Source organism: Vigna umbellata, chromosome 7 (genome assembly GCF_029865625.1).
Source record: "Vigna umbellata cultivar VRB3 chromosome 7, Vumbellata_1.0, whole genome shotgun sequence".
NCBI lineage: Eukaryota > Viridiplantae > Streptophyta > Magnoliopsida > Fabales > Fabaceae > Vigna > Vigna umbellata.
The window spans coordinates 18,550,358-18,622,446 of NC_142171.1; the positions used below are offsets into that span (position 1 = coordinate 18,550,358).

Sequence of the window (72,089 nt, forward strand, 5' to 3'; positions counted from 1 at the left end):
AAAATAACAACCAACCCCCCTCTATTCAATTATTCACCCTTTTATACTACCCATCCCGCCTTTCCTAACTGTTATCGTAGTTAGCCTAACTAACTTCTAATTACTTCTCTTTCTCCTCTCATATACACGTAACTTCCTAACATTACCCACCCCTTCTTCAGCAACCTTGTCCTCAAGGTTGAAATTAAAATCAGGATATTGATCTTGAATAGTCAACACGTCTTCCCACGTAGCCCCTTCGCTGCCACCCTCCTGCCACTGCACCAGGATCTGTTGTATTTTTTCATTCCCTTGCTGTCGTTGCCTCATCCCCAACACTCCCACTGGCCAATATGTAGGCCCCTCTGCTTGTAGCTCAGTTGGTAGGTCCTTCTCAACCTTCTTTGTTCCCACCGCTTTTTTAAGTTGTGACACATGGAAGACTGCATGTATACGTGCCTTTTTTGGCAGCTGTAGTCGGAATGCCACTGGGCCCACCTGCTGTAGCACCTGGAAAGGGCCAAAGTATCGAGCTGCTAGTTTAGGATGTAAACGAACTGGTATAGATGCTTGCTTATGGGGTCTAATTTTAACCCAGTCCCCCACTTTAATGTCCACATCTCTTCTCTTCTTATTCGCTTGGCTCACCATTAAATCCTGAGCACGACTTAGGTGAAATTTCAGTTGCCTCAAAGCCTCGTCCCTTGTCATGAGATCTTGTGCGACTGCCTCTACCATTGACTCCCCCGGTACAAATCTGTTCAAGGACGGAGGAGCTCTTCCATAGATCGTTTCAAACGACGTGCATCTCGCAGCTCCCTGGTAGCTGGTGTTGTACCAGTACTCAACCCACAGTAACACTACATGCTAGGTCTTGGGCTGCTCTGAGCAAAAACATCTGAGATATCCCTCCAAAATCCAATTAATTACCTCTGTCTGTCCATCCGTGGCCGGGTGGTAAGCAGTACTCATATTGAGTTGTGTCCCCTGCATTCTAAAAAGCTCCCTCCAAAACGTACTCAAGAACAAAGGATCTCAATCACTCACAATTGAGACAGGAACCCCATGTAGCCTGACAACCTCTTGGATAAATACCTCCGCCACCGTTTTAGCCGAATAAGGATGTCTAAGTGCCATAAAATGTGCGTATTTGCTCAGCCTATCCACCACAACCAATATAGCATCATAACCTTGTGATTTAGGTAGCTTTACAATAAAATCCATGGTGATCTCCTCCCACACTGCTTGCGGTATCGGTAGAGGTTGCAACAACCCTTGGGGGGAAGCTGCCATATACTTGTGCTGCTGACAAATTACGCATCCTGCCACAAAATTGGTGACATCTTTCTTCATACCCTTCCAATAAAGCGATTGGGCTATCCTCCTATTTGTTCTAAATACCCCAGAATGTCCTCCGGTATTCGTTACGTGAAACTCAGCCAATAATTTGGGAATCCAGGTAGATGTTTCGGATATTATAAGTCTTCCCTTGTAGTGCAGTCGGTCATTTTCTAGAGTATACGCCGCATGGCAGTCGGGATCCCTTTTAATGTCAGCTATTATCTTTTTCAACGTCTCATCTCTTTCCACCTCCTTTAATACCTCCTGAAAATCCTGCCAATAGGACCTGGACATCACCCGTAACTCTGCCTCCTCCATTCCTCCTTCTTCCTTCCTTGATAAAGCATAGCCACCGTATTGGAACTCCCCTTCTTATACATGATTTCAAAATCATAGCCCATCAACTTGGCTATCCAGTTTTGTCGGCTGTATGTAGTAATCCTTTGCTCCAACAGATACTTTAAACTGCGTTGATCAGTATGCACCACAAACTTCCTCTCTAGTAGATAAGGTCTCCAGTGTTGGATGGCCAACACCAACGCCATTAACTCTTTTTCGTATATCGATTTGTTCATGGACGTCTCGGACAGTGCTTTGCTAAAAAACGCAATGGGTCTCTTGCTCTGAGTGAGTACAACTCCTATTCCCCCTCCTGAGGCATCGCATTCAACGTGGAACTCCTGATTAAAATCAGGCAAAGTTAAAACTGGCATTGTAGTGACCGCCTTCTTCAGTTCTGCCATGGCGTGACTGGCTTGCTCTGACCATAAAAATTTGCCTTTCTTCAACAACTCCGTCAAAGGCTTAGCTATTTTTCCATATCCCCTCACAAACCTCCTGTAATACCCCGTTAAACCCAAGAATCCCCTTAATGCTTTCAGAGTCTTCGGTTCTTCCCATTCTACCACGGCCTTAACTTTGTCCCCATCCATTTCAACTCCTGCTTCTGAAATTTGATGCCTCAAGTACGCTATCTTCTTTTTCCCAAACTCACATTTCTTTTTGTTAGCTATCCAGTCACTTCCTTCTAATCCTTCCAACACCAGATTTACATGTCCAAGGTGCTCCTCCCAGCTGGCACTGTAAACTAAAATATCATCGAAGAAGACCAATACAAATTTTCGTAAGTACCTTTGTAACAGTTCATTCATTGCATTCTGGAACGTTGACGGTGCATTCGTGAGACCAAAGGGCATCACGAGGAACTCGTAGTGGCCCTGGTGAGTCCTAAATGCCGTTTTATGTATGTCCTCTTCCCCCATTCTGATCTGGTGATAGCCGCTTTTAAGGTCGATCTTTGAAAAATATGCAGCCCCTCTCAACTCGTCCAGGAGCTCTTCGATGACAGGGATGGGAAATTTGTTCGGAATAGTCGCTCGGTTTAACGCCCGATAGTCCACGCAAAAACGCCAGCTTTTATCTTTCTTCTGTACCAATATCACCGGACTGGAATATGGACTCGAACTGGGCCGTATTATTCCCGCTCGCAGCATGTCAGCCACTTGCCTCTCAATTTCGCCTTTTAACAGATGTGGGTAACGATAGGGGCGAATGTTCACTGGGTTTTCTCCTTCTTTTAATGGTATCCGGTGCACCAAGTCTCGAGTCGGTGGTAACCCCAGCACTTCTTGAAAAACACGGTAGTGCTTCTGCAGAAGCGTCCTCATCTCTGCCCTCTGTGCTTCTGTCAAATCCACCTCTTCTTCCCGGTCCAGCTCATCCTCCACTCGGCCCAACTCCCAAATAATCAGCCATGACTCCGCATCTGTCATTTTCAACAAAGCGTGTGGCTCCACCAGCTGTCGGGTTAGAGCAGGATCTCCTTGTATCACCACCCTTTTATCCCCCGTGCAATACCCCATGGTCATTGCCCTCCAATTTAACACTACTTCACCCAATTTTTCTAACCACTCCACCCGCAATATAGCATCGACTCCGCCTAACTCAAAGAGATGGAACTTCTCTTCAACCTCGGCCTCTCCCAGAACAACGACGACTCTCTCACAGCAACTCCTCGTTACCTTTCTCTGTCCATCCCCTAGACTTACAGTATACGGGGTTGTATCTGTAATGGTTAGTTCCAACTCCTCTGCCAACCTCCGATTAATGAAATTGTGGCTGGTCCCGCTATCAATAAGGACCAACACCTCCCGGTCTCCGATCTTCCCCTTCACCTTCATTGTTCGAGGTTGAGTTAACCCCCCCCGCTGAGCATGCAGATAATTCCATCGGTTTGACTTCTTGATCGGTTTCATCATCGCCGCCGTCCTCCTCATCCTCCGCCAGCAACAAAACTCTCAAGCTCCCTTCGGAACAACGATGGCCCGGCGCAAAAGGACCCCCACATCGGAAACAGTGTCCTTCTTCCCTCCTCTTCAGATATTCGGGGTAAGGTAAGTTGCGCACCGTTCGCGCTCTGTTATCACCACCTTCGAAGGTACTTCCCCTTACATTACCACTTGTCGCCCCCCCTTCTCGCCTGTTCGCGCCACTGATCTCCGTCCCCCCCGACCGATTCACTGATGATCGGTCGGCATCTCCTCGAACGACCGCCGACGAAACCCGCGTACACGTGGTGTTCGGCCTAAAGCCATTCCACACCCCTCCCCGCGCTTTGAACATTGCATCCTCCACGTCCCACGCAATTCTCACCGCCACCATGAATTCTTGGGGGTCTTGGATACGAACCTGTCCCTTAACGTCCTCTCGTAAACCCGCGAGAAAAAACCCCAATACTAACTCTTCCGCCAATCCATGGGTTTGGCCCAGCAAGATTTCGAAATTTCTGACATATTCCTCCACCGTTCCCTCCTGTCGTAGCGTCGCCATCTGTTTGAACACGGTTCCTCTGAAACCTCCTCCAAACCGATTCAACAATGCCAACTTCAAACCAGTCCACGAACGATCGGTTGCTTTATCTTTCCAGACCTTAAACCAATAACTCGCACTACCTTCCATGCTAATGTAGGCAAGTTCCACCTTGTCCTCCTCCGCTACCTTCTGGATGTTGAAGAAACGTTCTGCTCGATTAATCCAACTGTGCGGCTCCATTCCCTCACACGCCGGTAGGTCCACCCGTTTCCGCCAATTCTGTTGGAAGCTACCTTGATCACGTCTCTCTTGATTATCGTTCACTGAATTACTGCTTCCGTCAGACCTTCCATCTTGATTGTTCGCTCCTCCTCCCATGAGCCGCATCATCTGTTGCAAGTCCCGTCGTATCGCAGCGGTTTCCGCCTTAATCCCTTCTACAGTAATTTCAAGGGTCTCCAACCTTCCCTCCGTTTTGCTCTCCATCTCCGTCAACCCCTTTCTCGATCCGGCAGGTCGGACCAAATGTTAGGTTCCTAATTCAAGAACCTAAGGTAAACGCACACTAAACACACCAGAAACTTCTGTATAACTCTCGTTGTTTTATCTACAAACACGAATACAATGCCTGGATACAGCTAGAGAGCTTAACCTCCCCCTACAGGAGTCACGCTTCCTGTACAGCTCACAAAAATAACAACCAACCCCCCTCTATTCAATTATTCACCCTTTTATACTACCCATCCCGCCTTTCCTAACTGTTATCGCAGTTAGACTAACTAACTTCTAATTACTTATCTTTCTCCTCTCATATACACGTAACTTCCTAACAATATATATATATATATATATATATATATATATATATATATATATATATATATATATAAACAATAAATTTCAGTCTTACAAAACCAACTTATAAGATGAATTTTGCCTTTATGTATATATTTTAAATTGGTTTTATTTCTAGTTGATGTTAGACTTCCAACACAAAGAATACCAAACTACAATATTTTATCTTGACAAGTTTGTTTCTTTATGCATACTTGTAATTTCTGCAGCCTAAATTTTAGACATGTACAAAAAATCCAAATATTGAAATCGAATTCATATCATACTGATATAAATCACTTTAAGTCCATTTTAATGGATCCATATCTTTGGATTTTTAGTTCACTCCACTTAACTGGATTGGGATTTAAGAAGAACCAAAATCAACGTTCGTCCTAAGAAATCATTTGGTCAAGATAATTTTTAGCTGCTTTCGCCTGATAATTTTTTACTCTATATGCAAACTTTTTCTTTGGTTTAGAACATAGTTGGAGTGTTGCTGGGTTGACCTTGGATGGGACATCCTTGGCACGGTCTTGACCTGGATATTTATTGATTTATTTTTACCAATTAGAAAACTCTTTCAACGCCTAAGTATGACCTTTTAAAGTTTGTTAACATGACCTGAGTTATAGAAAAACTTACAAACGAGCTAATAAGCTGAATTAGGCCAACCGACTTATAAAGGCCATCGGCTCTTGTTCATCACATAAATAATTTTTTGTATATTTCAAAGACTGATATTAAAGGAAATAAGAAAATGTATGCAAGGAAAAGTCATTATATTAAAATTAGATGGGCATATAGAGCATATATAAGTGCTCATCATATTGTCACATGATCAAAATATGTGAAAAAAATTATATGAAAAAATAATTAAACAGTGAAAAAAGTAACACACAGGAAAAAGGGAAAAACTTCAATTAGAATCACCAAATACATGTATCTTTTTGTTAAGCCATCGTGCTAATAACACCTGTATATGATCACTGTCTTTCCCAAAATTACCAATTTAATTTTGAAAAATATCAAGATATTTAGTAAAAAGAACTAAATTGATTTAAATAAAACTGAAATTGAATTCATGAACTAAATTTCCAGGTTTTGATGCCACTTCTATTCAAATTAAATGGATATGAATTTAAACTAATTTAAATCCAAATTTAAATTATATTAAATAAATCATAATCAATTTTTTCCAATGAAATAGATTTGGATTTCAATCCAATCAATTTTCTTGGATTTGGATTGGATATAGATTAGTTTTTTTTTTTCTAAATCCAATGCCCACCCTTACTATATTTTTATATAAATTATTTTTATGGTAGTGCAAAATGGAAATCAAATTTGTATTGTTCGTGACATATCATGCTTGGTCTGTAAGGTTCAAATAGTGATTTGAAGTTTAAACTCGTCTTTGGTGTTATTGTCAACTTACCTGTTTTTGTCCATTAGGTTATTATCAAAGATATGAAGATAAAATTGCTCAGTGGGATGAAGGTTTTGCTAGAAAATGGTATGAAGACGCAAGCTATTTGTGCATGGGGATGGTTTGTCCGAATGCTTGGATCCCATGCTTTAAAGAGTAGGCATCTCGTTAATGATATGCTAAAAATTCCTGAACGTACATTTACAGATCTTGACCCTCAAGTTCAAATTGCTACGCTGGTATTGTATGAGTAACTGGTTTGCTTTTATCTCATCCATGATTCACAAAGATGAAATATTATTTGGGATGTAAACCTGTTCAATATTTAAAGTGACATGATAGAAAGTAGCTTAAAGAATTATGGTTGACGTTCATGCTGTATTTGGTTTTGAGGAAATAAACAGAAGAAATGAAAATAGAGAAGAATTAAGTTGAGAAAAGGGAATAAATAAGAAATAAAATTGAATATTTAGTTTGATAGACTAGAGATGAAATGAGAAACAATATAGTCGGTTCCACAAAATCAGGTCTCTCCCTCTCCATGCTTCCCCCTTCACTTTACCAATGCACAAAACACTTACTAGGTGTTAACATCATTTACTTATTGTTGCTTATGTAACCTTTTCATGTGCCTTATGTGCAGGTTGCTTGGGAAGGTCTTATTGACGCTCTTGTTCATGGTCTAATGTTGGTTTCCACGAAAAACGCATCAGCAGAGGAGAATTCTCTATCAGGAAGGAAAATTTGTGATGATCAAAGAAATGGCTTTTCCAAAAGCATAAAGCTAATAATGACGCCACTGATTGGCATCATGTCCAGTAAATGTGATGTATCAGTTCATTCATCCTGCTTAAACACATGGTGTTATTTGCTACATAAGCTTGATATCTCTGTCAATGAGCCATCAATGATAAAAATAGTTTTAGAGCCTATACTTAAATCAATATTTCAGAATGAACCTGATAGCAAGAACATCTGCTTATGGAGCCTGGGCCTCGATCTGCTCGCTGATAGTATTTCACAGAAGAGTGGGGAGGTCCTCTACCGGTCAACTGGCTGGGTAAGCCACAGAAACTCTGAAAATGGACATTCTCAATCTGGAAAATGCTCTTGGAAGCAACGCCAAATTATATGGATGCCCTGGAATATCAATAACTTGGACTTTTATCTGAGTACGATTCTTCATGTTGTCCATCAAGCATCTCTGCCAACTGTCACTTATGATCATAGAAGTCACGTTTATGATGCTGCTTTGAAGTTATTTATACATACTCTGAAAGGAGTCAAACTGCATGTTGAAAGTACATCTACTAATTATGGAGGTATTATGCAGTGCTTGACCTTATTAATAACATTCATCAAGAAAGTATGTGAAGATTTGTGCTCGGATGTTGGAGAAAATTATGATGTTTACTGTATTTCCGTTCAGTTCATAGATGCTATCACAAAGGAGTTAGGTCCTTCAATCTTGCGATCTCCTCTGTACAAAATTTCTATAGATCTGAAGTACATTGAAGACATGCAATCAGTTGATCATAATAAACATCTAAAATTTCTTAGTGTCAGTTGTGTTTCTCATATGGATAAGGTTTCTCCATTGGTTTATTTGATAGCACTGTACTTCTACATGATGGTTCAGTTAACCATGAAATCCCATCAAACAGATCACGCATCACAAGGGATGTGTGAATATTTTAAATTTATGTTTTCTTCAAATGATCCCCTGGAAGATCTCTTCACCAGCATTAGTTTCTTGTATAGACACGTTCAACCAATTTACTTAAACATATGGGTAGCATTAGCTCAAGGTCTGAACTACTGTGTATCTGATCCAAACTGCAAGTCATTACAGGAAGCCTTGTCTGACAGCACTGTATATTCTTCCATATGCCATCTTTTAATTTACCCCATCCTGGCACTTTCTGGAGTTCCAAGAATGACCGTGACAGCTAGTGGCTCTTTGGACAAATATCCTGTATCACCAGAAAGAAAACCGAGATTTGAACTGGTTATTCAAACATGGAAAGCACTTCATGGATCTCTTTGTAATTTGTTCATTGGATGTTCATCAACCACCAATTTCTCTGGGGACCTGTGCTTGTTGTTAAGCAGCTACCTTGATGAAAATAGTGACATGGTTGAGAGCGGTGCTGATTTTGACTTAACACGCAATGATGTGGATTTTGGTTTCCTTCATTTATCTGGCAATTTCTTGATTTGCATTCTAGAAAAGATTCAGACTTTGGAATTAGTTTCTGAATTGGACAAAAGTAAATTTGACCGTGATAGGAAAATATTGTTCTGTATAACGAACTGCTTAAAATTTGTTACCAAGTAAGTTTCAATATGCTTTGTAAGGATCTGATGAGCCTTTCTAGTTGTTTAATACGTGATTGCCATGTCTATTTTTTATTGTGTGGGGTATCTGTTTCATATCTTTGGATGATAAAAGTTGAATGGTAGAAACAGTGCATCTTCAAAATGGATGTACTTTTTATTAGCCTGATATTTCTATCGTCCTGTGTTGAGTTGGGGATGTAAAAGCAATGTCACTGGCGTTTTGACATATACTAGTCTTTTTGTTTTAATTTTATATGTAGGCGTCTATTCTATTTCTTGTGTGAAGTTATTAGCATTTTGAGATTATGATCACAACTTATTCAAGTAATTGACTTGCTTATTTGTATTTTGCTGCTTTGCTTAGCATGTATAAGTATTATTTTGATTGTAACACGACCTTTGGGTATTACCTAACCTACTCTAATTGCTGTCAATGGATGTGTCAAGCAAGTGCAAAATGAAGATTCTTATATATAAGTTTCTACTGATAATTTTTATGTCACATTTCAGGTATATGAATTTATTGAGAATAAAAATGGTGCGAGACCCAGTGCCTGAACAGCCTGGATTTGTTGGCACCTCAAGGTAAGTAATATAAGCTGTCTCCTCTAATGCATTCGTGGTTGTTTAATTAGTAACTCTACTTGACTGTCGCTTCATTAATACCAGGCTATATTCTGCGTTGGCATGCTTTATTAGTTGCCTTCACTGGAAGCAAGATATTCTTCAATTTCTAAAGGTTTGTTCCTTCTATTCATACTTAGTTAGTTGAAGTAGCTTTTATGAAACATGTGTATTTATTTATATGCTGCAACTTGGAGGGTGAGGGTTTACTTCACTACTACTACTAATTAGTCCATGATAGAAGGCTCAACTCAGTTATGATACCGGCTAAAGAATAAAGAGTCTTATCACATTCTGTTTGTCTTTTCATCCAAGAACTGCACAAAGGTTGATAAGACCTTTAAGGTGTATGTTAGGAAGAAGGTTCAAAATCAGAAGTTTCATGACAGTTACGGTGGTTGGGCAGTTTAGGGGTCGTTAGAGGTAGTTATTAAATTTAGTAAGGGTTATCTTTTAAGGAGGAAATGGTTCCTCCTGGTGGGTGTGTTGTATTTTCTTAAGTTTGGACAGGGTTTATCCTATATGAAGGGATTTATTTCCCTTAAATGCTGTTGAATGTTCCCCTAATTACGTTTTCCATTAATGTTAATGTGAACATACGTTGAATTGTCAGTTTTGTGTGATTAATGTTAGTATATGATCTATAGATTGGTTTCTTACTCTTAAGAAATCTAACAAATTGGTCTGACCTACCGGATAAAAAACACTAAGAGATTCATGGAGAGTAGAGTGAGCACATTAGAGAGGGCAATTGAGGAAATGAGGGAAGAATCTAGAGCCAACTTTCAAAGGCTCAGTGATATGTTGGAGGATGTTATGGCAGACTTAAGAATATTGAAAAGGGTTATGAAGGAAGTAAAGATTCTGCAAATGGTGATAGAGTAGGAAGAAGAGAAGAGGTGCATGAAGAATGGGAGGAAGAAAAAAGAGAAAACCAGCAGGGTGGATGAAAAAAGTAGAATTGCCTTCATTTGAAGAAGGGGATCCTTCTTTAACCAAGAGAGTGGTGACTCCAACAATTTTATTAAAAGAAAAGAAGATTGAAGTGGTGACATTAGTTGGAAGATGGGTAATGCCGAATTGGAGAAGGGCTGTGAGGAACAAAACCATTTAACAACCAAGCAAAACACAGAGTTGCAGGAAATTCTAAGTACTTTTGAAGGCATATTCAGTACACCACAGGAGTTACCTTGCAAATGGCATTTGAACCATCAAATTCCTATTAAAGCCGGAATAGATCCAATCAATGTGAGACCTTATAGGTACCCACAGCTATTAAAGGCATAAATTGAGAAACAAGTGGCTGAGATGCTCCAGACAGGTATTATTAGACCAAGTAAAAGTCCTTATTCCACTCCAGTGATTTTGGTTAAGAAGAAAGATGGAAATTGACTTTTTTGCATTGATTATCGGGCTTTAAATAAGGCTATAAGTTTAGATAAATTTCCTATCCCAGTGATAGAAGAGTTGTTAGATGAATTGTGTGGTGTTAGTTACTTCTCCAAAATTGATTTAAGAGGAGGGTATCATCAAATAAGGATGAAGGATGAAGGAGAATGATATCCTTAAAATGGTGTTCAGGACACATCAAGGGCACTATGAGATTTTGGTGATGCCATTTGGGCTGTCAAATGCCCCTGCCACATTCCAAAGCATCATGAATACCGTTCTGAAGGAGTTTTTAAGGAAGAATGTGTTTGTTTTCTTTGATGATATATTGGTTTATAGCAAGACTTGGGAGGAGCACAAAGAACATCTCCACCAAGTTCATAGTACTTTAGGACAACAACAGTTGTTTGCTAATTGGAAAAAATGTGAATTTGGGAAGAAGCAGATAAGGTATTTGGGTCATGTTATCTCAAGTTAGGGGGTACAGATGGACGTAGAGAAGGTGTTGGTTGGTCAAGATTGGCCTGTTCCACGGTCTATTAAGGCTCTAAGAAGTTTCTTAGGCCTTACGAGGTATTATAGACGTTTCATTAAAGATTATGGGAAGAATGCAAGGCCTTTGACAGATTTATTAAATAAAGGACAGTTTGTATGGTCCGCTCAATGCACCGAAGCTATGAACATCTTGAAGACAACATTAACAACAACACCAGTACTTGCTTTACCAGATTTCTCTCACATATTTTATGTTGAATGTGAAGCTGCAGGTAGGGGTATTGGGGCTTTTTTGTCTCAAAATCCTCGGCTTATTGCTTATTTTAGCAAGGCTTTAAGTGATTCTTCTTTCTCCAAGTTTATTTATGAGAAGGAACTAATGGCCTTGGTGCTAGCAATTCAACATTGGACACCTTCTTTACTTGGGCAGCGATTTGTGGTTCCCGTGGCTTTTCGCTTCCAGCTGCCAATGTCGGCCTGAATTCATCTTGTCTTCCATGTCTCTCACCTTAAACATGCCATAGGTACCCATTAAGTTGAACAGGACCTTCCAGCAAAACTCTTTTCAAAGTCTTGGATTCTAGGGTGCAGCAACTCCATGGGATATCAGTCCCTCAACTTCTTATTCAATGGAATTCGGGAGGACCCGAAGGTGCTACATGGGAAGATGAAGGGACCATTCGTGATCAATTCTTAGACTTTAACCACCTTGAGGACAAGGTTGTTCGGGAATCCGAGGAGTATTGATAAGACATTTAAGGTGTATGTTAGGAAGAAGGTTCAAAATCAGAAGTTTCATGACACTTAACGGTGGTTGGGCAGTTTAGGGGTCGGTAGAAGTAGTTATTAAGTTTAGTAAGGGTTATCTTTTAAGGAGGAAATGGTTCCTCCTAGTGGGTGTGTTGTATTTTCTTGAGTTTGGACAAGGTTTATCCTGTATGAAGGGATTTATTTTTTTTGGACACTGTTGAATGTTCCCTTAATTACGTTTTCCATTAATGTTAATGTGAACTTACGTTGAATTGTCAGTTTTGAGTGTTTAATCCTAATATATGATCTATAGATTGGTTTCATACTCTTAAGAAACCTAACAAAGGTGAATGCCTTAAAAACAATTAGTTGTTGCATATGACTTTCATTATGCTTACCAAATTGACAATTACATGATAATTTTCGTTTCATCAAACTAGCCTTAATATTCCTTATACTTTTCTGCAGATTGTTTCCTTCCCACTGCTTGAATGGCTAGCAAATATGGGAACGCAGGATGATAAAGCAAACAACCAACTCCAACTTCTATGGACCGAAATTCTAAGCTGCTTAAGAAGAAGTCAACCTCCTATAAACTTTGGTTCCGCTTTGCTCAAACTTCATGAACCTCTATTTGAGAAAACTCTCAATCACCCATATCCCTCTATTTCAGAACCAACCATCAACTTTTGGAATTCTACATTTGGTCAGCAAATTATTTTGGATTTCCCCTCGAGTCTTCTTTGTGTCTTGGACAGGCTATCCAGAAATGGAAGATTAAAGCTCCAGAAGAGGAGCCTACCATGTCTTCAGAAATGTCAATCTCCTGAGGAAGCCAATGATGCTCCACAGGGATATAGGGTCTCTGCCAAACATAACAGCACTTCTAAGAGGGTGGAACTAGTGTTGGATAAACTACAAGAGACACCTCCTTTAAGTCGTAAAAAGAGAAGGCTAGAACTGACTGAGCATCAAAGGGAAGTTAGGCGAGCACAGCAAGGAAGGGAGAGGGATACTGGAGGACATGGCCCAGGAATTAGAACTTACACTAGCGCTGACTTTACACAAGGTAACGATGATGATTCGCAAGAAAGCATTGAGGAGATAATAAGAGATCCTGAAGCTATATTGCAGATGCTGATAAAAACTATCTGACTTACTTTGAATGCTGCTTATAGATTGTATTATATTTATGGGAGCCTGAATTATTATCAGCTGAAATCTATTTTAACCTGTCTTATTAGAAAATTTTAAATCGCAAAAAAATAAGGAATGTCAGAATTAATAACTTATAGTAAGTAATAAGTAACCAATTACATGTGTGGGGGTTAGGCTATTCACCACACTGAAGGACCAGCTTTCTTAATTTTACATATCTATATTGAGCAGTTGGCTTTTAAGATTGAAGAAAGAAAAGTTATTAAATCAACTAAAATTAATTTAACAAAATGTTTTTATTAATCGTAAATCACATCAAGTACCAGAAAAAAAATGCATGAAATTGATTTAATTATTGTCATATCAACTAAGAATATTTTCATTCTAAGAATTATAATTTTAAAACTTAAGTGTTATAAAAAAAATTGTATTAGAACATCTTATAAAGAAAAATGATTGATCATAAGAATAAAATAACATTATTATATTAAATATTTCTATCAAAATAGGTTCAATATGCAAATATCTAATAACATGATCCATATATGATATTTTGATTATCTATTAATATACTTTTGAGATATATGATACTATTCATGTGATTTCCATTCATAATTTGACAATAACTATTATATCTATTATTATATTTTGTATATCAACATGTCTATAAAACCTAGAAATACATATTATTATTATAACCAATATAACATCTAATAATTACTCTTATTCATAAATACTCACCTATGTTTTATGTTTTCTTATTAATTTGAGTGTGGAAATTTTTGTATGTAAACCTTTTCTTTTTATGGTGATTTGGAGTTATCACACATCAACTACCTTATATATTGTTTGGCCAAATTTGGTAAGAAAAGATATTATTATATTAAATCTTTCTATCAATTATCGAATAATTTTCTTTTAAAATAATATAACATTAGAATTCATAAAAAATAAATTAAAATTCAATAAAATAACTCTAAAATGGAGATGTCATTTTATGATTATTCAATGTCCCTTGGCATGTCTTTTGGCTATGGCCAGCTCTAAGTTACCATTATCTCTCTCACGACTCTTAGGCTCATCCACAATTCCACAACCATCATTTTCAGAGGTAATCAATCCATGAGGTCTTAAGTGAAAGTTTTGGAGCACAACAAGAATAATTCATTTTCCGTTCAAGAAAGTGTAACATCCCAAAATTATACAGTCATCAACTATATACTTAGAATAATTACACATATCAATAACCCAAAACAGTCTTAAAACACAGGGATCGACAATAACGAAAGAGGATGAACGACCGTAAATGAAGAATAATTTAACGAGCGTTTACAAAAGATAAGGACGAACAGTTTACAAAACAATTACCGAACGTCCAACTATAAAACCAACCATAAAAGAGCGCTCGCTCACAGCCGCTCGCTACTCTAACTACACTAACTAGAACCGAACGCTCACTGTTCGGCCTTCACTTCAACTTCTACCAGATTTTCTTCAGCAAGCAACCCTTCTTCAAGCCTTTGTTCAAGGGATGCACCACCATCTGCTCACACCCACAACGGATGATCATTGCATTTTGACAAGACGGAAAAATACATGGACAGTAGACAACACAATGGAAAATGCAAGGGTAAGCTTATAATATTTAATTTATACAATCAACACATACATTTACATTTCAATTCGTACAAACAACATGTGACTTATCCAATAACAAACATAAAAATACATATATATAAGACAGACCGTCCGGACTGTATGAACCGTGTAGCTACAGGCGTCCTTGCACCCGAGTGGTGTGGTAACTGGGAAACTCTCAACAGCTGCCACTCGAGGTAAATCCTTCGCCCCTGCTAAGTGAGGGATACGAAAGACCTCCTGCCATTCCCACACATGACTACCCCCTTCTACGTGAAGATGAGTATCACGGAATATCAGGATGGACCAAGCCAGCATTAGCATGCCCACAGTCATACTTTACAAAACTTCAATAATCAATCATATCTGAGACGTTCCTCCTTGGAACGCTCGTTAAAATCCATTTCCAATAATTCGTTCAAAATATCATTCGTCCATATTAAACATTTCTCATATTCACATTTTCATTCTATGTTCCACTTTCTTAAATTCACGAACGTTCATCACTCAATCAATAGGGACTAACATGTTACAGTACTCCTACATCCTCGTTTCTGAACAAAAGAAACGAACCATTTATCCACTCAATACGTTTCAACACTTAAAAATTTGAAGGTACTGATCTTAGAAGATATGGATGATACTTAGAAAAATTTTAAGTATAAAGACTCCAGGTAGAATCCAAAGGATACAGTCAGTAAGAAAATATTTAGATACACAACCAAATATGATTTGATTTCAGAAAACAACACTGCCAGTCAACGAACGAACGTTAATTAACAATTTGGACGAACGCCAGTTACGTTCGCTCAGAATTCAATGATAAGGACGAGCGTTCAGTTATAAAACCGAACCCTCCTTGGACGAACGCTGGGTCAATGACCGAGCACAAATCAGAACGAACGCTCGTGATAAACCGAGCGCTATCTAGGACGAACGCTTCGGTATAAGACCGAGCGCCAATTGGTACGATCGTTCAATATAATGACGAACGCTCTGTAAAACGAACGTTCGACATAAGGTCGAACGACATTAAGGACGAACGCTCGACTTAAGGCCGAACGTCACGTATTTATAAAGTTTCAATTATTTATCTATACTGAGCTGAACCAAACGCTCATTCACAAAAATGGGGACGCTCGTTCTCGAGCAGAATTCTTTCCAAATGAAAGAATTCCAATCTAAGTTATTTTAATGAAAACCGAACGGTCTAATACCGTACAGTGACGAGCGTCATTTAGCAAAGGGAATGATCTAAATTTTCAGATTTTCACAAGCTTAACAGAATTTTCCAGATTTCCAATTTATAAACTTTGTACTTTCATTTCCAGATTTAATTCACCTCAAACATTCTCATCATACAGATTTCGACATTTTAATCATTCAAACCACACAATAACCATACTCCATTCATACATAATCAAATCAACATGCATTTAAATCAAATTCAACATCAAATATAATCCATACAAGCAGTGTTCGTTCATGACAGATCCATCCAAACCAGAATTCATATCAGATATCAGTAACCATTCATAACAGCTCAACTTCATATTTTTCACACATGCAAATCCAGATTTCACAACAAACGAGTACAAATTAAACATATAAGCTTCCCTTACCCGGATTGCAGTGAACTTTTAACAGTATAACTTGCTTCTGTCCAACTAGGGCTTTCTACCCGCTACGCTTTTCCTTACGCTCCTCAACTAGGTTTAACCAAAGAGAACTCAGAAACTCAGATTTTATTCTTTGCATGCAACTGAAACAGTGTTCCTAGAAATTCTAGATCTAGGTTATGGTTTGGAACTTACCAGTTACAGGATCAAAAGAGGTTCGGATCAAAACGAAACTTACTGGCCCGTGAACGTTTCTATGGTTTCAGAAAACTGATTGAAGTTGAAAGAAGTGAGAAATGGTAGAGAGAAGATGAGAGTTCTTAGTGAGAAGTTGGAGAAGATGGAAGGTTCCTAGAGAGAAGGTGGGGAAGTCGTAGAGAGAAGGAGGAGAGAAAGAATTTTCCAGAATCAAGAAAGGAGTGTGCGTGTAGAGCGAGGGATGAGTTTTTCTGAGAATGCATGCCTTGTTTCCAGTGCCGAACGAACGTCCGCTCCTCGTCAGCCACGTGCATTCCACTAACGTTTTCCAGATTCCTCTCGCAGTGACACCTGGCGTTCTCTAGTGAACTGTCGTGCTCTCCGAGTGACGCGCAAACTGCACTGCGTTTTCCCCACTCCAAACTCCATGCAGCGTGACACCTGGCGTCCGCTGTTGGAATGCTCCTCCCTGCTGCCGCCACGTACGCTGTTGAGGTGTCTAGTTCTCCAGTTGCCACGTGTACTCCAATGTACGTTATTTTCCAGGGTCTTACATTCCCTCCAACTACAAAAATTTTCGTCCTCGAAAATCTAGGTATATTAAAGTGTAGACGGAGTACTTTGTCCATGCTAGCAAACCTTCAACTTATCTTGTAATGTCGTCATTCTTCTCGTTCCAGACCACTTTCACCCATCTGATGGATTTTCACTTGAACACTAGATGGGGTATCTCCAATACCTACTGGTTGGATTTATACAATCGTTATCCTTAAATACGAACGTGTTCTAGTCCTTCTAGTCCTAGCACATCAGACGAGTCTCCAATATATATCCAGAGTGACGATGCGTGAAAACTAAATGAGGATTAGCCAATTGAGAAGATAATGATATCTTCATACGCTACCGTCCCAAAGCGTCTACAATCCAAGAACATTCGGCAGCAGCTTCCTAGGACAAGTGACTTCGTCCCACACACATGTCTTTAGCAATTCTTCAATGTTGACTGGTTCCAACTATAACGAACGGTTATGTTTGGGTAAGGACCAAAGATTTATGGGAAGATGATAAATTACAAGGGAACCGTGAAATAAGGAACCAGTAGATGATTTTGAAATAAAGAGACATTGGATTTGAAAGGTTAATGGATTGGTAACATCATACCGAACGAGAGAAATTATCATTAGGAAGAGTCACAAGTTTTCCAAGAGGAAAAGAATTAATATTGAAGTATTTTACTATTGGATTAGAATGTGGAAAGGATAAACAGAAGCAACAGATGAGAGAGAACATAAAAGATTAATCTGAATATTCCGGAATAAATTGATTATTGAAAACTAAGACAAGTAGATATATATATATATATATATATATATATATATATATATATATATATATATATATATATATATATAGCAAATTCAAGTAAAGGGTATAAATGACGAACGTTAAAGGACGAACTAATCCGAACAGTCAAAGAACCCGACCCTTAACAACCTAGTATAACGGATTCAGAATAAACTTGGATATAAAGATCGTAGGCCAACTTCAAAAGGACCAGGATATAATCAAACGAATATTTAGTGCCCTGAGAAAGAGTGTTAAATAAGACCAAGAGTGAACATTTATTTACTGGTAATTTGGGACGAACGCTATTTACGTACGTTCTGAAATTCAAAGTATGGACGAGCGACCGGTATAAGACCGTACACTTCTTAGAACGAACGCTCATTTCGAAACCGAGCGCTTGTTAAGAACGAACGTTCAGTGTCGAACCAAACGATATTTAGGGCGAACCCTAGGTAGTTGACCGAGCACAAAAATAGAACGGACGCGCTTTTAGAACGGACGTTCGGTATTAGACCGATCGCTAACTTAGGACGAATGCTCATTCTAAGATCGAGGGTTCACTTGGACGAACGCTCAGTATAATACTAAGCGCTACTTATGACGAACGCTGGTGAACAAAACCGAGCGGTCTAAATACACTTCAGTTTATTTTCAATCGTTGGACACGCTAGGCTGAGCCGAACGCTCAAACCTAACCCTTCACACAAAGGACGCTCGTCTCAATCAGAATCCTTTCCAAATAAAAGAATTCTTATTCTAAGTCATTTTCATTGGATACCGAACGCCAACATCCCATTCACATTAAATCTCTCCTAAGTTAGTCAATTCTAGAAAATAACACTCTCACTAATCATAGTAATAAACATCTATCTCACTGGTCGGATATCTAAACTAACCCAATTGTTGGTGTTTACACTATCAGACCGAACAGCTTCCTTATCACAGTAATTAAAACAGTGTACAGCAAGGCAGTTCATACCACAAGAAAGTGCGGTGGATGAATATACCTGAGCTAGCCGCCTCCGCTTCAGTTATCGCATATACACGCCCAACAGCTTGGGCTCGTCCACCTCTCCCTTGCTGATTCCTTCCAGCGTTCGGTGGTCTCATCACCGCTCGACCACTCATGTTGCACTCGTTCTCCAAATGTCCATTTCGTCCACACCGGTTACAGTATTTTCCTCCCACCAACTGAGGACATGACGAACGGTAGTGTGGTCCTCCACACTGGAAACAAGTAACGTTCCTGTACTGTCCGGCTTGTCCAGCAGGAACTAAAGCTTGAGAACTGCTCGTGCTAGATGGCCGACTAGGACGAGGGTAAGGTGTCCTTCTCGGAACGGTACCTCCCCGGGATACTATAGGTCCCCTACTAACTTGTTGTTGCTTCTTGTGTTGTTCAGCTTCTGCCATATTTTTCTCCAAAACTTTGGCCCTCTCAACCATGGCAGGAAACGTTCTTATGCACAAACTTGAAATCATAACCTTCAAATCACTTCTTAGACCGTTCTCAAACTTCCGACACTGCCACTCCTCACTGGTTGCCATAGTATTGAACCGCACAAGATGCTTGAATTTATTGGTGTATTCTGAAACTGACATACCCCCTTGAACCAGCTGTAAGAACTCAACTTCCTTTGCAAAACGAACGCTGTCAGGGAAGTATTCTTCATAAAATTTATTCCTGAAAACTTCCCACGTGACTGGTTGCTGAGCGTCCGTTAAGATGGCTCTAGCGCTCGCCCACCAGTGGCTTGCTTCTCCCGTCAACAAGTACTCAGTGTACGCTAAACGGTTCTCATCCGGACACCTCTTAGCATTGAAGATCCTCTCCATATCCCTTAGCCACTGGTCTGCCTCATCAGGAAGACCCTTTCCATTGAACTTCGCCGGATGATGTTGGAGAAAACTCTCCAAGCTCCATTCTGTAGCAGGCTGGGCAGCGTTAGAAGAGGACGCTCCTGGCGTGCCTCTGGTAGCAGCAAGAATATCCATCAGCTGCCTCTGAGTTGATTCTGAATTCACCCGCGAGGCCTCCAAACTTTGCATTGCATCCTGATTCTGCCTCATCAAAACAGCGTTTTGCTCGATCAAGGTCGTGTTCTGTTGTTGAAGTCTATCAATCACAGTTTCCAACATCCTAGTGTTGTTGGACGTGTCAGGTTCACTTGGTTGGGGTGGAGGAGGTAGCCTAGGTGCCATTTGTTCTCTGAACACAGAGAAAAACGAACGTTAATTATGTTCCAGAGTTAAAATAATAATAACTCATTAAACATACAGTGAGCACACAGCAAAAACGCAGTGCACTCATAACCCTACAGCGTCCTTTAAGAGAACAAAACTGCTCTGATACCAATAATGTAACATCCCAAAATTATACAGTCATCAACTATATACTTAGAATAATTACACATATCAATAACCCAAAACAGTCTTAAAACACAGGGATCGACAATAACGAAAGAGGATGAACGACCGTAAATGAAGAATAATTTAACGAGCGTTTACAAAAGATAAGGACGAACGGTTTACAAAACAATTACCGAACGTCCAACTATAAAACCAACCATAAAAGAGCGCTCGCTCACAGCCGCTCGCTACTCTAACTACACTAACTAGAACCGAACGCTCACTGTTCGGCCTTCACTTCAACTTCTACCAGATTTTCTTCAGCAAGCAACCCTTCTTCAAGCCTTTGTTCAAGGGATGCACCACCATCTGCTCACACCCACAACGGATGATCATTGCATTTTGACAAGACGGAAAAATACATGGACAGTAGACAACACAATGGAAAATGCAAGGGTAAGCTTATAATATTTAATTTATACAATCAACACATACATTTACATTTCAATTCGTACAAACAACATGTGACTTATCCAATAACAAACATAAAAATACATATATATAAGACAGACCGTCCGGACTGTATGAACCGTGTAGCTACAGGCGTCCTTGCACCCGAGTGGTGTGGTAACTGGGAAACTCTCAACAGCTGCCACTCGAGGTAAATCCTTCGCCCCTGCTAAGTGAGGGATACGAAAGACCTCCTGCCATTCCCACACATGACTACCCCCTTCTACGTGAAGATGAGTATCACGGAATATCAGGATGGACCAAGCCAGCATTAGCATGCCCACAGTCATACTTTACAAAACTTCAATAATCAATCATATCTGAGACGTTCCTCCTTGGAACGCTCGTTAAAATCCATTTCCAATAATTCGTTCAAAATATCATTCGTCCATATTAAACATTTCTCATATTCACATTTTCATTCTATGTTCCACTTTCTTAAATTCACGAACGTTCATCACTCAATCAATAGGGACTAACATGTTACAGTACTCCTACATCCTCGTTTCTGAACAAAAGAAACGAACCATTTATCCACTCAATACGTTTCAACACTTAAAAATTTGAAGGTACTGATCTTAGAAGATATGGATGATACTTAGAAAAATTTTAAGTATAAAGACTCCAGGTAGAATCCAAAGGATACAGTCAGTAAGAAAATATTTAGATACACAACCAAATATGATTTGATTTCAGAAAACAACACTGCCAGTCAACGAACGAACGTTAATTAACAATTTGGACGAACGCCAGTTACGTTCGCTCAGAATTCAATGATAAGGACGAGCGTTCAGTTATAAAACCGAACCCTCCTTGGACGAACGCTGGGTCAATGACCGAGCACAAATCAGAACGAACGCTCGTGATAAACCGAGCGCTATCTAGGACGAACGCTTCGGTATAAGACCGAGCGCCAATTGGTACGATCGTTCAATATAATGACGAACGCTCTGTAAAACGAACGTTCGACATAAGGTCGAACGACATTAAGGACGAACGCTCGACTTAAGGCCGAACGTCACGTATTTATAAAGTTTCAATTATTTATCTATACTGAGCTGAACCAAACGCTCATTCACAAAAATGGGGACGCTCGTTCTCGAGCAGAATTCTTTCCAAATGAAAGAATTCCAATCTAAGTTATTTTAATGAAAACCGAACGGTCTAATACCGTACAGTGACGAGCGTCATTTAGCAAAGGGAATGATCTAAATTTTCAGATTTTCACAAGCTTAACAGAATTTTCCAGATTTCCAATTTATAAACTTTGTACTTTCATTTCCAGATTTAATTCACCTCAAACATTCTCATCATACAGATTTCGACATTTTAATCATTCAAACCACACAATAACCATACTCCATTCATACATAATCAAATCAACATGCATTTAAATCAAATTCAACATCAAATATAATCCATACAAGCAGTGTTCGTTCATGACAGATCCATCCAAACCAGAATTCATATCAGATATCAGTAACCATTCATAACAGCTCAACTTCATATTTTTCACACATGCAAATCCAGATTTCACAACAAACGAGTACAAATTAAACATATAAGCTTCCCTTACCCGGATTGCAGTGAACTTTTAACAGTATAACTTGCTTCTGTCCAACTAGGGCTTTCTACCCGCTACGCTTTTCCTTACGCTCCTCAACTAGGTTTAACCAAAGAGAACTCAGAAACTCAGATTTTATTCTTTGCATGCAACTGAAACAGTGTTCCTAGAAATTCTAGATCTAGGTTATGGTTTGGAACTTACCAGTTACAGGATCAAAAGAGGTTCGGATCAAAACGAAACTTACTGGCCCGTGAACGTTTCTATGGTTTCAGAAAACTGATTGAAGTTGAAAGAAGTGAGAAATGGTAGAGAGAAGATGAGAGTTCTTAGTGAGAAGTTGGAGAAGATGGAAGGTTCCTAGAGAGAAGGTGGGGAAGTCGTAGAGAGAAGGAGGAGAGAAAGAATTTTCCAGAATCAAGAAAGGAGTGTGCGTGTAGAGCGAGGGATGAGTTTTTCTGAGAATGCATGCCTTGTTTCCAGTGCCGAACGAACGTCCGCTCCTCGTCAGCCACGTGCATTCCACTAACGTTTTCCAGATTCCTCTCGCAGTGACACCTGGCGTTCTCTAGTGAACTGTCGTGCTCTCCGAGTGACGCGCAAACTGCACTGCGTTTTCCCCACTCCAAACTCCATGCAGCGTGACACCTGGCGTCCGCTGTTGGAATGCTCCTCCCTGCTGCCGCCACGTACGCTGTTGAGGTGTCTAGTTCTCCAGTTGCCACGTGTACTCCAATGTACGTTATTTTCCAGGGTCTTACAGAAAGCAACATTTGATTTTAATGAAATTAAATTAATTTTAAAGCAACATTTGACTGTAATAAAGTTATGCATAAATACCATTTACCCAAACTCCAAAGCACTATTATGATGTTGTTTCCTGCTATGAAAACTTTACAAGCAGAAAAATGGAATGAATGTTGAAAAAACGAGGAAATAATTGAAAAAATTTCTTCATCCAACTCTATCCTCTTGTATGCTCAGAATAGCAGGAAGGTGTATTTTTTCTTCTTCTAACTTTTATAATAATTTATACTTAAAAACTAATTTTATAATTGATTAAAATAAAATATATATAATATTAAATAATAAAGACAAGTATGGTAAGGTTGATACGGAGAAAATGCACCATCACAAGAGTGTTATGTTTGTTTGTTTAATGTTAAAGTTGAGATACAATATAGGTGAACACCCCATGGTGAATGGCAGACAAATAAGTGAACATCGATTATAAATGACGAAGACAAAACACATCAAGATGCACCATTGTCGTGGGCTACTTAGTGTTTGTGGTAATGCCAACTATAAGTGAGTGTTAGACAAGCATAAGAGTGTATCTTAGATTTATCTTGAGTCACTCATGAAAAAATATCATTTAACCTATGTGTAAGAGTATGGTAATTTGAATTTAACCGAATCCAATTTGATCCAATCATAAATAATATCAACATAATTTAACCAAATAAATACACTGTGTGTGAACAGTACATAAACTCTTTAAGAGAAATGTTAAAAAGACAGTGGATTAGAAAATGAAAAAGTAAGTACCTTGCATCTAGTTATTTTCTACATTGTCTCTGACATCCATTGATCCTTGAAGTAGAACATCTTGATATGGCTTAACCTACTCTCATCAACCAGCCACAAAATCTTATCCTCCCAGGCAAAATCCAAGATGCATGAATAATTTATTCCAATGATTGAGCTAAAAAAATTCACAACAAATTCGAAAGCCCGTTTTATATAATTAAAAACGATGAAATGGTTTAGTGAGTCTGGAACTTGTGCCCGTGTCCAGATCCAACCACTAGCCACTTGGCCAAGTGGATGGATCATTTCTATCTTCCCAAGTTATTTGCAATTATGTTCTGCAAAATCACGTTAGTTCCAATTCACCTAGCTAAAGTATGATGATGTCTTTTTCTAAATCCAAAATACGTATCAATCAATGGGCTCTCGTGACATAACCCAATTATGGACTGGGCCAATAGGAATTGCTCACTTACAATCATTTTTTCCAATAATAGGAGTATATGGGAACTTACGTCAAACCACGTAATTGTGTTAAATTAAATCTAATAGCTCGACTACCACGACAAGACAAGAAAATTTAAAAACCAATTATAAAAATACTTATACTTAACCCATACATTAAACACTAACATATCAGGCCAAGTAACGCGGTTGTGTATTTGAGCTTCACAATGCAAAGTGCAGGCGTAAGCAACAGAGCTGAATATAACCAAAAAATTTCTTTTGCAAATTTTAATTTTACCCAACGAATATCATACAGGTGTGCAACATATGAAACATCATGTCGTATCACGTTTTCCAGTTTTACTTCGTTTTGTTTCTTTCTTAATTATTAAGTGGAATTTTGTGGGCGTGGATCCAACGTGGCGACCCCATCCAATGTCAAAAAAGCAAGTTGGACCAACCAGCCAAAGATATTTTTGTTTTTGTTTTTTTTTAAGAGATATTATATTATTTAAGACAGTTAACAATATGTAAAGAGAGGATGATGTTCGTTTGTTTGAGAGAGTGATAAGGAAGATGTTAACAATGGTTTCCAATCTATGTCACACTACATCCTTTCCTATAAATACCAAATCCCGATCTCTTTCAACTCATCCAATCACTATTCTTTCTGGTATTCATCTAAGATCGCCAAATAAGAAGCAACTCCCAACTTCTGGTATAGACCCTCATCATCATCATCTTAATATTGTCTTTTTTGTTCCGTTTTATTTATCCAGTCGTTTTTTTATGTTGCTAACGGCAATGGTTTCCATCTCCATGTTTTCGAATTCGCAGACATTTTTTTAATCGAGTGTTTCCAGTGGTGTCATTCAAGGTAGTGATTAATAAAACCCCTAAATTCAACATTTCATTTCAGTTCCATTGCACAGATGAATAATTGGTTTGATTTAATTGCAGAGGAGCGTAGAGGGAGCTGAAGAGATGACGATAAAACCTGTTGTTCGCGTTTCGGAGGGGAAGCTGGTGGTGAAGGAGCGAACGATTCTGACAGGAATACAGGAGAACGTGGTGGAGACATCCACGGTAGAAGGAATGTTTCTGGGAGTGGATATGGAGAAGGAAGATAGCAGACACGTGGTTTCGTTGGGAACCTTGAGGGATGTGAGGTTCATGGCGTGCTTCCGGTTCAAGCTGTGGTGGATGGCGCAGAAAATGGGGGACAGAGGGGGCGAAATTCCTTTGGAGACTCAGTTTCTATTGGTGGAAACCAAAGACGGGTCCCACCTCGAATCGGAAAGCGACGCCAACAGCCAGAATCAGATCGTGTACACAGTTTTTCTCCCTCTTGTAGAAGGCTCCTTCAGAGCGTGTCTACAGGGGAATTCCAACGATCACCTTCAACTATGCCTCGAGAGTGGTGATGCAGACACCAAAGCGTCGTCGTTTAGCCATGCAATCTTCATTAGCGCCGGCACCGATCCCTTCGCCACCATTCATCATGCTTTCCGTGCCGTCAGGAACCACCTCAACACCTTCCGCCTCCGCCACGAGAAGAAGCTCCCCGGCATCGTGGACTGCTTCGGCTGGTGCACCTGGGACGCGTTCTACCAGCAAGTTACTCAGGAAGGAGTGGAGACCGGAATCCAATCACTCCGAAGCGGTGGCACGCCGCCGAAGTTCGTCATCATCGACGACGGTTGGCAGTCTGTCGGCGGCGACGACGACGACGACAAGGTGAAAGAAAACTCGAACTCGTTGCAGAGGCTGACGGGGATAAAAGAGAACGCGAAATTTCAAAAGGAGGAGGAACCGGGGTTAGGGATTAAGAACATCGTGGACATAGCGAAGAAGAAGCTCGAGGTGAAGCATGTGTATGTGTGGCACGCAATCACGGGTTACTGGGGCGGGGTTCGTCCAGGGGTGAAGGAGATGGAAGAGTACGGTTCGGTGATGAAGTACCCGAATGTGTCGAGCGGAGTGAAGGAGAACGAGCCGACGTGGAAAAGCGACGTGCTGGCGGTTCAGGGTTTGGGACTTGTGAACCCTAAGAAGGTATTCACGTTTTACGACGAGTTGCACAATTATCTGGCGTCCGCGGGTGTAGACGGCGTTAAGGTGGATGTGCAGTGCATTTTGGAGACTCTGGGTGCGGGTCTTGGGGGAAGAGTGGAACTGACCAGACAATTCCATCAGGCACTGGACGCTTCGATTTCTAGAAACTTCCATGACAACGGGTGTATCGCCTGCATGAGCCACAATACGGACGCGCTCTACTGCTCCAAACAGACGGCGGTGGTGAGGGCTTCCGATGATTTCTACCCGCGTGATCCGGTGTCGCACACTATCCACATTGCGTCAGTGGCGTACAATAGCGTCTTCCTCGGGGAGATCATGTTACCCGATTGGGATATGTTTCATTCGCTTCATCCTGCCGCGGAGTACCACGCCTCCGCCAGGGCCATCAGCGGTGGGCCGCTCTATGTGAGCGACGCGCCGGGGAAGCATGATTTTGATCTGCTTAAGAAGATGGTTCTGCCCGATGGATCGGTGCTTCGGGCCCGTCTTCCCGGGAGGCCCACTAAAGACTGCTTGTTCAGTGACCCGGCCCGTGACGGAGTTAGTTTATTGAAAATATGGAACATGAACCAGTTCGGAGGGGTGTTGGGAGTTTACAACTGCCAAGGGGCTGCGTGGAGTGCGGCTGAGAGGAAGAATGCGTTTCATGACACGGGTTCTGCTGCCATCACTGGGTTTGTGAGAGGTGGTGATGTGCATCTGATTGCGGAGGCTGCCGGTGATGGCGATTGGAACGGTGATTGCGCGTTGTACGCTCACCACTCTGGGCAGCTCACCGTGCTTCCGCGCAATGTGGCTCTGCCGGTGTCCCTTAAGGTGTTGGAACACGAGGTGTTTGCTGTTGCGCCTGTGAAGGTTTTGGGTCATGGTTACAGCTTTTCCCCTCTTGGACTTTTGAACATGTTCAATGCTGGTGGTGCCGTTGAAGGGCTGGTGTATGAAGTGGGGGATAGCCAATCGTTGGTTCGTATGGAGATGAAAGGGTGTGGGAAGTTCGGGGCTTATTCGTCGGCAAGACCAACTAGGTGTCTGCTGCAAAACGACGAGGTTGATTTCAATCACGATTCCCATTCTGGCTTGCTAACGTTCAACATAGATCATATGCCGTCAGAGGGACACAGGGTTCACGTGGTTGAGTTAGTTTATAGTCTATCTAGTTAGTTAGTTAGTTATTGCGTTATACCTCATTGGATTTGAATCAGAGGGAAAAGGGACAAGACAATGGGTATGTTGTGGTATTTCCTTAGAGTAGAGGGTCTTGAAAATTTTCCCTCTGTACTAGATTTAACGTTTATTATACCAGCCAGCTACTTGTGTTTTGAAATTTGACTGCAAAATGGATACATGTTTCTACAATTTTTTTCTTTCGTTTTAGAGTTATTTAAACACGTTTCAATCTTTTGTTGCTTAAAATTGGCCCGTCCTTACAATTCTAGCAGCCGCTAGTGCCCTGCACAAATTGGCTCCTCGCACAATAATATAAAATATAAATATATTATTGAAAATAATAAATTGCTATACGTATGCTTAACATAACCAAAACCGAATTGAACCAAGTCTGTGCACTTGCTTTCCAAAATTGTGGCGAGTCACATTCTCTTCTTGAGATTGAAGTTCGCTTTGCCATTGCAGAGATCGTTTTTTCAGATGATTTAAGATGTAGGGAATTTTCTTGCCACCATTTCGTTACCAGCGTTTTTATTACCTGTTTCTATCGTGGTTTTCTGCCTCATGAAGAAGCTATCAAATGACCTTTCTGTGTGTGCCTTTAACTGGCACTTCTTTGTTTATTACTAATTTGAACAGGATTTGCATATGTGCGTTCAAGACAAAACACTTTATCAGAAGAGTTTCCTCCAAGTAAAAGGTCATTTATGCCAAAACCAGTTCCTGAGCCCATGCTTGTTTGTTTATTCGACGGATCATATTTTGCACAATCCATATAGGCAACGTTCGGATATTTAATTTAAATAAATCAATCAAATAAAAAAGTATTCCTACTATTCGGACATTTCATAATTAAGTAACTTGGCAGGTTCTTGGAAACCAATATTCACAATATCATCAACTTCTTGGAAGCCAAAGATAGCCTCCATCTTCACGCACCAATCGTCATATCCTTGCCTATCAAACACAGGAAGATTCCCTGGTATGGCACCCGTTGTAGCCATATCTGCACTCACAGTAATGCACTTTTACTCTTCCTCACGCAGGTTTAGAACTTCGCTCTCAATACAAAAAAACTGTTGGGCTTAAGATAAAAACCATTCGCATACACACACACCTTATGCAGAGAAGACAGGATTCAGAGAGAAACAAAAGTTACTGTCATACATAAAAAACTGAAAAACTGCATTACATGAAAATAAAAGTCTGTAATAAAAATTGTCTAAAGGACAAAAGACAGTTAAAACTGTCAATGAAACAATACATAAACTTTGATTACTTTTAATAGTCTTCAATCTTGGTTAGAATCTCCATTATGTGGATGATGATCTAGAAGTAATTGCTCCAGTTCCTTCTCATATTCATCGTCCTCCCCCAATCCTGTTTGTTTATAAAATGCTTGTTTCTGGGCATACCAGTCATTAGCAACCTTCTCTACTACATCTCCAATCAGTTGCTTATCTTCTTGTATGTGCTTTATGTTTTCAACGTCTAAAATACCGCTTGCCTCTAATGAAAAATGAGGACATAGAATTAGATAATTGACAACATTAATGATCATGTGTTGGCAAATTGAAACAGCCAGACAATAAAAACCAAAACATCCCCACCCTCCCCTTAAGGTCAAGAATTCCAGAAGTTCTGAGGACAGCATTTTGTCCTTCCTTGTATAAAAAAAGGGAAGCAATTCACAATTTGGAAAACCGTGAACCCCCAATCATATAAGTTGTCATTCTTCAAAAGAAATACGCTCAAAATATGACTGCACTTAAAATAGGAAGACAAGATCTTTCTAGTTTTAAAAATCAGAAAAACCAACAGCGTAACAAGTCACAGAAAAAAGGAAAAAGAAAAGTCATGATACGTGTTTCTTCTAGGTTGCCTGCAGTAGTTTTTTAGGATGACAGGAAAAAGGAAAAAACAAAAACTTGCTTTGCACCAGCAACCACTCCAAAAAAAGAAAAGTATTTTAACAGGCAAGCACCTTGAATGGCCACATTCTTGGCCGCAGCATATCCCAATGACTTGTTCTTAAGCAAATTGAGTTCAACTTCCACGCCCTGGCATGTGGAAAAGAGAAAGGGAGTTAAATGCAACAAAACCACAAACAATTAAAAATACAGTCTATAGTAGGAGTTTGCATGAAATACATCTCAAGACAGATTCATTAGCTTCTGAAATTATAAATATCACCCAGAGCCAGATGAAAGCAAGGATTGAATCGCATTTTTCACAAGTGTTTAATTTACAGAAGTTGCGAGGATCTTACAGGCCTTCCTTAATATTTAAAATAGGCAATATCAAGTGCCAAAACCCCTCAAAGTTGATAGGCACGAGATATAGGCCCCAAGCAGCCTCCCCCCGCGGAAAAAAAGAAGTAAACATGATAACTAGAAACATAAAATTAAGTAATACGTAAAATATTTTTTATTTGAGCCTTTAGGTGCTTCCAGAAAGCATGTTATAAATTACATAACAGCATCTCATGTTTATAATACCATCAGAGCCCTTGTAAATGGAAAAGATTAGTATACTTTTCACATAAACTTATCATTAAGAAATCTGACAGCAAACCAGTGTAATTAGCAAAATAAACAAATCATTTTGTAAGTGACAGAGCATTAAGGTGCTTACAAGGTCCATCTGAATATATTTATCAATTGAAGAGCTCTCAAATAACCTGCCATTCACAGTGAACAGATGAAAACAATAAGCTGTAGAGCAAACTTAATTATCATGGCAACATGTGAAGGAAAGAAGGATCTCGGATATAAATGTAATTTGGTGGTTTACTTTTCATATGCAACTTGAATACGGGCATTCTGTAATTGTTGGAGTTGGTTTACAGTCTCTGCAACACTGCCTTCAATCAAGTCGACAGAGCCAAAAAGGAAAACATTTCTTTCGAGCATTCTCTTTACTAGAGCAGGTACCACTTTAATATCATTGGCTTTGGCATCAGCAACAAGGATTCTAAGTTTCTTTAATTCCTCTGTATGAACACATAAATTTAGGTTTTCATGTGAACCATCATTACATTCGGACAAATATGAAGCATCAAAGTGGGATGAAACATAAAATGAAATTAAAAAACAAGATATTTTCAGTAATAACTACTCTAGTGACGCTATGAAGCAAGTTAGGAAATAACATTGCACAACACATTAAGAAAGATAAAAGTTTTCTTCTGTCATGCCTCATATTAACTATCTTCTGAAAAGCCAGTTTATGTAACATATGCATGTCTGGTGCCAAGCACTAAACAATAAGCGAGAAAATGTTTGGCCAATATATTATTTCACCACATTTGGAAGTACCAACACATGCAAAACACAAAACACGTATTTTCCAAACAGAAGTTGACAAGGAAAAAAAAAATCAGTCACTAAAGCACAACATTGTTGAGGTACAAATACTGTAATCGGGAATATCTAAGTTCTGTACGATGTAGGATGTTTCCCTGTGGAGGAAATGCAAGAGAAAAAGCATGTATTCAATTCTACCAACCTAGCTATTAGTGATTGGCATGTATATGCCATTGAAGTACCAACTCCTTTATACATCTTTTGAAAAATAATAAGACAACACCTCAAAGGATGAAGCATCTAATATTTGTTCATAACAATCTTTTCTCTCAAGAAACTCCTCAAGAAACAATGAAGAAACAACTAAATTCTGAGATATTGCAAGAGATGACTTTTCATTGGATGGATGATAATGAGATTTTTAAGATTGCTACGTTATCTCTTGATGAACTAGATATAGAATCTGTATTTTTTCAATTAAGATGACCAAACATGACATTTTACATAAATTTTTCTTTTGTTATTTTTATAACTGTTTCTATTGATTTTTAGGTCGGTAGTTTTTAATAGACTCATATATATATATATATATATAGATAGATAGCCCATGTCCTATATTTTTTAATTTAGTCGAATCTTTGTATATGTATCTTTGTCATATTTGTGTTCGTGTCTATGTGTCCATGCTTCTTAGAAGTGTTCCATGATTCTAATTGAAGTTTTTCCCTTTTTTTCCTTTATGCATTATTTTTTTTAATACAAAATTGTTTCTTTTTTGTAAGACTTTCTCTAACTATTTTACCCTGTGCCAATATGAACAATTATATGCATTATTCTTACTTCCTTCATATTATTCTTCAGAAAATAAAGAATAATTTATTTGATGAACAAGACTCATTGTCCTTTTTAGGCTCATTACCCAAGTTAAACTGATTGACCTGTCTCTAGGTCTTCCTACAAATCAAGCCATGTAAACAAGTTTCAGGTTAGGTTAGGATTTGAAACCAGTAATTCTTAACCTTAAAAGAGATATATAATAGATAAGTATGCTAGTTGACACCTTGCTAGAAGCCCAACAACATCCTGACTCAGTTCGTGCCAATAATATTCTGATTGAGGTCGAATCCAGGACACCTCAGCCAAAGTCAAGCCAAGACCAACAACAAATTGTCTTGAGCAAACTATTTCTTAGGATGAACATTGATTTTGGATTTTTTTAAATTCAAAATACTGACTAATCCACATGCAATACAATTAATTAGATTGGATTTAAAACAGATACGTCAAAATAGACTTCAAGTGATTTGGGTTAGTATGATTTAGGATTGGATTTGAATAACTAAATTTTTTTGCACACCTGTTCTAGCTATAAAAACTAAATTTTAAACACATGAAAGAATATTTTTATTGTGTGATAATGGCACATTATGGATTGCAACTACTGAATCACAAATTAGTGAGGTGCGCCGATGGAGCACATACCCAAAGAGAAATATACAGGTACGGGGTTAAAAGGCTAAATTGATTCAAGGAAAAATCAAAATTAAAGCAATTATGAACAAAATGAATCTAGTTCCCTCCACACATCCAAACTATTTATAAGACGTAAGCATGACAATGCAAAAATTATCCAATAACTGTATAGTTAAACATAATTGTTTTATAAAAGTGGAAAATTGTTATACCAAGAGATAAGTAGACCTTAAAAGAAGGATTAAAGGGTTGAGTCTCGTAAAGACAGTAGAGGCAATAAAAGCCGCCTAATCTGTGTGATAAAGAAGCAGTACCAACAATGTAACCTGCATAGGAAGATGAAGGAGTTTTTATACTGAAATAAAGCTATAAAGACCAGTAAAATGAAACTTCAATGGCTATAATGGCACACTACATACTCATCAGATTCAGGTAAATTTTTAAAAATATTACAAGCTTTTCAGACTGGATCACTGCTTCTATAATTTTGGAAATATTTTTCAGCATGAATAAACCATTCAACATGCAAATTGCCCACAAAAAATAAATCTAAACTCAATTGAGTAATGATCAAACCTGCATATACCAGCTATACATTACCAATACAATGAGCATACAATGATTGCATAAAGAAGGCCAGGTTGGTAGAAGGACAAGCTTCATATATGTAGGAGAACTTCCTCGAAAGCCATACTCTTTTCATGTCAGCCAAAGTTGTTGACTCATTCTGTCAGTCACCAAAATTGAACATCAATAATAGATTGTTAATATCCAAACAATGGCAAGCACGCTCCTTGAACTAAAAATAAAGAATGAGGAAAATCACTGGACATATGTTATTGATACCTGAGTGAATTCACCAATAAGTTCATCAATGTCCAACTTGAAATAATCAATATCGATATTCATGATTAAGAACCCTAATTTGCACCTGAGAACTCGGTACAATCAAGTTGTCAAAGAAAAAATAAAATTTCACCTCGTAACAATAAAAAACAAGAAAAAAGGACATTAATCTAAAATGGATAATTCAAGATTTCTCTAGTGAAATCTGAAGAAAATAAAACCCAAGTCTTTTACCACAGAGTCATTTAACAAATAAGACCCATTCAATTTTATGTTCCTTATTTCTTCAAATGATTCACAGTAATGAATTCATGGAATTTTGATTCGGGAGTGATAACATCAGGACAAGGGGATAGATGGATGTAATATTTCAAATATGAATAAGAAAACTCAAACAGAGGAACAGAAGGATGACAATTGAATCAAAAACATACCTGCAATACACCGATGTACGTTTTCCAATCCTTGCTTAATACATGGGGGATAATCTAGATTTCATTTTATACAAAACCCAATCAAATATTTTAAACCACGACCTGACTAAGACTAACTGATTCAGTAGTTTGTACTGAGTGAGCATCTGTGGCCAGTCAGAGTTTATAGGTAGCTAGCAACGTCACCATACCTTCTCCCATTTCTTATTCGTCCAAACATAACCAATATAAACTGATATTATGTGGGTGTGGATCGAATGTGGCAGCCCCATCTGAAGACAGAGCCAAACCTAGAAGGTAGAGGGGACAAACAAAAAAAGTTTAAAATTAATCCTAGAAGTACAAAAGTATCAAAGTTTTAAAAAAAAAATCATAATTATGCGGTTTTCAAAACACTCAACATATATTACAAAATGCATTTACACAAAAAAACACATTATTTAGATTAAAGATTTCAATCATTGATTTTACATGCCACAGAACTTTTCATAAATTTATAATAAAAATTGGTACTTATGCTTGATCAATATGTGAATTTCAGTAAGACACACAGAAATACAACTTATAAGTGATAGCTACAGTGTACAAAAACGAACATACAAAGTTTCAGAAAATGTTCTACTCCAATGAATTTGTAGAACTTTCTTCTTATGCTACAAGACATCATATATCGGTTCAAGCTTTTCCCCGAACACCTGGCACTCGTCTTAACTAAGTGAACCATACCATTATTTGAAGTCATCTTAAACAATACCGATTGATTTCAAACATTTCAACGAGTCCTATTTTTATTTTATCCCAATATGACGAAACCTATAAACGTTTTATCATGAAGCTAAGTTTTTGAATAGGAAAATGACATTCACCTGAGTGCAAATGGCTACAACCGCATCAAGATCATCCCCGAAATCGTCCTCGTCCACCGAAAGCTTCTGAGAATAGTTCAGTTTGGAACTTTGACGGTCTCCTGCTATATATATATTCACTTAATATAAGGAAAATAATCACAGCAAATTGCATGCGCTAACTGATTCTGCAAATTCGGTGTCTGGGTTATGTGCTATAGTTGGATAAAAATGAGACCCGAGGGAAGAATTTTCTGGAAATGTGTTTATTTAGACAATAGTTTGAAAAAAAGAAGTTGAAAAAATCTTAAATACTCTGTAAAAATATTCTCGAAATGTAGATTTTAATTTCAGTTTTCTATAAGAAAAATTGTTTATTTAAAATTTAAAACTACCCTATTTTGATCCAAGCATTACAAATAATAAGCAATGTATTAAAAAAATTAAATAATAAATCAAAATGGACATATATTGTCTCAGAAGTTCTTTTATTCGTTTATACTATTAATAAAGAAATTCTATATTTTGATACAATTAATTTTTTTGATAAAAATAATCGTTTTTTAAAATTAAAATATTATTTTATCATTTTTATCTTTCAAATAATTATTTATTTAAATTTAATTAATTTTTAAACTAAAATATATATTTAAGTAAAGAAAATGAAAACAGGATTTTTTCTACTATTATTACTAAAATATCTTTCTTCCTCCACCTGATCACCGCCGCTATCATTATTATGTCACTCCCGTTATAAACTTTCTTTCCTGCACCCGATCCCCATCAAAATTTCTGGAAATAAAATCTGAAACAATGGAGTGCAGAAAGAAATTTGATGAGATGGAAGAAGAAACAGCCTATAAAGTATGGCCTGTAAACAAAAGGGGTATTACTCCCTTCACCACCACCACATTTTTTCCTTCCACCTCCCCAATTCTATTACATATTTTTTGAATTACAAAACTAACCTTTTATAATTACAAAAATAACCTTTATACTTTTTAATCCTAATTATTTACTTTAACCCTAAAATCTATATCTTTCTATCCCTTCTCACCCACCTTCCAACTTTCTTAGATTATCACCCAAATTCCACCATTCTCATCTTCCATTTTTCCTCCATATCAGTTTTCTTCCTCAAAAATACATTATTAAAATACATCAACATATATTCAAAAATAATATATCAAAAAATATAAATTATATTATTTAAATATCTTCAAAATCAATATTAAAAAAACTGTAAAATATAAATCGTAATCTTTAAACGGATGTGAGCATCCGTCGACGGATGCTCACATCCGTCGACGGATGTCAACATCCGTTTAAGGAAAAAACGGATATCGACATCCGTTTTCCCTTAAACGGATGTTGACATCCGTTGACGGATGCTCACATCCGTTTAAAGATTATATGATTTATATTTTAGGGTTTTATTACGCACCTTGACGCCTCTGAACCAGCACCTTGAAGCACCACCATACTCAGATGAATTGCTTTCCCCACTTTCAATCTTACTAAACACAAAGCCCACCACATTCTCACGTCACAGTTCTATAAAAGAGAAGAAGAAGTGGAACATGAGAGACAACCCAAGGATAGTGGAACGTAAGAGATAATCTGGGAAAAATAATAAAAAAAAAGACGAAAGAATGATAAAGATAATGAATGTTCACGTGAGATTTTAAATAATATTAACCCTAAAATTTTAATAAGGATAAAATAGGAATGAAAAAATAAAGAAAAGAATAAAAGGAGAATGGAGTGGTGAAAAAAACAAGTTGTGGTGGTGGAGGGAGTAACACCCACAAAAGGGGAGTGTAATGGCCGGGTTAAAGTCCAGTTTGTGGTTAAATTAATCTCTTTTTGCTATTTCTTCCTGTAACCTGTCTATTTTCTTCTTGCACCGAAAATTTTATCCGTGAGTTCTTCCAGGAAATTGGGTGAGTCTATTTCAAAAACATATTTCTGAAATTGATTTAATGTTCCGAAAAATAAAATTCGAAATAGTGGGTATTGAAATTTTTTTGACATGATGCTGGAAGATACGATTTGAATGGGCTTTTCTCCTGTGTGGGTCTGGTCGTTTTCCACGTTGTGTTGTATATGGAACTATATTTACAATATTAAAAACATTGTTATATTCAAAATGTAATTATACCATATTCAAACTTTTCTTTTCCTCAAAAGAAGTTTTATAGTTTATCATTAATTTTTAAAAAATCAGTATGCTAGGTGACTCTAATTTACGTTGGGCCAGCTTGAGAATTAATTCTAATTCGAATAAATTTTTCAATAAACGCCTATTCCTAAGAAGAAGAAAAAGTACTATTAGATGATTTGGCCCTGTAAATCAGAATTACCAGAATTATATATTATATAAAGTATAAAAGCCTTCTAACAAATGTAAAATAAAACCATATATATTTTGAACTTACAAAATAATATGCATTTCATTTTATATCTTTATTTTCCTTTCTGAGAAATACTAATGAATTAACATTAAATCTATCCAAATTAAACCTTATTCAAAAAAATCATCAAGTCAAAATTATATCACAGCTTTACTTTTTCTGTCTCTAACCATGTGTTTGAATTATTATATTACATACTTATTTTCTGCATAATATCTACAAATAATAGTTGCAAAACACTGCTGCTTTTGATGACTAATTCAAAACAATAGTCATACGCAGAAAAACATTAACTTGATCCAAAAACCTCACCTGCAGTCACCAAGGTTCCCTAGTTCAATCGAGTGGTGCATTAGTTGTGCTGAAACAACACAGTTAGCCCGTCTTTGCTAATCTCTAATACCATCACGTAACATTATACATCAGCTTACAGTGACAATTTTCAAGTGGTCTTTTTCACTTTATATAAATGGCTTGGACGAACACACATGTTCAGAAAAGAAAAAGGCATGCTTGAGAAGGGAAATTGAATCCTAACTATACGAGAGGCATAAAACTAGCCCGGTCGAGAGCAAGTACAGCCCATGAATAGCAGTGATTGAATATTGAGTTAAATTATTACATCAACATATCTCACCTTGAGGAGGGCATCTGTTCTAGCATCTAATCCAGGGAAGTAAACTAGAATATAGGCATTCACGTCCAAATCTACACATTAAATGTCACCAACATAGCCTAACATATAACTAGGAACTACAAGTAAAATACAAGAACCTACCATCATAGAGAGTACAACCACCTAAATGAGAACGTGTAGGTTCATCAAATATCGTGATGCATGATGCGGTCTTTCTTTCACACCCTCTACGTAAACCAAAAATACATGAATAAAATCTAGAACTCCATTTTCACGAGCGCGTTGGAAGCTTCGGCTGCTCCATACTGCATCCAGTCTTTCGCACATACAATGGCCTCCACTGTCTCTGGCCGCAAGGAACTTCGATACTGATCCATCTCTTTCACTTTTGTATCAAAGACAGATTCTGGAGGAACGCTTGAGACCGGGACAGACAATATATCCCTGGCCATTTTTGAAAGCGTAGGGTACTTGAGTTTGTTTAGCTTCCACCAGCCCAAAACGTCAAAGTCCGGAACACGTGGCAACAGTGATTCTTCCAGATACTGGTCCAGTTCAGACTTCGTCTGATGGCTACTAGTTTCCATGATGTAGACATCAAAATCTGTTAATCCATTATCTGACAACAGAGTTCCTCCTGGAGACCCCTCTGTCTTCATATGGCTTCCAGCACCTCCTTCATCTGCATAAGCAGGGGTCAGTGGCAGGGGAAGGGTCACATACTCGTGGAACAGCTCATGAATCCCATCATCAACAATCTTGACATATACATGGGCATCCTCGCCATAGATTTTTGTGAAACTAAACTCAACAAGCTTCATCTTGAATCGAGGATCCATAACTACTGCAATTGCCAAAACCAGACTACAATCTTTCCAGTACTTGTCAATTTTATGCTGCATGGGTTTAGTAAGGTTGCTGATAAAAGGATCCTCATTCACAACAGCCCGAGACAGATCCAACTGCAATTTCCAAACTTCATGGAAAAAGGTGATAATAGTGGGATGAGTTGCCGTGGTAAGAATGTTTGCTGCATCAAAAAGGGGCTTTAAGTACGTGCAGATGGTCTCAACCAACTTCCAATCTTGCATTGATGGGGCTCCCTTGTAATCAGGATCAGAAGTGTCCAAACAAGAAAACACTTCCTTAAGTTCAGAAGCTGCCACCAGCATCTGATATGTAGTATTCCACTGGGTTTGGTCATCAATAAAAAGGTTCCTTTCACTGGGGACCTGAAGATGCTGCTTGAGCTCCAGGAATTTTTCCTCATGTGATTCTGAAGTCTTCACATATTTTACACTGTCTCTGATCTTTTTTACAACAAGATGCACGGAGCCTAATAGTTCATTTGCAACATTGCTGAAGGTTCGGGCAATGCAATTTCCTACCAGCAACTGACCATTGAGGATAAGTGGATTCTTTACAGAGAGTAATGGTCTGAGATTCCCAAGGGCAACTTCACTCGGAGTCTGATCACAAGTGATAGAAAACACCCTGCCCTCCAAATTCCAATCAGAAATGCAAACAGATATGGCATGGCTGAGAGCAGAATCAGAGTTAGGGTATGGCTCCATCACAACATTAAGAACTCTCCTCTGCAACTTCCAATCACTATCAACAAAATGTCCAGTTATAAACACATATCCTACAGACTGGCTTGAGGTCCAAACATCCAGTGTCAAACACAAACGTCCAGGTAATCCCTCAAAATACTTCATAACACACTGCTTTTCCATCAGGTACGTTGCGACACAATCTCCTTGAACTGTGTTAAATGTAACCATATTGAACTGGGGCTGCAGATTTTGGACAAATGCAACAAATCCCGGATGCTCAACCATGTGAAGGGGGTAATCATGCATAATGATCATCCTAGCAATCTCATGACGGCAACGATCTTGATCAAATATTATGTAAGGAGTATTAGGGGACCTATAGCGTCGCTTTGGTGCACTGCTAGCATTGCCAGCATCACTTCCCCTTGACCGTGGAGTATATGGACTGAACTGGTTATGATCTTGGCTACGCAAAAGAGCTGGGCATGTCCCCTTGGCAATGTGGCGTTTGAGGTGACTAGTACCAGCAACCTTTGAACCAGTACTGTAAGCAAAACTTTGCTTGCATTGCTTGCAGCATGCTCTTCTACATCCAGGACTGACTGTCTCTATGGTGAAGTGTTCCCAGACTATAGACTTCTTTTTTCTCCTCTTGCTTGGCTGAGTTTCAGGAGTAGGTTCCTCACTGTTCAATGGAGTCTCAGCATTGACTATCTCATAGGTGGGTATGTTGCTAGCGTTGACTATCTCATAGTGCGGTTGAGAATTGACTAACTGATTGTCGAGCATCGTTTCACTGTTTTGCAGCCCATAGTGTGGCAACAAATGAGAGTTTGGCATGTGTTCATGGGACAACGCCTCAGAGTGAGCTACTAGTTGATCGTTGGCCACTGCCTCAGAATGGTGCATATGACTGTTGGGTAGTGTATCATACTGTGCAAGATGATTATGAGATATTGGTTTGATGTCTGTGAGATGGCTGTCTGGCAGTGATTCAGAAGCAGGCAGTGGATCAGAATTGGGCAGTGATTCAGGTTGAGGTAGCTGATCTTCAGGAATCATGTGTAAATCAGAATAATGATGATTCTGAGAAAGAGATTCAGGATGAGAGAGCTGATTGTTAGGATCAGCTGCAGAATGTACCGTCTCATTTTCAGGCAAAGCTTCAGACATGATCACATCATTGCTGGTCTGTGCCTCATGTACGACAGTCTCATTGCTGACCTGTCTCTCAGGCATGACTATCTCATTGCTGGGCAGTGAGCCAGACACCAGTGGCTCACTGTTGGGTTGTACATCTGACATGACTACATCATTGCTGGGCTGAGTTTCAGAAGTAAGCATCTCATTGCTTTGCTGTGTTTCAGATAAAAATGCCTCATTACTTTGCTGTGTTTCAGATAAAACCACCTCCTGTGTTTCAGATAAAACTGCCTCCTGTGTTTCAGATAAATCTGCCCCATTTATTTGCTGCGTTTCAGATAAAAAAACCCCATTAATTTGCTGTGTTTCAGATAAAACCGACCCATTGATTTGCTGTGTTTCAGATAAAACCGCCTCCTGGCTTTGCTGTGTTTCAGATAAAACCGCCTCCTGGCTTTGCTGTGTTTCAGATAACACTGTCTCCTGGCTTTGCTGTGTTTCAGATAAAACTGCATCATGGCTTTGCTGTTTTTCTGATAAAACTGCCTCATCACCTCGTTGTGTTTCAGATAAAACTGCCTCATCTCTTTGCTGTGTTTCAGATAAAACCACCTCCTCCCTTTGAACCGTTGCAGGCAAAACCACCTCATTGTTTTGTTCTGCTACCACCTCATCGCTGTGCTGTGTTTCAGATACAACCACATCATTACTGGTCTGATGTTCAGAATCTACCACGCCATTATCTGGAAGTGTCTCGGAGGTGACCAATTGATCGCTTGATGGTGTCTCAGACACAGGATTCTGGTCAAGAGGAGCTTCAGAACTAACAAGCTTATCATCAGCTACGTCTTCAGAGCTTTCTGATGGATTCTTGAATGATGCTACAGAATCAACATGCTGCTTGTTGTGTGGGCCCTCATCATTGCTTGACTGGTCGTTGGGTGGTGTCTCAAGATTCTCCAACTCACTACTAGGAGGTTCTTCGGCATTGGGCAACGTGTCTTCAATTTTATTGCCACTAGGAGCCTGGACTTCAGATGCCACAAGTACTTTGTTAGGCTCTGCCTGGAAATTGGAGAGATCCTTATCAGGCTGAGGCTCCGATATTTCCACATTATGGTCTGACTGATTTTCCGAATTTACCAGATCATTGCTGGGTTGAAAACCAGTACTGACAGGTGCATTTTTCACATCAGGGGTCACAACCACTTTATCTTCAACAGTAACCATATTTTATTTTGATATGTACCTTCCTGCTTCACCTAGAAATAAAATTGCTAAGTAATGGTGTTGTAATTAGAGGAAAATCTTCCTAATTAGAGAAAATATCTGTAGAATCTTCTAATTTATTTTTCAGTATATTTTTTTCTTATTTCCTTTTTTGGAAGATTAGATTGTTACAAATAGGTGTAAGGAAAATGTAATAGACATGAATGATAAAAATAAAAATCATTCTCTTTTTCAATTAATGGTTACTTTCCACCAGGAAATGTTCTCCAAACAGACACATTAATACCATACTAGGATATGAAGAGAACATGATATCCGTATCTTATCAGATATCAACATTAACAAACAAACAAAATATAGATTACAATTGTCTGCATAAGTGACATCTTAGAGTGTCAAAGAGCAAGCAAAAAGAATTAAAGGATAATAAAATATATAGCATTGTTTTACATGGAGCAACTATGAAAGAGAGGAAAACCAACAAATTCTTATAAGATTGAGTTGACATAGTATAAACAACTAACTTTCAAAGTGAGCTTTGAAAAGAGGATTGTAGACTGTGCCAATAACAACAAAATGGATGGACCAGCATATCAGTATTGCACCCAGCATCCTATTTTGCTGGCTGGTTTAAGACTTTCTGTTAGACCCTTCACCTTACTATTGGTTTGCATCCTACTTCTTTTAAGAATCAAAGACCCAATAGGCTGTCCATAGTCATCCTACTACATACAACCCTTTAATATTCAATAAACCTTTTAAATCAACCACTGGCCACGAACTCAAAGAAGACACGGGCCCACAGACGGGTCAGATCAACCCAGTTCAATCACAACAGTACGAAGTGAACAAAAATCATCAGTGAAAGACGCTCATAGCAGATTCCCTCCATCAACCACAACTCACAGAGCTGACACAAACTATTTCCAAGGTCAAACTCAAAAGTCAAAGATGAAACGTCAGATCTCCAACGATATACCACTGCAAAAACTATAAAGGAGAACACATAAAACAAAAAAAAAACAAAAACACAGTCCAGATCAAGCATTCCATCACAGAAACAGCCAATCCAGTGAGACGAAACTGAAGAACGACCACCGAGATCGACAAATCAAAGCACAAAACACAAAAAGGGAAACCTAATTACAATAAAGAACACTGGCTAGCAATAAAAGCAAGATTAAAAGAGTTTGGCCGGAAGAAAATAAAGAAGAGCGGAGAAATCGAAGAGTTAGGGTTTGGGAGGTACCAGATATATATACGTGAAGAGGATTGGAGTGTGAAAAGCGGATCCGAAGCAGAAAGCGAGGCCTGAGCCTCACCGGAGTGAGATCTAGGGCTTTGCAGAGAAGAGAGAGAAAGAAGGAGGGCTCACCGGAGAGAAATGGAGATTGGGCCTGGGAGCGAACCCGAGGAGCTAATTGGACCTTCGAGTTTGAGGGTTTCTGATATTTGGTGTGGTTCGTACAGGTTCGGAAGATAAGGTTTTTCTCAAACACATTTAAAATAGGGCAAATCTGTTGGATTTGGAGTTTGGACTCTTGAGGTCCATTATTATTATTTATCAAATTCAATTCATTTTATTTCTCTTCTTGTGTTTTTTTTTTGGAGATTCTTTTTTCTTCTTTACTTACTTTGTGATCATGTCACCACCCCCGTTTGATATAAAATATGAGAAAAGGGTGAGCTAAAGGTCGTAGCCCACCCCTTAAAGAATAAGAGAAAAAGTTGTTTTTATATTTACTTGGTCATTGGGGTTTTGATGAGATAGGACCGTACGTGTAGGGCGTGCGTGCGAGTGAATAGCCCACCGAACGAAGTGGACTATTAATCAGGTGTGGGCCCCCCCTCCGTTTGGTTTAGCCCAATCATCTTTTCCACCCTTCATCGCGTTTCCTTTGCTTTGCACTCATCGATCCAACTACCAATCTGACTAGGATTGCATTCTTATTTCCCCCATCATCCTTTTTTTGATTACCAAACAACTGCTTTATTTCATTTTATTTTTATATTTATCTCTCTTTTTTTCTTCAATTTAATTTTGGGAACTGGGACACTTTAGAAGTTAGCCTGCCAAAGATAGGTGCACGGATGGGCCTGGCCTTGCTAGTGATGTGGGTGGAATGGGATCAACAACTAAATTTTCTAACTAAACATTTTCAATATTTTTCTTTTTTTTTCTCATTTCAATGTCTATTTCACACACTACTCTTACATTTTTTTAAATATTTTTTTCCATCAATTACATTCATTTTATTTATTTAGTTACGAGTAAAGAATAAACATTCTTCACTTTTATATATTTTTCTATCAATAGTAATAATATATAGTTACATAATAAATCGTATTAATAATTTGTGGTGTATTATGTTATTTGAGGATGTGAGTGATTTAGATGATGTAAATAAAATTGTGAGAAATAAATCATATTAGAAATTAAATTAAATTTCAATATTTTTAAACTCTTTTAATAAAAAAACTGTCGTTTTTAAATATGATACATGTAATAAATGACACAGGCTAAATAATTCGTTTTAAAATTTAAATATATTCTATATGTTCAAATGTTATTTTTTGCTATGTTAAATGCTTATTTTATATAACTAAAATTTATCTTTACGCAGGCGTTTAAAACTTCATAAAAACTAATTGAAAAATTATTTTGTCAAATGTAGTATTTCAAATCATTTTAATTAACTATTGCGTAAAATTTATATTTTAACTTAGACCATCCAAAATTTAAAAATATTAGTCTATTATCATATTAGAAAGATTAATTTTGAAATAACTTAATCTTATAAAATTGATATTGCAACAAACAAAATTTATTTTATTTATATATTAAATTTTATTTTATTTTAAGTTAACATGAGATTTCTAATACAAATTTTAATATAATATGATTAACTAAATAAATATGGTATTGCTTAGGTAATTTATTGTTTTTTTTAAACTTAACTTATGTTAGTGTTTATATAATTAGGTGTCGCGTTTGCAAACTTGTACTTATGTTATCGTTTAGGTAACTTATACTTATGTTATCGTCTAGGTAATTTGATGTATTTTTGGAAGGTTATACTTATGTTATTCTTTAGGTAATTTGATGTTTTGTTTGAGGACTTTACTTATGTTACTGTCTCGGTAACTTGATGCCTCATTTTAAAGCTTTACTTATGTTACCGTTTAGGTAGCTTAGTACCTTGAGAGTTTTACTTATATTATCATTTAGATAAATCGGTGCCTCATTTGAGACTTTGCTCAGCTAAGAGCTTTTCTTTGTTGTGTATTTCCTCAAAATGTTGTCAACACTAAGAAGTTTCACCGAGCTCTACTAGTATCATGCTAGACAAAAGAGTGTTTCCTTCGTTGATGATTGGGGAGTGTAATAGTAACCCCATTAAGCATTTCTAAGCTTCTTCTTGAGCTTGGTGAGGTGACTATATTGGCAGCCTTGACTTGCTCATTGGTTTAAGGATGTTATTGGTAAGGGTTAGTTCTTTATGTCGAGTTGGCTCAAGAATTGTCTGAAGTTGTTGTCGATGAATTGTTTGTCGTTATTGATGACTATGGAGTGTGGCAGTCTGTGTCAACATATGATGTTTTTTCAAAAAAACTTTTAAACTTATTGGGCTGAGATGGTGACTAATGGTTTTGTTCTATCCACTTAATAAAATAATCTACGAGTATTATGAGAAACTTGACTTGTCCCTTTGCAAGTGAAAAAGTGTCGAGTATATCAATTCCACATTTAGCGAATGGCCAAGGAGGGTGGTTATAATGTGAAGCTTCTCAAGTGGCACCAGATGTAAGGGGCCAAATTATTAGCATTTTTGAAACTTTGTGATGTACTCGTGAGTGTCTCTTCTCAATGTGGGCTAGTAATATCCTACCCCGAGTATTCGGGCACCCATGCCTCTGGCTCCTAAATACATACTACATATGCCTCAATGCATCTCCACAAATGCGTATTGTGCCTATTCTGGATCTAGACATTAAGCATGGTTTTAGCTAGTTCCTCTGGAGCCTTGTTTTTCCTTTCAACTACATCATTTTGTTGTGGTGTTCTAGGTGTAGAGAAATTGTGTGAAATTCCCTGTTGTGCACAAAAATTTTAAAAGTTTTCATTTGGAAACTCTCTCCCATGATCACTCCTAATAGCCTTTATTTTAAGCTCTTTCTCATTTCGAATTAATGTAGTAAATTTCTTGAAAATTTTGAATGTATCACTCTTACATGCGATGAAGAAGGTCCAAGTAAACCTATAATAGTCATCTACAAAAACTAGTCCATAATAGTATCCTCTTAGACTTCTTACTCTAGATGGACCAAACAACTCCATGTGTATCAACTCTAGTGATCTAGTGATGGATATGATACGTTTGGATTTAAATGAAGTTTTAGTTTGTTTTCCCTTTTGTCAAGCATCACAGAGCCTATTATATTCAAACTTTATATTTGGCAATCCTAATACAAAACCTTTAGAAGCAAGCTTATTTAAGTGAGACATGTGAATGTGTGCAAGTCTTTTGTGCCATAACTAAGGTTCATCCTCTTTAGATAATAAACATACGACATTTGAAAGAAGTATTTTTGAAATCAACCATATATATTGTTATGTCTCTTGCTTACTAAAACAAGTTCATGTGATGATGCATGACAGATTAAGTCATCATTTTATTCAAACGAAACATTTAAGCCTTTATCATATAATTGGCTAATACTAAGCAAGTTGTGTTTAAGGTCATCAACAAGTAAGACATTTTCAATGATATATGAGGAGGGAACTATTATTTTACAAACACCAACGATTTTACCCTTATTATTATCTCCATAGGTGATATGTTCACTTGTTTTGTGAGACAAGCTCCTGAATCTTGTAGGATCTCTAATCATGTGTATAGAGCACCCACTGTCTAGATACCACACAAACTTTTTGTCACATTTATCTTCATTGTTTTCAACTTGCGTAGATCTGAACATCATGCTTAAATTCGTTTGTTGTTGAGGATGTTTGCTGAGTTCATTTTTGTCCTCATTTCCTTTTTGTAGTTTTTGCTTTATTAAGTATAGGGTATTTTAATTTGACGTGTTCTTTTCTTTTACATTCAAAATCAAAAAGAACAATATATTCATATTGTTTTCTAGAGTGTTCTTTGTTCCCGCAAAATTCAAATTAGCTTTTCTTTTATATATAAAAAATTTACAAAACATTTTTGTCATCAGATCTAGCTATTCATTGTCTTTTCTGAGTTTTCTTTATTAAAATTCAGGACAAACTATTAAAAAAAATGTATTTATGACACACTTTATAATACCAACATATTTTTTGCCATTAAAAAAAATATAAAATGACTTGATTTTATCTTTAAGATACACGTTGCTTAAATTTAGTAAATTTATAATGAAAATATTTTATTTTATTTTATTTCGTTGTGATCTTCTTTAAAATCAAGCTTTTATTACATATTAAAAATCCGAACAGTTTGATTTAGATAAAAATATCCAACTAAGTTAAAACAATATATAGTTAGACAGTCCTAGTACAGCCACATTTTAAATCCTTTAAAATTCCTGCAAAACCAATTCATAAACTTAAAACTGTTTCACGAGAATAATAAAAACAATTTGAAAATAATGTAGAAATAAAACTAAAGAAATCAAGAAACTAAGATTAGAGACAAAAATTATAAAGTAAAATTAAATATCAAATATTAAAAAATATTTAAATCAAGACTAGCACGGAGAAAGAGGAGAGTTGAAGTTGTTTACTATTTCTTATCTGATATCTGGGCTATATTAAAATAAGCCTGTAATCGGCATGGAATATGATATTGGGCTTCGTTGATTTTGGGCCTCATGATTTCAAAGACAGGCCCTATAAGAAAAACTTAAATAGTCTCTATCAGTTCATTTTTAATTCTTTACAAAGTTTGGCAGGATCAATCAAACAAACCCAAAACATGCAAATTTTGGGTTGAGATGGGATCTCAAATCCAATCACAAAATGGGTTCAGACATTGTTAGCTATATTCAAGCATTATAATTAAATCATTTACAATTTTTATTTTTAAATTTAATTCTACAAAGAACCTATATAAAAAATTACTAAAAAAAATAACTTACGTAATATTTCATAAGAGAAAAAAAAAGGAAAAAAATGCGTATGCACGGTCTTGGACTAGTTTTTATTATTAAGTTGAACTGACATATTCTGACACCATTAAATTTGTAAAGGGAAATATTAAAAAAATTAAATAAAAAAAATAATGTTTTAATATATATTAAATTAAAATATAATTAATATATAAATGTATAATTTGTTTAAAAAGATAAACATTGCATAAACTTGTTTTTTTTATTTTTCTTTTTTAAATAAAACTTGAATATAATTTCTTGGATGTTTTTTTTATGTATTCTTAATTAAAATTAAAGTCTCACTTTTATATTGTGTATATTTATTTATCATTTTTTTGTTGTGTGAATTATAAAAATAAAATTGTAATTCCAATTTAAGAACAATTGAAATAGCACTTGCAAAATATCATGTTTGTTAGGAGAGATTCGGCTTCCTCCATTATGCTGAACCATGGACTGTTTAAAAATAAGCAGAAGCATATGCAGGTTTTTATTTTATAATATGAAGTAAAAAATAATAATATGATGGGTAATGATTGGAAAATTATTTTCAACTTTCGTTCTTTGGTCAATGCATGACTCAAGGTTGATCATGGACTTAACGTGGTACTACTGTTGTTCAACCAATGAAAATTCACCAACACGTGCACCACTCATTTTTCTTTTAATATTCTGACAGCTAAGCCTTTGCGTAAGCCAATTTAACCTTCAAGTATGATTTTACATCACAATTCTAAGATGAAGCTACTTGAAAATCTCTTATAAAATTATCAGAGAAAGAATGGAGCTTTTTTCACCAAATATATGGATAATATATAGTACGCTAAATATTTACATATGTATCACTTTTTTTAGGTTATTAGAATTATTTTTAAGGGAATTAATTCTTAACTATTTTTTTTCATTTAAAAGAAAGGAGAAAAGGATTTTTGAAAAAGAAATTGTAAAAAGTAACACAGTTTAGAATTCGATTTTTCGAATATTCAATTTTGATTTAAAAATAAAAATTGTGCTACTTATGTAAATTTTTGTTATTATTTCGATAAATTTTAAATAAAGATGTGCTGTTAGGGTGAAAACAAAATTAAAAAATTATATTCTTCAAACAAAAACCTTATTTATAATCTTATAAGATGCATTTTAAACATTTTATAAACCCAAACTATATAAATAGTCCCTTACAATCTTCTTTAGAATAAATGTTAAATATGTTTTTAGTATTTGAATTTTGATATAAAGTGAAAATTTGTCTCAATTTAAAATATATTTTGATCTACAATTTTAAAAAAGAATAAATATAATCTTTGTAACCCAATTATATTAACTTTTTTTGACTTGATAAACATATTTTTTAGCTAATATTAAAACAAAAATGTGTCAAGCAGTCAAATAGAATAAATAACTCAAATATTATTATAAAACACATTTTAATAAACAAAATAAAATAACTATATTATTCAATTTTAAAGTTTAGGAACTAAAAATGGATAAAATTTTTGAACATAACAAATTCCAGTTTTGTATTAAATTTGAAGGGTTAAAAACATATTTAACTTTTATAATAAATACAATAAGTGTTTCAAGCAAAGGTTTATTTACAAAAAAATTTCAAATGTTTCTTCAATTGTTCTACAAAGCTCTTTGTCCACAATAAGTAGTATTCAAGGAAAGAAAAAAAGCAAAGAAAAAGAAAAAGAAAACATTAGGCTTAGGCTTAGGATAACTCTTGTAACCTTTTCTCTAGCAAATTAAATTCTAAATGTTATTCTTACTAATATTAGATATATCACATTTATTAAAAATGAAACTAATTTATAGTACATAACTAACGGAAAACCCCACATTATAAATCAATTTTAGTATTGAATTATATTTAATGTTCATTTCATAATATAAAAATTTATTTTAATGAGGTTTACTAAACCTATCGTGTTATTTGCTATTAAAATGCTATGAGACTACTTATAACTATTTAGCCTCACATTCCATGTGTATATGACTCAATGTGAAAGATGTGTGTTAAAACCTCCACATCAATCAGATACAAAGACAATTTACAATATATAACTGAATACAAATTTCACCATACAACCTAATTTTTTAAGACTTACACTAGTGCAAAAACAACAACGTCATGCGTTTAACGTCCAACTCAACAAAAATTTGAGCGGGAGATTGAAAATTCATTCACTTTCTAAGCGCGCGAGACCCTCTTCCTTTCTCGAACGAAGTTTTCTCTTTCACTGGTGACGACACTTTATTCCGACGAACTCACCTTTTCAAGGTTAGTTTTTGTTTTCGTTTTGAAGAACTTAATTGTTGAACTTGTTTGTTGTTTTTTTTGTTAAACTTTTTTGTTGTTATTGTTTAATTGAACTTATTTGTTCTTGTTGTTGTTTGATTGAACTTTTTTGTTGTTGATTATTGTTGTTTGTTGTTGATACTATACTACAGGTTCATAGTTCATGCTTTATAAAATACCAAAAACTATTGTTTATGCTTTTCAGGTCTCGTAAAATTGTAAAAAAAGATCACAATTAATTAAAAAAACAAAAAAATTATTAATGTTGAATACTGACAAAATTCGACGTCAAATTTTTTAAATTCGATGTCAATTTAACGTCTCCCGATATGGTGTCAGCATCAAATTCGACGTGAAAGACCCAACAAATTTGACGTTGTAGTGTTATAAACCAATTTTTATAAGACTAAATTAGATTTAAAATTTAACTTTTTAAGAATCGAATGTAAGATAAAAATTACCTATGTCATTCTCAAGTTTAACAAGTTCTTGTTAAGATAAAAATAAACTTTCAGTATCTATTTCCTTCTACCAATAAACACCTTCCATATATGTTTAGGTTTGTTCTTTTCTTCTTTTAGAACTACCAAAAGGTAAACTTAATAAATTTGATTGTTGTTAAAATAAAATTGATTAATATAAATAAAAAAAATGTTAGATAATACATCATTTAAATTAAATTGGACTAGACTATTCAATACTTAGATGATAAACTATTTAAGTTGTATTAGAAAATATAATTATGATAATATACATGGTTTAAGTGATGTTAAATGATTTTGTGACCATAAATACCACTTAATATTATTATTAAAAGATTTTTATGTAATTTTTATAGGATGGAAAAAACTTATTTCTTCCTGTATACATCAATTCAATTTGTCGAAAACCTTGAATTGGAGGATTCCATTCAAGTTTTGAGGAAGAACTCGTGGTTGGATCTTAAAAGGATTCTTTGATGAATTGTGATCTTGATTTTGTTGAAGTCATTAAAAGCCAAAAAAAATTCAAGAACATAATTCAAGAAAATGTAAGGAATTTTGGACAACCTTGCACCATGCCGCAATAAAAAGAGGCTTTTAATATCAATTATTTTTTAATTTTATATTGATACCATATACAAAGCGGACCATAACATTGTTAATATCATAAACAATGTTACATGCCTTCTAAAATTGTACAAAAATTACTCAATCATATACTAAGAAATCTTTGTACATCGTTTAAAGTTTGAGTAGATGTACTATGCGAATTCTTTTGAAAAGTTTACTTTTATTATTTATGTTTACCAATGTGTAGTTGAAACCGGTTTAAACTAGACATAACAAATATATTTTGCTAATAAAATAAATTTTTAATATGCAATCAATATTTCAAAGCAATTACACAATTAAGAAAATTAAATAACAAAATTTGTAGTTAAAATAATGCTATTTAACTTTTAACTAATATCTAAAAGTACAAAAAATTAAATATTATAATTATTTGGAAGTGATGAGAGGAGGTAACAACTCCTACTTACATGTAATTTAAATCACATATATATGTCACTCATCATGAGATAAGCCATGGAAGGAGAGGATTCACTTAATAATTGTAGTACTCAAGATAAGAACTCTCCAAATTTTGTTATGATTCAAAAAGGCGCACTAAGGATAAATATCCTCTTAAAAACAAGTTAGTCCTAAGAGCTTTATCTTCAGACAAAGGTACTCATATATTTTAAGATCAAAACTCACATTACCTTATCAAGGATTCGGTTGACATTTAATGTTGAATTATGGTATTCCCCTTTCTCCTTGGGTTGTAGATGATACAATGTGTGAAATTTTTCTTTAACACTATGAATGATTATTTTTTGAAACACTCACAAGTAAGAGGAAAAACAATGAGAAAATCGATCAATCTTTTAATTCTTTATTTATTCTTCTTTCACATTTTTTTTATGTTTGATTTATATATATAAGTGGTTTTATTTAATTAACTAAATGAATTTGCGTAATTATGATCGGTTACAACACACTATAATATAAACTTGTGCTTATTCAATTATTCACAAAAAGTTGTCCTCATTCCCAGAGACAATATTTAATTGTACTTTATTTCTCTTCTAACTAAGTTAGATTAGAATAAGATGAAACCTTAAAATATTTGTTAACCAAACAAATTTGAACATGTTCTACCTCGAATAATCAATTTTAAATGTTTTATTAAATTCCATAAAAAAATGGATTTTCTTTTATCAGTAAAACCATAGAAAAAGTAATTAAGTTTGAGTGGATATAATTATATTATTAACATCATTTTATAAATGTTAATACGTTTGTATATTTAAGAATTAAGTTATAAACGATTGATTAATCTTCAAGAACAATATATTTTCTTTACGACTCTTTGTTTTTCTTAGAAGAATAGATTAATAAGAATGATAGAATGAAAAATAATATCATTACAAGATAGTAATGAAGATATATTTAACCATGTCAGATTAAAAGTTTATCAAATATAATATTAATGAACTCATAATAATCTAGTGTCTTAAAGTAGACACAAATTGAACTTCAAGAATCTCACAACATATAGGAACATTATTAAAAATTTAGGTCTTCCATATAGACTTTATGGAATAGAGTATTGTAATAATGATTGATTAAAGTAAGATAGAAGTTATAAGTTTGTGAATGAAATTAGTTAGTTTAATAGAAAAATATGAAGTGGTTTTGGTAGTAAGTAAAGATGGTGAATGAGAGAGGAGTGGGAATAAGAAGAGAGAAGGGTAATTGGATAATGGGGAAATGGGAAAGACAAAGTTGTGGGTTAAATCAAATTGACAAACTTTCTTTCATGGTGTCGGGCATGTGTGTTTGGTAGAAGGTGTCAGTGATACACTGACAAAAGAGTACATGCATTTCCATGCAAATGTCGAAAAAACTGTACACGTGCATCACACGCCTCCTCACTCCTGACGCTCGACAAAACAAAACCACCCACAACGCTGTTGCTAAATTCCAACCAAAACACAACTAATCTTCCTTTCTCTTCCTATTCCTTTCACATTACCATGTGTTTCCCTTTTAATTCATTATTCTATGCTAATCCCTTTCTACTCTCCAATCAAATTTCTCACATGTTGTTACCCGATCACTTTTCATGCTTCTCATTTCGCATACAACATTCTTTTTTTTCTCATTAATTGTATTGGTAAACACAAGAAATAATTAAAATCAAATTTTGCATAATAATAAAATTAATTGAGTATAAAAAATTAATCATAAAATTTACTCGGTAAAATAATAAAGATTTGTGTAAATATACAAATAATAAAACAATAGTTCGTGTAGGATTCGTACCAACAATCTTAGCATTATTAGCATGATGTTCCAACCAAGTTAACTTATAGACCTACTTATTATGTGTAGTATACTTCTTTATGTAAATTAAATTATATAATTTGACTTAGATATGTGACGGTAAAAAAAGAGGAGAGGGGGTTGATGTTGTTAATTTTAATTTGTATAGCTTAAAATATTATTTATAAACAATCAAAATTAGAAGTACAAATATATGATTTATAATATTATAAAAATTCTAAAAATTATTGATGGAATTTTGTGAAAAAATAAATTTGTCAATAAATTTAAATTATCTATGAATTTTTAAATTATAATTATGTATAGGTATAACAAATGACAAGTACGATAGGTTTTCAATATTCAACTAATAAAAAACAACTAACTATTGTAACAATATGACATTTTGCTTACGTGTCCTAATAATTGTACAACTTCAATAAAAATAAAAAATAACACTTATATGCATCTAATAGGTATAAACTCAGTCTAGTATATATTAAAGGGATATCTATAACTGTCAAAATATCACAATACACGGGTCATCCCGATCATCATGGGTTCGGGTTGGATTGAATTTGAAAAAATTGTATTTTTTTATGTGGGTCAGATTTCAACTCGGTTGATGCAGGTTGAATCCGTAATGGATCGGGTTGGCCCACCAACCCACCTACCAAATTTTATTTTATTAAATTTTAATTTTATAAAAATATATTTATCATTATTTTTTGTTTGAAAAACTTATTTAAGTTCTTTATTTTTAAAATTAATAAAACACTGATATTGAGAGTGAAATTTGTTTAAATTTAAATTATAAAAAGTTTGTAATTTTTTTTTATTTTAAAAAAATTATAATTAAGTGAGTCAGTGAGCCAACCTGTTTACTCACCAACTCGTGGTGGGTCGGACCGAGTTTAAATTTTTTTGGCTTGTTAATAAATAAGCCGGGTTGAATTTGCTCACTAAGTGACCAATCTGTGATAAATCGGACCAGGTCGGGTAGATAGCCCGTTTTGGCAACTACAAGGATATCTACGTTTATTAAGTAAAATAACTTCTAATTTTTGAAAAGAAAGAGAAAAGAGCTTACAGTTTGAAACTAAACAACTTTTATCACTATGCATTTCTTTTATCGTATGAAAAGTTTTTTTTTTTTTTTAAATTTAAACTTATCTAATCTAATGTTATTGGTTAAAACCGATGGTCCTTTAATTTTAAAATATACTCCCCTTAATTTGTTAATTATACTCATTTCTATTGTGGTTTTAATACAGTAATATCTGTATTTTATTTTTTTATTAACATTTTTTTCCTCTCTCAATATATAAATTAAAAATAAAAGTTTAGAGAACACAAAGCAGAATTTTTTATTATAAAAAGTTAAGTGATTTTATTATGATATATCATTAAACAACTTATTGTAACTTTATAAATTGTCCTATAAAAATATATTTTTCTAAGAAACGTTGTTTTAACAAAATTAAATAAATACTAATAAAATATGTGACTAAATTTGTTAATTTATTATCTTATTCAAATAGAATATGAATATAAATGTGTTATAAAAAATGCAAGGGAAATATAAATAAAATAAATAGGTCGACTGTTATTTTATGAATAATGTTTTAGAATTAGAAAAAAATATAACTGACATTTAAAAATACTTCGTGATGTAGACAATTTTTAATTTTTATGTTTAGTTTTAATGAAGTGGTAGCCAATATTTTATTTTTAAAATAAATAACAAGAGTGCAAGAATAATTATTTTTTATTGTTTCGGTTAATGAGATTAGTGTTAAGTTTTCTTTCACAAAGATTCTTCAAGTTCTATATACTTAAGTTAATGTTTTGTCTGTTTATTTAAATGCTTTAACAATGTATAACAAAAATAACCTTAAATATTAAATTTGTATTTATAAATTTTATAATGAGTTTTTTTTATTAGTGTTGGTTTAATTACTGTCAAACAAACAATAATTATTTGATTTAAGATTAATATAATTATTTTTAGTGTTAATTTTATTTACAAACTAGTCTATCATTTCTCATAAAATCGAAAGAGTTGTTGACAGTTCGGTTCATGACTAACGAATAGCTATACTATACAATTATAACTTTTACCGGTCATTATATTTTTTTTTCTCAAACGTGTACTTAATGAAAAATCAAACTCATGTTTTAGTTAAGAGGATAGTAATAATCCAAGTGCTATATAAAATAAGGAAAGAGTAAAAATATTAAATTTGAAATTGTAAAGTTAATTTAAAGAAAAAGGATTGGAAAGAGTGTTTAGAATGAGTGAAGTAATAATAGAGTAGTGTGAAGAAGTGATAAGAGGAGAGAAAGTGGAAAAATAATGATAATGAGAAATAAAGTGTAAAGTAAATGGATGGCATAATAATGAGATTTATGAGATGAAAGGAGGAAAAGGAAAAGCAGGGAAAGTAAGATTGGGCAAAAGGAGTGATTGCCAGCTAATTAGATGTACTTAAGCAAACAAGAGGAACCCACCCCACTAACCACTCTCATTTTCAAATCTCTAATCTAATCAATCACAACAACCACATTTCCCTGTAACTCACCACACTCTAAATATTTAAATTCAATTTTAATAAATAAAATTATTTTTACGTTAAATCCATTTTGAAGTCTGAAATTTTTTAATTATTTTATTTTTAACAAATATATAAAAATAATAAAAGAAGAATGTATTTAAATTATACTTCACCTCTTGTAAGTGAAGAAGTTATACAAGACTATTGAGATATAAAAAACAAAGTTTTATTAATTTAAAAATTAAATTATCCCTAAATTATATTTATAAATTCTATTATTATGGTTTGGTTGGCATCCTTGATACTTTCTTCTCATTAGTTTTAGTGGTATGTGGATAGATTAGTACGTTACGAACAAGGCACTCTTTAGTTTTCTCATTTTAATATATTTATTTTTGTATTTTTACCTCATGTGTTTGAAAAGAGAAAGGTTTCCTAGCTGTTCTGCCGATATTTCATTAACAAAGAATTCAAGGATTTCTAAGAATTAAAGAACTTTTCTTTATCATAATTGATTAGTTTGTGTTGAGTATGGATTGATTTTCAGTTCACAATAAAAGGGTTTAATATGTGAACATGTAATCTTTTTGAAAAATCAATTTTTAAATTACAAAAACATAACTATCTTGAAGAAAAGCTGATATATAAAAAAAATTATCTTGAAGAAAAATAATTTAATTAGAGTGGAATAAGATTATATGAATTTAACATAAAAATATGTGAAACGTAATTCACACTATGTTTTTGTTTAGTACGAAATAATACAGTAAAGTAAAAAATTTAAATACAACTCTAATTATTAAATATAGTTTTTAAACAAATGATAAACATTTGATCCAACTTGACAAAATAAAGAATGGATGTCTATAGCTTATTTATAAATTTTTTATCTTTATCAATTTAAAATGTATTACATAATTTGTAGGATTTATAGTTACAACCTGTTATAAATACCTTATATATATATATATATATATATATATATATATATATATATATATATATATATATATATATATATATATAATTTCAAAAACAAAATATGATTGTATATTTTTATTTTCATTGTATTTCACTTAAATAATTTGGCCATACTTATTAGAGTTGATTACAAAAATTCTGTTATTCATAGGTCGGAGTAAATGTTTTTAGGATAATAATAATAATAATAATAATAATTTATAATATATTTCGTTCGATAAATTAATAGCCAGAGACGATTCTTCAATTTAGTGAAATTCTCTCCAATTAAATTGGACGATCAAAGTTTCATAATGATCAAACAGTGAACATAAAATAGATTAATTGAAAAACTAACGTACTTAATGGTCGCGATTAGTGACGTTTGTCCATTAAAAAAACTATTGTTTGAGATAAGATGATAGGTGAATATTTGACTGTTCACGTGAAAAAAATAAAATAATGGTTGAATTTGAAATTACTTATTCAAGCACATCATAAGTGCAAAATGTGAAGGACTACAGTAGTTAAGCATAACGTATTACCAATCATAGTAGTATATTCTCTCTTTCTCTTTCTCCATATAAAATTTTTCTATAACAATAAATGAAACTATATATTTTTTAATATTATTAATATATTAAGTTAACTCTGAACTTTCAAATTGTTTTCTTGTTATTCATTAATAAAAACATAAATATATATAATATTTAGTACGAATAAATAAAACAAAAAATTGCATAAAAATTATAAAATATTTTATACAATTAACTAATTATATTTTAAATCATGTAGGGGATAGGAGGGAATAATATTTTGAGGATTAAGTGGGCCTTTATATCCCTTACATTTTTTTTTCATGTATATAGGTAAGTAGGTCCACATTATCTTTCCAATTTATTTTCCCACTTGACATGAAAGAACAATTAAGTTAATAATATTAAAAATGTAATATATTAAACACGTTTCTATTTAATAAATTCATATTTACATGTATAATTAATTGTCCATCCCTTTCAATATATTATCTCTATTTTTAAATGAGGTGCTTCACGAAGTTATACAAACCCCATCAATAATTTGTATCATTAGAAATTTTATTAAAAAAAATAATAATAAATATAAAATATGAAAAAAAACACATTAAATTAATGATAAAAAAAACACTTCATAAAAATAAATATATCATATCTATTATAAAAAAATATAAATAAATATATGAAAGTAAATCATTAAACCATTTATATTATTAGTTATAAATAAAAGCTAAACATATTATCTTTATTATATTAAATCTCAACAATTTTTTTAAAAAGTAAATAGCTACTATTTAAAAACAAATTATGCCATTTGCAAGCATTTAGACTGTTTGTAATAACTATTGCAATCTTAGTTATATAATTTGGACTTTTAAGAGTATATAGGTTATTTATCATTAGACTGTTTGTATTTACTCTATCATATATGCCATTTGCAAGCATTTAGACTGTTTGTATTTACTCTATCATATATGTTAATATTAACCAATATGATTAGATTGGAGTTAACTTGGGAATCTTTAAGTAATAATCCAAGTTTGAACTTTGTAGATAAAAGAACAGTTAAAAATACTATTAAAAAATAGTCATTTTTAAGGAAAAATTATTAAATATTTTTCAACAATAGAATTAAAAGTGTCAAAAGTTAATTCGGTTAACATGAATTAGTTTGACTTCAAACACCTATTGTTGAAAAATATTTTTAATAAAGAGTCCACTCAATCTGACTCTCCTTTTATAAATAAAAAATATTGAAATCTGACTTCATCAAACACCTACAAGTTCATAGATTAGTTAGTTAAATCACATAAAAATATTTTATTTTATTTATATATATATTTATTGTATTACAAATAAAATGATTTGACTGATTTAATTTTTTATAATATTTCAATCAAAGTTTATCTATTTCACCAAATAATAATATAAAGATAATAGATGAATAAGATATATAATTTTTTTCCTTTTTATGAAAACACTATGTTGTTAAACAACAGTCGTCAACATAAAAAAATAATAGTTATTCTTTGGAAAACTATTCAAGTGTTTTTGTAATAACTATTGCAATCTTAGTTATATAATTTGGACTTTTAAGAGTATATAGGTTATTTATCATTATCCCGTCTTAAAATCTCTGAAAGACTAACAATATCAAATGTTATTTATTATCATCTTTTATTATAAATAAAACAAATGTTGAATTAAAAAAAAAAATTACTCCTTTAATGATATGTAGGAAACAAAGTATTATATCTTCCACTAATACAAAAAACCAAGAAACAAATAAAGTAAGTTTATAAGCTTTTGAGAAATAATGTGTTGGTCTATGCTGACGATTTTTCTTCATCGTATATTTATAGTTGTCCAGAATATGATTATTGCAAAATGATCTTTTCATTGATGATTTTATTAACATTACAACATGATTGTCTTGTGTTTCCTTCGATATACCTATTTTAAATAATTTTGAAAAAAATCACAATAAAACATAACAAGTATTATATATTTATATTTATTCTTAACATAATTAGTTTATCGTTCTTATTATATATATATATATATATATATATATATATATATATATATATATATATATATATATATATTAAAAATATAAAACAATTACAAAGATAACAGGATTATAATATAAGTAAAGCAATTAAGATTAAATCAGTCAATTACATATTTATTCTCTAAATCAACATTTTATTAGATGTATATAACTTTCAAAGGGTCTCTTAATTTATTAGTTGGTAGAAGGTTTTGCTTGCAAATAAATTTATTTATTTTTAATGGATACAGCAGCATGTTAATATATAAATAGTAATATTTGAATATTAACTATATCTATAATAGATGTGTTTTTCTTAATATTGAGATTTTCTAGTTGAAAAAGCTAAATGTGTTACGAAAAAGTTGTGTAAAGAACTTCTACATTAAGTCTGTCTCATTCAAAATAAATCGAGCAAATTTATCTATGCGACAGAGCTGGTTTATTTATTTATTTTTTAAAAACGTTTTTTCTAATAAATTAAATATTTATTTTAATAAATCTTATATACTTCTTATATTTTGATTGAATTATTTATTTTAGAAACACTTATTTTAATAAGCTTATCCATAATCACACCTCCATTTTTTCCTCTCAGTGTCCTATAGATGATTACACGGATCTTATCTATGATTCTTCAAAATTAACCCAACCACGTACATTTCAAGGCAACACTATAAATCCGACCAAATGTATTGTTGTTCTGGTTTCTAAAGTAACGAAACATGTAAATTTTCAATGTCCAATTTGTAGAGTAAATTGCAAAATTATCGATTGCCCATGTCTTTGTAAGTGTCTGGAAAATTGTAAATAAGTTTGTTTCAATGTATCTTCAAGTAAAGAAACCAAGATCTGTTAAGCCAACTTCTAAACGTTCTTCTTGTGCCAAACTTCTCAACACCATTCTATTATGAAAATTTTCAGAAAATTAATGATAAGTGAATTTGGGATACATTGATGATGGTGCCATGGTGTTGATTCTTTTTGTTACGCAATAAAGGTGTAGGTGAAGAAAAGAAGAAGCACTCGATTAAAGATATTGATTTTTTTTGGTTGCTTTGTCGAATTGGAGAAACATTAAAATTCGTGCTTAATTGGAGATATTGTCATCTCTGTTTGAAATAACAGAAAAATGTTATAATATTTGTGAATAAGTAAAAGTTAGAAGTAGAGAAAGAGAAAAAGGAGAGGTGCGGGAAAAGTGGAGAGTGGTAGAAATGGCAAAAACAAGGGAAAGGGATGAAAGAAAAGGTTGATTTTGGGTCCCAAAAAGAAAGAGACGACGTCCTTGTGTTTTATTTTGGTTCTCCCATGGGTTGGGGTTGGGTGGTTGTTTTAGGCTGAGAGCGAGTGGTGGAGGTGGGTGCAGCTACGCACAGACGCGGTGGAGTGGGGTTATATCCCATGTGCCGCCATATGATCCCGAGATTTCTGTTCCTCGTTTCGGGCCTTATTTCCTCTCCTTTTCCATTTCTTTTCAACTGTCTTCCCCCTCCTACACCCGCACCCACTTCACGTCTTTTCCACGCGCCTCTTCAACAGTCCATGTCAATTTTTTATTCACACACCCACAATTTATTAGTTTCATTATTATTTGAAAACCATTCTTTCTGACTTTTAATTTATCTCTTTATAATTTTGTATTCATTACTATTGGACTTATTCGATATTCAAAGGGTTTAACAAGGTACTTTTCTTTAATGGTAATCTTAATTACACATATTTTCTTCTATAATTTCATTCAAATATTGTATAACATTTCAGGTAACGTAAACATCAATTTTATTGAATAAAATGCATTTAATTTTTTTTATTTTTTTAATATTTTTATATTGTGGATATATACAATAATTTGATAGGAATGAAGGTATGATAAAAAAAAGTTACACTCATTCGATATCAAAATGAGAATGTTGTTTTTTCTTTGGATATGAGAATGAGAATAATCAAGACTATTGCTTCCTACACCCTCTCATGTTCCACCGTATCAATTTCAGAATTTTTTCTCCGAAACAATATAAACAAATCTGGAATTTTATTTCTAGAAAGCAATCACATCCTTCTATTAAGAAAAAAAAAAATTGATGGGAGATTTTCGACGAGGTGGAAGGGGAAATTTGATGGGATATCCTTGCTGTATGAAAGTAATGGAAGTTAATCCTAAATTCAAAATAAATATATTTATGATGTATTTTCTATAAAGATTATATATCGATCAAAGAATCAATTAGTTACGTCGTAAAATCATATGAACCCCAATAAACCCAAAAAAGACACTATATAGAAACTTAATGACAAAATAAAAGAAACTTATTCTCTGTCTTTTAAATATTTGTGAATTTTGGAATAAAATTCTAAAAAGATAAATAGTTGTAACATCGTATATTTATTGTCAGCTATATAAGTAATAATGTTAATTGTCCGATAATGTATCAAAGCAACTTAAAAAAATTTAATTGATTTTTCTTAACTGTATGATTAAGTAAATTTTCAAAAAATTATATGTCGTTGTTTGAAATAATAGATTGAACGTAAAAATAGATTATTTAAATGGGAATAAAAGATATTTATGTTAATAGTGAAAAATAGAAAAGTATTGGTAGAGAAACTTATAAAATAATGACAGCAAGTCGTAAGGCTAAGTTTCTAATATGGTGTAGCAATTAGCAAGAAATGAAAGAAATGGGTCCGCAATGCACACACCTATATATACAATAGAAGACCAAACTTTTCTCACCTCTGTTTACCCTTCATTGACTAGGCTGATTAAACGCAGCTATTAATTTAAGTTTGCTTTGAGAAAATATTGTCTTTATTTTTTTAGATTCGAGTATTGTGTAACCTAAGATAGAGGGAGTCTATCCCTAACCCTAATTCTTCATTCCGATAGTTTTATTTAATGATCATAATCTGTCGTATGTCTATAAATTAATATTTTGGAAGTTATAGATCATAAATGAGATTCATCAGTTAAGTTTAAAAATCATTCGAATACAATTTTGTAAAAAAGAAATACAAATGAAACAAAATTATTGTTTTCATATAAAATTGTTAGTCAGATCTTCTATTTTATTGTTTTGTTTGTAATTTCATTGTATTTATGTATACTTAGGAACAATATTATTTGTTTATGTTTTAAATTGAATACTTGAAAGATGAATACATGTTATATATAGGGATTGTATTAAGTACGAAGAGTGACCGAACTTTGTTAGTGACTAAGAGAGCCTTAGTCCTTCTAAAATGTTGTCATTGTTTATCAAGATATAATAATATACTTCATTGTTTTAAACTGAGTCTCAAAACATTGATTTTTTAGAGATAAAACTCAAATAATTATTGAATTTGAAAACATGAACAATGATTATAATGCATGACTTTTTTTACTTATTCGTTTACTTGTTATTAGTTATTTTTTTTTACTATAAGGTTCCCAATATATACATATTCAAGAGAAAGTTACTTTAAAACTTTAACTTTATTTATTTTTTATGTGAATTTTCTTAATCATCAAATTCGAAGAATTTATCAATTATTTTTAAACAATTTCAATATGTGGCAAGAATAGAAAGTACACCTTACTTCCATTAATTTTTTTTTTCTTTGTAATGTTTTATCAAAACAAGATTTAGGAAATAATGAGTTATAAAATAATATGATTATTTACATCAGAAAGTAAATATATGAAAAATTTAGTTTTTATTTAATTATTAATACATTCAATAATTTGAAAGAATAAAAAACAATTCTATGTGAATTATTTTTTATAGTTATAATTATATTAAATTATATATTCATTTTTGTTATATTAGTAACAAGATAAAAATATAAAATTATTTAATATATTACTTTCATTCTCATAAAATCAGTAGTCTGCTACTATCGATTTACAGAAATTTTGATTGGAGATTAATTACAAATTGGAATTGTTGATTATATTAGATGTTTGTGTTGTTTTTTATTGTCTTAAATTTTCAAAAAAATTGACTTAAAACTATTATGCCAGCAAATTTACATTGTAAAAAATTATAATATATATGAGGGAATCCAGTTTGAGAATTTATTTTTGAATCATTATAAGAAACATAAATTTAATTTTTAAATATTAGCATCATTAAAATGCGGTGTTATTAGCATAAAAATAGTCAACTCTAACACGACGTAAAATATTATTTTAAAACGTGTAAAATTATTTTGAATTTTTTTATAAAATAAATATTTAAATTAACAGAACAATCACTAAAATAAAAAATATAAATAAATTATATTAATGTCGACTGTCATTAATCTTATTTGACGTTAACTAATAAGAAAAAAAATGATATTTACATTATATATCCTCCACTTTATTTTTTTTGTTAGACTTTTTATTATACTTTAGTAGTCAAGAAATCATGATAAGTATCTGTTGGTAATGACAATTGAGAACGATTTTTTTTTTTTTGCTAGACCTTCATTATTGGAGAGACATGTTGGTAGTGTGGTAGAGATCCGACTAAAGTATTAATATATGTGATAATTATGCATTAGGATTTTGGTGTAAAGTTTGATAATGATGAAAAAAATATAAATCTTATTGATAATGATGAATATATATATATAGTAAAAAATGTTATTTTATTTTAAATTAAGATAAATAATTATATATATCACAATAGATAAACAACTGTATTTTACAAATCTTAATTTGTTTTAAAGAAGTTGTTGAAATTATATGATAACACTAGAGATATCATTTGAAAGGTTCACTTAAATTTTTTATTCAACCTATAAATAAGTCAGTGAGTATCGTTTAATACCAGGGACAAAAAAACACTAACTTTTTATTTTAGAAAAATTAAAAGTAAAAAAAATTACAGAAGTAAAAAATTAAAATACGTCTAATTCACTAAGATTAAAAACATATTTAAGTTTAAAATAGAAAAGTAAAAGATAATATATTGAAAAAGGCTAAAAATTACTAAAAGAAACGTGTTTGTAATGGGATGACACAAACTTTCCTAATTAAAAAAAAAAGAAAAAAAAGTCGAAATGAATAAGTATCAAACATGAGCATAACGGTGGATACGTTTGTTGTTATTTATTAGCGTTGGGTTGGGTGAAAGAAGTTGTTTGTAGTCGAAAAAGAAAACATTTATAGAGTCATTATAGTTGCATGGTTCACAAATGTTGAATAATAATTTAGTGAGACCAAAATGTGTGATTATTTATTTGGTGGGCATTTGATGTTGGAAAATGGTTTGTATCATTGATTATTAAGATGACAGCTTTGGGAAGCGTGGTTTGGTTTTATACGTTGTTTTGTCCGTTAATCACGAATTGGTTTGCTTAATAAATTATTAATTTGGACGGCTTATGTTAATGAACAGTAAAGGGAGCGCGTGGAGTTGGGATAAACTGGACAGATCTAGAGGTGGGCCCAGGGTGTGCCCCCCATAAATGCAACAACCACCGTTAGATCCGGAAAGGTGCATCATAGCCGCATAAATATTAAATGGCATTTTACGCCAATAAAAGGAAAACTTTACACAGGTTTGTTGATTATAATTGTTATATTTTAGGTGTCTAATCTCCAATGGGATCAAATTAGTCAGCTTTTTAATTAGGGTTCAGTAATGTGTAGTCTCTTGGGCCAGATATTCTTCTAGGGATTGGTGGAAAAAGAAAATTAAATTAAAATAAAAAACTTCATAAAAAACTCCTAAATTCTCCTATAAATACCACACCATCTCTTCCCCTACACCTACATCTTTTCTCTCTCTTAGCTTACCCTCTCCTATTCTCTGTCTCTCTCTTTCTTTCTCTTCATTAGGGTTCTGATTATGTTATGAACCTACCTTCCATGCTTGTTCAATTTTTTTCTCTTTCTTTTTGTTTTTGAAAAACCCTTTATACACTGTCTTGTGGGGCATCTTCACTCTTCAATATCATGGTCCTCTTTGTATTCTTCCACAGCTTTCTTGAACTGCATCCATAGAGTTCCTTTGCATGCATGCCATGGCACTCTTGCTCCCACACCTTGTTTTGCGGTTCAATAAAGCTGTGGGAAGATACAGATAGGTCCAACAACGAACTAGCTTATCTCAAACTCCAGATTCTTCCTCTAAACCTTTCTGTCAAATTATATTATTATATACATAGGGATAAGATTATAGTGGTGTATTTGTTTTTTCCTTTTTCTTCTGATTTGACTTATTTAAATCTTTTTCAGATTTAAAGCATTGACTTTTCAGATGCATAACTCTGTTATGTGATCAGAATTCTGATATGCAGTCATATGAGAGAATAAACTTGTACCAATCGTGTTGATTTGTGACGATGATTCTTCAACAATTCGGCTTCTTCTTCCGGAATTAAACCGATCAGGTATTGATTCGATCGATCCAAAATCAAGGAAATTTGAGCTAACGATTTCCATAGATGCGGAATCACTGTCCCCAGATCTTACTCTAATTAATTTGTTTGCCTTAAATTCATGCCCCTATTTAATTTCCTCTTAATTAATTTTGTGGAGCAATCCCAGCCTCGAACTTGAGCTATAGGAACATCTACTGGAAGATGGTGGTTCTTAATTTGTACATCAACATTATTGATTCGTGATGAGGCATCGCGTAGGCATAGTCGTTTGATTTGAAAATATTTTTTCTTTTAGTTTTCGTGTCGTAGCTAGCTCTAGTGCTGTCTGTGGTGAATATAATAATTATAATAATTTGTGCTTGTTAGCTGCTTGTGCTTTTGTCTTGAGCTCACTCGCTCACTCACTCACCTTATTAGCCTTTTTCTTTTGTTTTGAAATGGTCTACTGTGTAGCCTCCAATGCAGGCAGAAGTCACAGTGGATGAATGGCCATCATTGAGATTTCTCCATAGAACATGTCTCATTCAATTCATTAAACCTTTGATCTGTGTTTGTACTGTTTTAGTCGGCAAAGTCACATATGGTCGAGTAATTTAATATATAAATTCCAGGCTGCAGATTCAGCATAAGCAGAAGTTAGTATGCATTAATTAATCAGGACTATTGTTACTTATATTATATTAGGAAGCTAGGAACAATTATACGGTTTTTATCTTGACTAACAAAAATAAAAGAGTGTATACATATATATATATATATATACATATATATATATACACACACATATATATATATATATATATATATACACACACATACATATATAGATTCATCCTACCTTTGTAGATCAAGATATTCTTTTTTAAAAAAAATATCTGCAAGTCACAACAAACAATTTTTGTTTTGGGTGCACGGGACTAACTAGAAGGAACATTTTCAGTTACAGATTGTTAGACAATGGACCACAGAGAGGTGACCATACTGCCTTTATCTCTCGTATGGAACTTCCAACAACTTATGAATGCTTTAAAGCCATTGGTTGGTGACCCTAGCAAGAGGTTAGATGAAGCTTTTATGGAAAATATTAACCATAGAATTCTAAAAAATTAACCTCCACGACTGTATTATGGTGATTCTTGCTATAGAACGAACAAGGCTACCTAAAACCAGTGCAGGAGCTGCTTGTGAAGGAAACTAGGGTTTTCCTTTTCCCAATTAAGTCAGGGACAGCCATGCTGCGGGAAATGGGAATTTTAGACCACCTGCGAGTACTGTTTCTTTCTTTATCTTGCTTCCCTGTGCCGAGAATCAGTTCGAATGAGACCCCTTTTGTTTCTCCCGAAAGATTTTGAAATTAGAAACGGTAAAAGCAATTTCAAGTTATAGATAAAGAAATCGATCTTGCATGGCCTAGAAAAAGAAGTGGCCGATCCCGATATTAATATCAATTTTCCACAACGGGTTATTCTTTTTCCTTCATTTTTGTGTCTCTCACTGTTAAATCCGACAAAATGGTGAGCTTCAGCGCCATCAACTTTACTGGGACTTTTAGTTGGTGCATTCACGAGCACTATGACTCCCTCCAATAAACAACTCCATTTTTTTTTTCTCCTTTTCCAAAAGACATTGTAAAAGTCGTATGAGCATGCCACTTTATTTGCAAAATCTATATCCTAATCCTACTGTAACCCACTAATCTAACATACATATTCTAACTTGTTCCTCATTCTATGGCTTTGTTTGTTTGTTTTTGTTTTTTTTAAGCGGATGATAAATAACTTTAAACTGATTGAACATGATGTCCTGCTTTTGCTTGTTTGGATCTATACTGTTCTTAAAATATGCCTTTTCACTCATGGTTATCCTTCTTATATTATTTCCTTTAGTTTAATCCCTTGTGATGGATCTGATGTATGGTAGTCAAATGATGTGGATTGCGGGAATTGTTTGCCTGATTTAATTATGTTTCACCAGCCAGTTTTCACTTTAGAGAAATATTAAACTGAAAAAGTTAGATTTCATTGTGTTCCGCGATGTGCAAGAGTGGAAGATTGGTGAAAAGAGTTAAACGATGGAGAGGCAATAAACTAATAGACAATTCTCTTGATCTTGCTGTCTTAGCAGTGCCCCTTTTGTCTTGTGGCTAACAACTATCACATTTTTAAATTATTCACAATATTATTATAACCCTTGATGAGCTTTTAGCTTATCACGTTGCCTTCATCCAGCTATATAGAACAGCAACAAGTCTTTATTTCGATCATAACCTCCCAAAAATAATATATGATACCAAATCCTGTTCTGGGATATATGAAAACAGATGCAAGAATGAAGGCGTACATGTTCAAAGTATTTATTAAGTATATACATATAAATATACAGTTTTCTATGCTTTTAATTTGTGTGTGCATTGAGTGTTAATTATGAATTTCCATTATGTCTCCGGAAAGTAATAGGAAGAAAGAATGTAAGAAATTAATTGGCATGATAGAGGGTGAGGCATAATAGCCAAGTTGAAACTTATATATAGTTGATGATGATTGTGGTGGCTATGTGTACGATTTATAATTTCCCATCACGGGTCAACATAGTTTCCTTTTATTGTTATATTGGCACTTTCACATCGGAAAGGGGGAAGTGTTATTATTTTGATTGGGCGTTTGATCAGCAAGTTACAGTTACTTACGTCAATAGCATACCCTACCATGGATTGTTATTGTTGCCATTTCATGACTCACTCTCATTCATGTCACTGTAAATAACACTCATTTTTTCAATCTTCTTTCACGGGGCGTGTAATGTGAATACAGAGCCAATTCTAACGGATCCTGCCGACATTATGCTTAATATCACAATCCTACACACTTGATTGCAACCCGTTTTATCCTCTAATGAATATGAGGTTCACAATCGATCATCACAAAAATATTCAATGCACCATGCTCTTTCTTCCTTGTAGATAGGGCTATTCTTATCAATAATGGATATTCGTTTCGTCAAGAACTCTAATTAGTTCTAATTAGTGCAATGGATATTCATGCTTAATTGCAACTACCTACTTTTCCACTTCAAATTCAACCCTGTAAACATCTTACCTTCCTCTTCCATTATAAGCACCTTGATGTTGATTGGAGTACAAAATACGTACAATTTCTTTTTTCGTTGAGAAAGTTTTTGTATAGGTGCAAAATTTTGTGTGGAAAGTGGTGCTGAGAGAGAGAAAAAGAGATGATTGATGTGATAGAGAATTGTGAAAAAATACAATAAGGTTTTTCAAATGTTGTATGAATTTGTTTTATGAATGAGTGATTTTATCTATAACCTAACGTTTCCCCCTAAATTCTATTCCAAAACACGTACGGATCCTAAGGGTGTGTTGCCTTTTGGTACGCTAAATTCGTTTGCTCATGAATATTCCAATTTTTCGAATTATTATTTTATTGATTAAAAGGTATGATGGAACCCTTCGAAAGTTGCGGTTTGCTACCAGACATTTTCTTTTGATTCCATTCTCTAGGAAGATGAAAAGCATTCGAGGAGAAAAGAGAAGGAATTTTTACAACACATTTTTTATTCATTTCTTTTTCTCTCTCTCTCTCCCTCTTTCATCTCATTTAATTGCTGAAGAACTTCTACAAAAAATGGAAAAGAACAGCATTCCTAAAAGAAATAAAAAAACTACTGATTATTTATATGGTATACTTAATTGAAACTAGTATTTTAGTGTTCTATGTGCACATAATATATAAATAATAAATATGTTTATTATATATGATTTTATTACAATTAAAACTTAAATTGAATAAATTTTTAACGTACTATTATTATTAATATATTTATTATTGATATTTGTGCTAACATTTATTTTTTAAAAATATGAATAGGTGGATTGTAACATATCATACGTTTAAAAAATTGAATATATGAATAAAATAAAAAGAGAGTGATTTGAGAAAGAAACTTTTACTAGCTGCCAATAAATTAAATTGAAATTGAAATAAAATTAATGATATTGACTTTAAATAAATATATATAAATAATTCTCAAGTTATATGCCTAGGTAGGTTTTAAAGAAAATGGCTGAATAATATTGACAATAACTTGAAATTAACATTAATGTGTAGGAAGAATTTCTAAAAGCATTTCCATTAAAAAAAAAAAATTCAAACTTAAGGCGTAGGAGTTGATAAATATTTGTAACTGCTTAAACTGAATATGAGTCAGTTTCTTCGTTGTTTTAGTAAGAGTCTCTTTCCTTCTCTCTCTTTAACTATACGGGATGAACTTCTGAATTGAATGCGATAATTAGGTTAAATCTCTCATAATTTCTAACATCAATAGTGAAATTCATCTGAAGAGATACCTTTCATTATCTATGTTTGCTTAGAATGAAAGTGAAAAGGAGAGAAAAAAATAATTGAGCACAAAGATAAGAAAAGGAAGGAAAAATAGAGTGCATATATTATAATATGAATTTTGAATGAATAATAAAAAGGGAAGAAGTGAACAAGTTTCTCTTTCTTTATTAGAATAAGGGGAAGAGAGAATAAATCGTCAGAAAAAAATTCTTAACACTAATTAATCCAAAATAAAATTATACTTTATTATTATTTTCCATAAATGATTATCTTTTTCTGATATTCGATACTATAAAATGTAGTGAATTTATAAAAATCTAACATACGCTTGTGTGAGTGGAATAAGATAAGCTATATATGCAAGCTTTAAGTGAGTGAATACCATGAATGAGCATGTGAACTTGTTTATTGTTAAAAAAAAGAGAGAGAATCTGTGCTCTTTTTAAAAATGTTTGCGTCGAGCAGAATGTCTTTCTAATTTCTCATAAACGACAAATCAAAAGGGTAAACAGATATTTTTGTTGAAAAGTAAAAGGGAAAACCATTATTTTGGGGTTTTAATTACAATAACATTTGGTTAGGTGCATGAATCGGAACATTCCCATATATATACCTTTGTTGTGGTGGGAAATGGTGGGGAAACCATGCCATCAAAGCTAGAGCCCATTGCCATTGCCGATGTTTAAATTTTCTCAATTGAAATTTAGGTTAACATATTAAGAACTTGTAGCAAGCAGCACTGCAACAACGAGGAACAAGTTACACTGCATGGCAACTGACACGTTCCTGTTTAGCTTCATACATAAGAAAAATAAACAAAGTGAAATACAACATTTATATTTGTTCCTTCTAATATATATATATATATATATATATATATATATATATATATATTGCACAGTGGTCTCTAAAACACGAATAATTCCGTACTAGGAAATTTAACTGAGGATTCAGTTCATGTCATTGAAGGCTTCACTGTGCATCGATGATCAGTTGTAGCTCTGTGTCTCTGCTAACTCACACACGATGTCGTGTCACGATTCACAAATCTGTTTCATGGAATACTCAATGGGTTTCGTGTTCCCGTGTTCAAAATTTTCACTATTTCTCTGAACGCAGTGAAAAAAGAAAAGGAAAACGGGGCAAATATAGAGAGAAACGGATATATATAAATATATTTGGTAGCATGACACACACACACACTGGGTAGCTGTTGATGATGGATATAGTTATGATATCCATTTTATACGAAGATGCAGAGAAATGCCATGCGTCCGTGTTTGTCTGAATTAATCTGATTTTTGGTGGTCCTACTTCTGTGCACAACTTGTGGCATTCCCTTAAGCTAAAGGTTCCAAGTGTATGAAAACATGTGCCTTATATTTGGTAAAGGTTCTCCGTTTTATCTTACACAATAGCAATACTATAATTAATCCCTCTCACTAGGCTAACGATTACACACCTAGATTCTGCCATGCCCAGAAGCTTATTCGGGTGAAAATTCAATTGATTTTCAGATTCGTATGCCAAATTGGGTGTCTTTAGCTCTTTACTACAATGCAGTCTGCAACATAGACAGTGATCTAGACAAAGTTTGTGAGCATGTCATGTGAGCTTGTAAAACTGTAAGTGGGACAAATTTGATTTAATTATTAGATTAATAAATTACCCAAGATTTCAGCACCAACTTGGGTTTCTAGAGAGAAAGAGACAGCCAGCCAGAGGAGGGTGAAAGAGAAAACGATAGAGAGAGAGAGAGAGAGAAAGAAAGAGAGGGAATTGAAAATCAATAGGCCAAATGATGTCAGGAGAGAGGAGTGGTTAAAAAAATGATGTCACGTAGTGACAAAGGTTAACCTTTTTCACAGAAATGTAGGAGAAGATGTGGATTCACTAAACTAAAAGGGCAACAGGAAGAACTATCATCATTAATGATAAAAAGGAAAGGTGGGGAATCTTCTCTGCAAGCATTACCTTTTTTTTTCACCATTTGATTGAATGA

General features: G+C 34.2%; 4 protein-coding genes, 1 long non-coding RNA gene and 1 pseudogene across 10 annotated transcripts in view; 3 read left to right on the top strand and 3 right to left on the bottom strand.

The window, feature by feature from the left end:
* The window catches only part of LOC148195292 (uncharacterized), a 15,369-nt gene extending 2,004 nt beyond the window's left edge, over positions 1 to 13,365 (top strand). Inside the window, exons 1-6 of one of the 3 annotated variants that reach the window (XM_088094544.1) lie at positions 1 to 936; positions 6,421 to 6,633; positions 7,038 to 8,728; positions 9,245 to 9,319; positions 9,404 to 9,473; positions 12,461 to 13,365. The exon at positions 1 to 936 is cut by the window's left edge and continues 92 nt beyond it. In XM_088094544.1, the coding sequence (XP_087950670.1) occupies positions 6,436 to 6,633; positions 7,038 to 8,728; positions 9,245 to 9,319; positions 9,404 to 9,473; positions 12,461 to 13,147 (2,721 nt within the window). In that variant the 5' untranslated portion in view covers positions 1 to 936; positions 6,421 to 6,435 and the 3' untranslated portion in view covers positions 13,148 to 13,365. Of the gene's footprint in view, positions 937 to 4,555; positions 4,686 to 6,420; positions 6,634 to 7,037; positions 8,729 to 9,244; positions 9,320 to 9,403; positions 9,474 to 12,460 lie in introns of those variants that run through there. The other 2 variants (XM_088094543.1, XM_088094545.1) reach the window with 2 other exon arrangements.
* Positions 13,366 to 18,862: 5,497 nt separating this feature from the next.
* LOC148195293 (uncharacterized) lies at positions 18,863 to 20,154 on the bottom strand (annotated as a pseudogene).
* Positions 20,155 to 24,890: 4,736 nt separating this feature from the next.
* LOC124840708 (putative galactinol--sucrose galactosyltransferase 6) lies at positions 24,891 to 27,787 on the top strand. Of its 2 annotated transcripts, none has more exons than XM_047316810.2 (3): positions 24,891 to 25,070; positions 25,174 to 25,229; positions 25,313 to 27,787. In XM_047316810.2, exons 1-3 carry the CDS (start codon positions 24,929 to 24,931, stop codon positions 27,590 to 27,592), a joined length of 2,478 nt encoding a protein of 825 aa, XP_047172766.1. In that variant the 5' UTR covers positions 24,891 to 24,928; the 3' UTR covers positions 27,593 to 27,787. The 2 variants fall into 2 exon arrangements, with proteins under 2 accessions (XP_047172766.1, XP_047172767.1); XM_047316811.2 differs by having other exon boundaries at positions 24,970 to 25,070; positions 25,190 to 25,229.
* Positions 27,788 to 28,735: 948 nt separating this feature from the next.
* On the bottom strand, positions 28,736 to 34,790 carry LOC148195294 (uncharacterized). Of its 3 annotated transcripts, none has more exons than XM_088094999.1 (9): positions 34,523 to 34,790; positions 33,848 to 33,946; positions 33,657 to 33,710; positions 32,977 to 33,103; positions 32,589 to 32,702; positions 30,392 to 30,590; positions 30,233 to 30,278; positions 29,583 to 29,658; positions 28,736 to 29,107 (listed from the first exon to the last, which is right to left on the bottom strand). In XM_088094999.1, the coding sequence occupies exons 2-9, from the start codon at positions 33,926 to 33,928 to the stop codon at positions 28,890 to 28,892; spliced, it is 915 nt and encodes a 304-aa protein (XP_087951125.1). In that variant the 5' UTR covers positions 33,929 to 33,946; positions 34,523 to 34,790; the 3' UTR covers positions 28,736 to 28,889. The 3 variants fall into 3 exon arrangements, with proteins under 3 accessions (XP_087951125.1, XP_087951123.1, XP_087951124.1); XM_088094997.1 differs by adding an exon at positions 33,223 to 33,307 and having other exon boundaries at positions 33,657 to 33,946; positions 34,523 to 34,789; XM_088094998.1 differs by lacking the exon at positions 34,523 to 34,790 and adding an exon at positions 33,223 to 33,307 and having other exon boundaries at positions 33,848 to 33,916.
* Positions 34,791 to 37,428: 2,638 nt separating this feature from the next.
* On the bottom strand, positions 37,429 to 42,983 carry LOC124840710 (zinc finger BED domain-containing protein DAYSLEEPER-like). The gene is made up of 2 exons (XM_047316812.2): positions 42,731 to 42,983; positions 37,429 to 41,513 (listed from the first exon to the last, which is right to left on the bottom strand). Exon 2 carries the CDS (start codon positions 41,479 to 41,481, stop codon positions 37,810 to 37,812), a length of 3,672 nt encoding a protein of 1,223 aa, XP_047172768.2. The 5' UTR covers positions 41,482 to 41,513; positions 42,731 to 42,983; the 3' UTR covers positions 37,429 to 37,809.
* Positions 42,984 to 64,933: 21,950 nt separating this feature from the next.
* Positions 64,934 to 67,836, top strand: LOC148195295 (uncharacterized). Its single transcript, XR_015780834.1, has 2 exons — positions 64,934 to 65,738; positions 66,670 to 67,836. It is a non-coding gene; the product is annotated as an uncharacterized LOC148195295 (long non-coding RNA).
* Positions 67,837 to 72,089: the final 4,253 nt, after the last annotated feature.

Bases quoted from the DNA above. Each gene is read 5' to 3' on its own strand.
- LOC124840708 (XM_047316810.2), top strand. From the start codon at position 24,929: ATGTTAACAATGGTTTCCAATCTATGTCACACTACATCCTTTCCTATA. The intron at 25,071-25,173 runs GTATAGACCCTC...TTCCATCTCCAT, and splicing joins GAAGCAACTCCCAACTTCTG to GTTTTCGAATTCGCAGACAT. The intron at 25,230-25,312 runs GTAGTGATTAAT...ATTTAATTGCAG, and splicing joins TTCCAGTGGTGTCATTCAAG to AGGAGCGTAGAGGGAGCTGA.
- LOC148195294 (XM_088094999.1), bottom strand. From the start codon at position 33,928: ATGGGGCTGCCACATTCGATCCACACCCACATAATATCAGTTTATATT. The intron at 33,711-33,847 runs GTATGGTGACGT...AATGAAATCTAG, and splicing joins CGAATAAGAAATGGGAGAAG to ATTATCCCCCATGTATTAAG. The intron at 33,104-33,656 runs GTATGTTTTTGA...GGTGACTGACAG, and splicing joins CGTACATCGGTGTATTGCAG to AATGAGTCAACAACTTTGGC.
- LOC124840710 (XM_047316812.2), bottom strand. From the start codon at position 41,481: ATGGTTACTGTTGAAGATAAAGTGGTTGTGACCCCTGATGTGAAAAAT.